General features: G+C 43.5%; 2 protein-coding genes and 1 pseudogene across 2 annotated transcripts; 2 read left to right on the top strand and 1 right to left on the bottom strand.

Annotated features, from left to right (window-relative positions):
- Positions 1 to 15,335: 15,335 nt before the first annotated feature.
- On the bottom strand, positions 15,336 to 53,320 carry LOC147448809 (ammonium transporter 3 member 2-like). The gene is made up of 3 exons (XM_086522462.1): positions 52,335 to 53,320; positions 17,399 to 17,717; positions 15,336 to 15,957 (listed from the first exon to the last, which is right to left on the bottom strand). Exons 1-3 carry the CDS (start codon positions 52,974 to 52,976, stop codon positions 15,404 to 15,406), a joined length of 1,515 nt encoding a protein of 504 aa, XP_086378588.1. The 5' UTR covers positions 52,977 to 53,320; the 3' UTR covers positions 15,336 to 15,403.
- Positions 24,135 to 33,765, top strand: LOC147448810 (2,3-bisphosphoglycerate-independent phosphoglycerate mutase-like). Its single transcript, XM_086522518.1, has 5 exons — positions 24,135 to 24,176; positions 24,382 to 24,809; positions 24,917 to 25,109; positions 25,192 to 25,287; positions 33,646 to 33,765. The coding sequence occupies exons 1-5, from the start codon at positions 24,150 to 24,152 to the stop codon at positions 33,763 to 33,765; spliced, it is 864 nt and encodes a 287-aa protein (XP_086378644.1). The 5' UTR covers positions 24,135 to 24,149.
- On the top strand, positions 36,133 to 37,581 carry LOC147448811 (uncharacterized; annotated as a pseudogene).
- Positions 53,321 to 72,089: the final 18,769 nt, after the last annotated feature.

A 72,089-nucleotide genomic window follows, 5' to 3' on the forward strand; every position in this document is an offset into this window, starting at 1 on the left:
TGAAACAATCATGTAGACAGTGGTACAAGAAGTTTGATTGCTTCATGCTTAAACATGGTTACAAAAGAATCCATGGAGACCATTGTTTGTATACCAAACGTGATAAATATGGCAGCCCTATCATTCTCGTGCTCTATGTTGATGATATGTTGATAGCTGCAAAGAAAAGAAGCACTATTGATGCTCTTAAAGGGCAGCTGAAATATGCATTTTCAATTAAAGACCTTGGGGCAGCTGAACATATACTTGGAGTGCGTGTTACAAGGCACAAAGACAAGCGCCTATTGTATTTGTTGCAAGAAAAGTACATTGAAAAGGTGCTGGACAAATTTAACATGGCTGAAGCAAAGCCTCTTGGTGTGCCATTACAGCCATATGTCAAAATCTCCAAGGATGATTGTCCTAAGTCAAAGGAAGAATCCAATGACATGCAAAGTGTGCCTTATGCTTCAGCTTGTGGTTCACTTATGTATGCTATGGTTGCTACTAGGCCTGACATAGCCCATGCAGTGGGAGTTGTGAGCCGATTTATGGCTAATTCAGGCAGGTTGCATTGGCATGCAGTGAAGTCCATTATGAGGTACTTGAAAGGGACTAAAAGCAAATGCCTCTGCTATGGTAAAGGACCAATGGAGTTGAAGGGATTTTGTGAATCTGACATGGCTGGTGATGTGGATACACGAAAATCCACAAGTGGCTATGTATTTACTCTTGCGGGAGGTGTTGTTTCATGGTGTTCTAGATTGCAAAAGATTGTTGCATTGTCTACGACATATGCTGAATATATTTCAGCCACTGAGGCTTCCAAAGAAGCTATTTGGTTAGCACGCCTATTCAGTGACTTTGGTTTGCCTGCTAAGGCACCTATGCTTGCTTGTGATAGCCAAAGTGCCATATGCCTGGCAAAGAATGCCATGTTTCATGCACGCACAAAGCATATTGATGTGCAGTATAACTTCATACGAGAAGTGCTTGAGGATGGCCTTATTACATTGGTTAAGGTCCATACATCACAAAATCCAACAGATGCTCTCACTAAATGCTTATCCAAAGCACAACATCATCTATGCATAGAGATGGTGGGAGTCACGTAGCTTAAAGGCGCCATTTATGCCTTTAAGTGGGAGGTTGTTGGGTTAAAGGCCCAAATGTCCCCCTTTAATGTATATTTTAAAGGTTACTAACCTTCGGCCAAGTTCACATTGAACTTGGCCACTAACATTAAATTGGTCCTATACATATTAATAAAGGGAATGTGAGTTTTTCAACTCACTCACTTATTCCCCCAACCAACGAGTAGCGCTCTCTCTCTCTCTCCTTCCTATCGTTCTGCTAGCGCCGTCTGAAAGAACAGGGGAACTGACATGCTAATCTCTACCCAGCCATGCCCTATATAGGCCCTTGGCCTTCTAAATATAGGGACCCCCTTGACTGCATGTCCGTCCTGGCCCTTGGCCCGGACTGTTCCTACCCTTGTCCTGACATTACTCCCCCCTTGGAGAAGCGTTTTCGTCCGCGAAAACATAAGTGATGGTATCTTCATAAGAACACTAATGTTTCTACCGTAACATCCCACATGGATCCAACGGTTCATTTGAGCAAAACCCGGTTTAGTAGGAGGTTCAATGAAACCAAGAGTAACCTCTTGATTTTCTACATTGTTGTCCCTTTGTAACCATCTGATGGTACCGGTTCCTATCCAAACCTAGTGTGTAGACTCCATTTAGAACTCTCATGAGCATGGTAAACGAGTTTATCACAACATAGGTGTACCAGAAAGAGTACCTCTTGTCACTTTCCATGAAAGTAACTTGCTGACATAACTCATCAGCCAATTTTAAGTCCTTGACTTGGCCCTCTTCTTCATCATCAGTAAACAACCCCACCCTAACGAGTGTTCAAGGTTGAGAACCTGAGTTATACATGAAGAGACTACCTAGTCGCAACATGCGTTAACTGATAGTAAGTAAACTCCAAAAAGAGCAATAAATGCTTACGAAGCTAATGTACACACTTTGAATATCCTTTAGCCCAAGATTACACTTTGTAATCTGTCAATCCCCTTGGATACTGACAGTACTGAGGTGTGTTTCCCCCACGGTTTATAGACAATCTTCCCAGATGGCTGGTAAACGGGAAATCACAATAGTGTATAACATCGTTGAGGAATCAACGATGTGTGGAATAACCATCGTGGTTAACCTAAAAAATCCACAAACACCCAAACCGAGCCATGACCTCTATTGGTGATTAGTAGACTCAAATGTAATCTCATAGAGATAGTGCACATAAAGTGCAAAATGCTTCATAAGCAACAACTTGAGGAATATGCATGCCGTTCCAAATCAGCCTTTGCTAAACACTAGGGCCCATAACACCTAGTGTGCATGCATTTAGCAAAAAACAGATCCGAACCTGTATTTCCATGGTAATTCTTGCCAATACTGATGGCAAATGTGATGCGCCTAGCACACATTAACAGGAATGTAAATAGTTCTGAAAAGAAACTAAATACTTTCATTTGCAATCTTTTGCAAGATTTGCTTAAACGTCTGAATCATAATAGAAGGTGAAACGATGATCACTTCTAGATACAAACAATGAAACTTTTTCATTTGCTATATGTATAAACAACCATCTGTAATGTTGTTTAGCAATACTTGTACCTTAACAAGTCATTCTAAGTATCCAACAATTTCTGGCCATGAAATTGCTCCTGATACGTTGTGCTAAAAGTGGTCTAGAAAACAGATGTGACCAGCACTTAGGGACTTTTTCGTGACACATATTTGAAATAGGGGGCGCCAGTGTCAGTCCCAGAGATTCATATTCGCAACATGTGGAATATGTCTCAACTAAGGATGTCTGAAAAAGAACATCCTACAAGTACAAGATGTACTTGTGTGTGAGGGTAGCTCTAAACACTTTACGACAAGAGTGAGAGGGACCCTCATTCATTGCTCCACACTGGCTAAACCGAACTCCTTGAGTTCCTAGACCATGTTGTATCCCATGTGACAACATGTGCCAAATTGAACCCTACAAGTAGGTTCGTAACAGCATAAGGCAGAAAGATAGATTGGATACTTGGCCCAAAATACTTTGTGCCGACATGCCCTTGGCATGACTCTGTAACATTCAAGCATACTTATATGTCTTGAAAAACCAAGCAAAGCATACTAAAAATGGAATAACACCAAATGAATAGATGCATACCTGGAGATTTGAACGTAATGTTCACTTACCCGTATTCAAATGGAGAGGAGCACGTCCCCTACCTTAAAAAACAAACAGCATTGCACTGGAAAGCCTGGGTGTGGCTTTTGCAATCCAAGCTCTTGGATTAGAATCTACGTAGTCAAACCCCTTGATAAGACTCTTTGTAGAAACTGCTCAACTAGCAGATAACGGTAACCAACATAATCAACCGTGTACAGGTTGATTGGAATCAACTTGAAAAGTGTGTTCGTCTACTACCGCTTGGTAGATTGCGGAATTCTTTCCTTGAAAGTATAACTGGGAGAAATCAACGGTGATCCTCAATGCAGATTAAACTATGATCCTTAATGCCTATGGGGTGGTGTAGCAATCACCCGCCGGGTCTTACCCCAAAACATATGTCCGTAGACACTCCGTAGTGCTATAGAGAGAGCAGTACATCCACACAAGTGAACTGCCTAGCTCTTGTGGACAACCATGCTGTCTCAACTGATTGCTGCATCTATACTTCCTTGTATAGATCAGCTACTGTGAGTTGAAAACTTTTCAAAAACTCAACTTGAGTGTCGCACTGAAAACATGTAGTGCAAAAATGACACTGTAAACATCCGTAATGACAAGACTCTTGCTTGTCCATTAACGTCGATGTATACTTCCCTGGATAGATCTGTTCAATCTTGAAAACAATCACCCAACGAATGCCAATAGTTGGGTCTTACCCTTGTCATGAAATCGGCTCTTAGCCTGTTTGGCTCATAGCCCTTATGCAAAATAGTGTTCAATCGACGAACCGATGAAGACTAATTTTAGTAGCATCTTAGCCATGTGCTAGCTGTGAGTGAGAGAACCTTGGCCCAAGCTGGCTCACGAGCAGAATATGTATCAAAAGCTTCTTAGAAGAGTTTCGTTATTCGTGAAAGAAATAAGAAGAAGAGAGAAAAGAAGAGCATGCTGGGCTGAGGAACTTTCCTTAAATTTGTAGAGTGTGTGCCCAGATTGTGTGCTCTTAGACATCTTATGCCTGAATTGCAGCTTATCCTAAAAGCATTCCACAATCTGTCTGTATAACGCTCTCATCAAGAGAGGCAACAGAAAAACATAAAACTCATTCCGACCCACCTACCTTGTAGGGGTCGTGATTGTATGAGGATGACTTGTTATTGGCACTTTGCATGGGAATCAAGTCCAAATTTTGGTTCTTTTTAGTGCTGTTGTGTTGACAGCAACCAAAAAACACATTAAACAATTCATCACTTAGTCTGTCCTTGACAGAGTTGTGAGTGTGATAGCGGAAGCGTAATCCATGAAGCGGTGGAATTCATGCCACCTGGTTAGCATGCCGTGCATGCAGAATTGTAAGCCCTTGGCTAGTATAATAGCCTCAAGCATGAGAGCCGAAACCATAAGTACCTTGCAGAGTGTGCCTTGGTAGCGATGCATCATAACGTGTTGTTGCCACACATATAATAGGAGCAAATTGCAATGTTAACAGTTTCCCAAATTGGAGTGCCAATGCCCTTAATGCCAAGTCAATGGGTAGTATCTGGCAGGCGTGAGAAGCCTTGCTTCATGTGAATTTGTCAAAGCACTTTGCTTTACATGACAGACAACGTGTTCCAATGAAAACATGAAAAACAAACAAATTTAAAAGTAGGCTAACCTGGTTATCCCGTTGCAACGAGTCATCCTGAAATTTTGATGGAGAAGAACATGTCTCATAACGGCTCATAGCCTAGTCTGCTGCACGAGAGAGAGTTTTCACGTGTATATATATACGTCCCTTGTATCATATACATCCATTTGGCATGTAATGAAAGAACGTGCAAGTAGATTACCAAATTCTTCCCAAGTTTGTATGCTCATAGCATATGCCAAATGTGGCCAACTTCAATGAAAGATGTAGAAATTGAAGCCTTGCTTCAGATAAGTACTTATGGAGTTTCTGTGCTCAGAGCTAACGGAGACTCCTACTAACAGACAGATGTCGTAGCAAAGGAAAATCGACCTTGTCGAGCAATTTCAACCAAAATTGGTTAGTGTTGTGTGGCAAGCATCCTTTGTCGACTTCGAGAAGCAGCGACCATTAGTCAGCCATGCAAGGTACTTTGCACCCTTCATCAAGTCGAGCAATAGGTTGTGCGGATCATCTCCTTGAGATTCTAAAGCATCGCGAATTTGCTATGCTTTTGCATCAAAGTTAACGACTGAGCGTGCTTCGAAGCTAGGTGGTTGGGAGTCAAGCCGTGCTTGATTCGAGTTGGCCAGGGAAGCATGGGTCTTATGCCAATAATGGATGCAACATGGCATGCATATAACAATTTTTCCAATGATAAATATGTCCCATATGCTGAAGGCGTATGCATTTTGTACATGAATAATCAGGCATATTAGCTAATCGTCCATGCCACGAAATGTAAGTGACTAAAGTTAATATTAGCCATGCTGGACTGACAATCAAGCCTTGCTTGATAAAGTCCAACCTACCCCTTGGGTGGCCATCATGGAATAAATTGGTATTCACAAACCCAACAGAATGCAGATGATGACATAAACAATTCCAAAAGTAAAGGGAATAGCGAAAGCTATTGCTTACCTCAGTAAGTGCTCCTGCCGCCCATGTTCCTCTTGATGCACCTCGCCATCCATACTTGATCCGTATGAATTACTCGATCCGCGTCGTGAATTTCTGAGTTTCATAAAATTTCTGCAAGCTGAAAGCCCTTACTACTCTGTTGTTTTCTCACCTGAATGTGGTGGCTTGGTGTGGTGCCGTGCACGGAGAACGAAGAGGTGAAAAAAAAAGGGGGGGGGGGGGGGGGGGGGGGGGGGGGTAAGCCCGTGGGCACCCTCCCTTGGGTTAAATTTTATTGCCCAAGGCCAAAGGCCTTAGGGCATTTGTGTGAAACCGAAAGCTACTGTGGCGATGGCGTCGAAACCAAGCAGCGTCGTGAGAGAGAAGGAGAAGGACCCGTTTCGGTTGGTCGCCTGACCACATCCCATGAACGGGAACTCCAGCCTGCTGCAGCGCGATGCCGTCAAGCTTGAGCATGCGTGGTTTGGTGGAGGTCGAGCGTGCTCCCTCCCCGTCGCAAGCGGCCTTGCACGCGTTGCTTCCCATCTTTGTCGTCTCCGCCTGTCAAGAGCTTATGCACACAGCGTGTTCCTCGTCCCCGACCGTGAACACCATGGCTTGCATGATATGCAAGACCATGCACGGCCTCTAAGGAGAGAGAGAGCCGACTCCGGAGAGAGGGAGGCCATGCCTCATGCTGCTGCGATCGAGAGAGAGAGAGAGACGCAGAGAGAGAGTCCTTCCCCCTCCTCCATAGCTCTCCCCTAGCTCTGATACCATTGAAAGGACAGGGGAATTGACATGCTAATCTCCACCCAGCCATGCCCTTGGCCTTCTAAATATAGGGACCCCCTTGACTGCATGTTTGTCCTGGCCCTTGGCCCGGACTGTTCCTACCCTTGTCCTGACACCCTCCTTCATGTCTGCACTCGCCCCTCTCCAAGGTGCACACCCTGCACATTCATGCGTGCTCTTTCACTTGCACACACCACCTCGCGCTCATCATTCAAATGTTTTGATGCTTTTTAAGTTTCATGACTCTCTCTTTCTCTCAAAGGAATCTTAAGAGTATCGAGTTGGAACTTGAGAGCCTACCTATAGACTGACGATCTGGTATATCTCACACACAGTGGATCGTGAGGGGAGAGGGATTTGTGGACAACTGCAACACCATAAGCAAGGGTTTGCAACGGGCCTATAACAGAAAAAAGGCACAACAATTGTGATGGCAATATAGCTACAAATGATGAGCCCATTTTTACGAGAGCCATGGCGCAAAGCTGCAAGCAATAAAAGCAAGTTTCAAGAACATAGAATAGTTGCTAGGCATATAACGTCGACCGTGTTTGCCGTTACGCAGACTCAAGCTCTCGACTCAGTTGTGGCCCCAAAACTCTCTGTTACCTCCATATCCTTCTTTGTTTCTTCCTCAATTGGAATGAGAAAGTGCGAAGGGCTTGGTTAGCTTAGTCGGAGCCCCTTCCTACCTCAATCGATGTGGATGTAGGGTACTCCCCTGAACAAACCAAACTGCGATTCTGCACTTGAGTGGTGCACCTTCTTGGCTACTCTAATCTATGTAGCACTCTTGATGCAATATGCAGAGGAATACTTTGTCGAGGTGCTTTTTTTCCAGTAGAAAATGTAGAAGGGCTCAGCAAACAGGGCAAGGACAAAGATGGAGAAGATGGCTCTCAACCCAATTCCAAGCTCTGCTAAAGATTTCATTCTCGTTTGAGCTACCTATGGAGTAAACAAGCCTGAAGTGTCAAAGTACACGATCCTTGCATTAGCTCTACTACCTTGGGTGGATTTTTGCACAGTCAATGATGCCTTCGTGAACCTCTTGGCGCTCGTCCCACTCAACCTGGGATAGTGTTGTGCCTCAACATAGACTATCTTTGTGAGATCTAGCCGATCTTTGATTCCTTTTTGCCGTTGCAAGCAGCCACTTCGCCGTAGGCAGAATTAGTCTCACCCCTAGTGTATAGATTGGAAGTGGAGACTTTCACATTGGAAACTCAGAGGGTGAGTACTTTCAAATGCGAGAAAATTTTCTCATGCAAACTAATTTATGAGAATGTTCTCTCATCATCATATCATCATGAGAACCATTTCTTTTCTGAAAAGATAAAACCAAGAACTACTCTCTCATTAAAGAAACTTGTTCTCACATGTGAAATAAAGCTTAAGTCCAACTTGAGAAATTCAAAGTGGGAAAGTTCATAAATTTCAATGGCACCAAGTAGGGTAGGGACTTGGGAGTATTGGCTTGATTTTATTTAAACAAGTGCAAGGGTCACAAGGGTCACAATGGCTTTCTAAAACAATAAGAAAGTGATAAAATCATTAGGTTGAGTTTAACTAGAATCAGTGTCTGGGAAAAGATTGCCTCAACTTAGTTTCAAGCCAGTTGAAAATCGAGACTAGCCAATTACAAACCATGGTAAAGGGAAGAAAACCCAATGAAAGTGTGAGAAAGTGGTAAAAAATTTGTGCAAATTCTAAAATCTTTGCTTGCATTTCCAATTTGCTTCTTTGGGAGGAGGAAACTCAACCGGCGGCCACTTAATAAAAGAGACTTTCCCAAACACTGATTGGAATTAAGCTAAAGATTACAAGAAAAGTCAAGCCATTATATGAGGCTCTAAAATGAAAGGTGAAATAGAAATAACTAATTTATGTGTGTGTGTGTGTGTGTGTGTGCACGTGTCCATGTGCATGTATAGAGTTTACTAGAATTATAGATTTTACTAGAATTACGCAAGGTGAAGCTTCACTTTAACATTCTAAAACAATAGAATGCAAGAAAAGTATATTTATATGTGTGTGTGTAGAACTTACTAGAATTATGAAAGGTGAAGCTTCACAACAATAACATGCATGAAAAGTCGAACCATGTGATGCTATGAGATGAAAGGTGAAATAAAAAGAACTAATTTATCTATGTGTATATGCGTGTATAGAATTTACTAAAATTATGCAAGGTGAAGCTTCACTTTAGCATTCTAAATCAGTAGAATGCAAGAAAAGTATATATATATATATGTGTGTGTGTGTGTCCATCCCATTGCCATGGTGCACACCTCCACCCCATTGCTTGCCCTGCTCTTCATCCGCATGGCCTTGCAGCCTCCCTAGGCTACCCTGCTCTGTATTACCACGGCCAGGCCCGACCTTGTTGCTGATGGCTCCCTTTTGCAGCCGCACGGAGCAATCTTGCCAAAGCGGGGACTCACAACATACCTGCCGTCCCTGACGTGCTTGCAAGAGCTTGAGGGTGCACACAACTCACCCACAGAACCAATTGATAAGCGCATGACACACAGAAGGAGGCCATCGCAATCAAAGCAAAAAAAAACAACCTTCTCTCTCTCTCTCTTCGATTCAACCCATCGCAAAAAAATCTATTTGTCTGTCGGTTTTGCTATGCAAAAAAACCGCAAGTCACTAGTCAAGCTTGTTAGGACAATATAGCCTCCTCATCTTAGGTGAGCTCAACCTGCCATAGTCAGCGCTGTTGAGTTCGCAATGCCCTCCGTCAACTTTTGCCCATACGGAGAATCCATCCCTCCCTCCTTCTAGATTCTCTCTCTCTCTCTCTCTCTCTCTCTCTCTCTCTCTCTCTCTCAGCCTGCTCTGCTACAGCTTGTCGGAGGACTACAGTCCATCCGTCCGTTCCCCGCCTCCGCTACGAAAGGAAAAAGAAACAATGGCTCTGCACTATGCAATCTCGCCTCGTTATCAGCACGACACAGAGAGAGCAAGATGGCCTGCACCTGCGTCTCGGAGCTCCCTTTCCTACATCAAAACAATCTACCGTCTCTCTCTCCCTTCCCTACACCAAAACAATCTACCCCCCCCCCCCCCCCCCCTCTCTCTCTCTCTCTCTCTCTCTCTCTCTCTCTCCCCGTCACGTGGTGTATCCAATTTCCTCTCCTCTTCCATTCACTTTTTCTCTGAAAAGAACAAAGCATCTCTGCAAATACCATGTAATGAGACCCAAAAGCAAAATTGTATGGACCTACTGTGCATATGTGTGTAGAATTTACTAGAATTATGAAAGGTGAAGCTTCACTTTAGCATTATAAAACAATAGAATGCAAGAAAAGTAAAGACATGACAGTAAAGACATGTCATGTCTCAAATGAAAGGTGAAATAAAAAGATCCATCTAATATTTTAAAACCAAATAACACTTAAGGTAAGTATCAATCATCATTAAAAACATTGAAAGTATGCTTAACTCAACTCTCCTCTAAGGCTTCTTTTAGAAAGCCAAAAATCCAGCATTTGTAGAGAAGATACCCTAACGGGTGGAGAAAAGACATGAGAGCGAGATAGCTGAAGTAGGAGCCAGAGGAGGGGGCCAACGTGTGGTGGAGATTTGATGCTGGGAGTGGCAGGCTCAGGAGTACACTATGTAATCATGTTAATGTATAACGTGAGTTCAAAAAGAGGGGTTTTAAAATGTAAAAGATTAAGGTAATTTAACAGAGATACATTAAAATAAGGAGTTTTATTCAATTTTGAAAAAATTTCCTAAAATAAGAGGTCATTTATTCATTCAGACATGTTAAAATAGGGGTTTTTTTAATACCCCGCCAACACACGTTGTAAACCCCGTGAGAGACAGGAGAAGAGGAAGAAAGGAAGGCGAGGGAAGGTATGAGAAGCATGCACAGAGCATGAGGGGGACTATTTCAATGTTTTCTTTTAAATTTAAAAGAAGGTAGAATCAAGTACTAAGGGTGTTGTCCTGCATCGCTTTCAGCAATAGCCGTAAATTGTTTGCGCTTACGTGTGTGAGTTCGATTCCATCTATGAGTTTTCCATTTTAGAAGACAAAGTGCCATTCCAACACTTGGGCACCAAGTAGCACTTGTGTTGCAACCGAGTAAGAAAAGTCTATACACTTACAAGGGTTCCTCTTCGACACAGCATTGTGAAATCACCAAGATCACCCACTATGAACCCTGCTCTCCGTAGCTCACCTCTCACATTTCTTCACCGCTCACAGGATTTATGAAAGTTCTCTTTGGGTATGTGCGGATGATTTTGAAACTTAGGTTAATGAGAATCCTCTTAGAAATTTTGTGAATGAAAGAGGGGGGAGAGGCAGTGTTAGAAAAAACCACCAGCAAAAGCTTCAAATTTTGACCTAAAAACTGGGTCAGTTTCAAGTTTCCTCTTATTTTGATCGGTTAGGGAAAATATATTTTTCTAGTCCTGGGGAGAGGAACAAAGTTGTCATTGTTGGGGATCCTCAGGAGTAAGTAATGCCCATATTTAAGAGGGGGAGGCAATGGGATCAAAGGCGGAGAAGCTCACGCGTGAAAGCAGAGGAGATCGTAGCTGCAACAGTCAAATCAAAAACTAAACCTGGACAGCCTGGGAAATGCATATCACCTCACAATATAACGCCATAAAAACGACTAGGCACACATGATGCGCACATGGGTGAGGTGGTTAGCCTATGCGACCCTAAACTTGGATTGCAAGGCCACCTGTTCAAAACCCAACAACGCGCCTTGTTTTTCCCATTGGCCGAGTTTACTGCACCACCTGGCTTTTGTGCGGCCATGTTTAGTGTGCCTCGAGATCCTGCCCCTCAACCCAAACGGTCGATCCCATTACTCCACCCCGCATTTAATACGGGTGCTACTTAGTGCCAAGGGTTGGGAATTGACTAAACCTGGCGGCCATTATGTATGAACTCTTTGTAAAGCATTAAAAGACAAGAAAACCTAACTGCAAAGTCTCCTCTTTGTGTGTGCACTATTACCTAGTACCACTATCCATTCTCTTCTTCATCTACCTCCCTCTCTTTACTATGGCTTTTAGAGAAGCCATAGGCTTTCTATATGACAGCTGGTGTCAAAGCTTTGGCGACATCCTTTTGCTTCCTCGCATGTGCGACAGTCTGGATCTTGGCTAGGGCTCATCCTTAGGAGATCAAAGGGAAGAAATGGTTAGATCTGCACAAAAACTGGAAGGTTGAAACCTTAGGAGAGTGCAGATCTTGGAGGCCGATGGAGGTGAGGTTGAAGTTCAAAAATCGGGAAGCATTGCCTTGGAAACAAAGGCAGTGTTTTCAGCATAGCGTAAAGCCATTGAGCCTCAGGAGATCAAAGGTTGCCAAAACCTTGGAAAATTGAACAGCTCACAAGCAGCGCTGGAACAATCAGTAAGGGCTGGAAACTTCCTCAAATTTATATTCTACACAGATGCCTAGAGTTGCGGTTGTGATTGCCGTTGCCTTCCTCATACCAAGTCATCTTGCTGCTCTAGTTGAGTAAGCATATGAAAAGTAGTAAAAAGATTCCCATTATTGGCCGCCATATTATTTCCCTGGCTTCGGGCAACAAATATTTGAAGCCAGGAAAGTGCCTCACGAATAGATCAGGGTGTAGGGAAGGACACTAAGTACCCAAGAATATAAGCGACTCCATTGGCCACCAGCCGGGAGCGGGAGCCGGGAGCCATGGGGGAGTGTGTATTCTAGGGGAAAGTGCACTAAGTGTCCTTTCTTGGCGTCAATGGTCGTTGGGAGAGGAGCATAGACCGTCACAGTCCAGGGTCGAGAGGGGTTGATGATCCACGCCGTCCATCCGGACAACTTTTCTCTTTATTTTTTTACCATAAAAAGGCGCGAGATTGTATTAGATTAAAGAGAGAGTAGTGTTACAAAACTTTCAGTAGAGTAGGCACGAACAAACACCATTGATGCTTGACACCTCAGCCCCAATTAATCCGGCTGTATGTCCCCAATCAAAAGGGCTCTCTGATCACGCTTCTTCTGACATGTCCGCTCTTGGAATACATTGTGATTAATTCTGTTGCTGACAAGTAAGCCTTGGGAACGATCGATGGCGACCTGTGGGTGAAGTAAGATGCTCCATCTAGGCTATGGGAATAACTGATGGCGATGTGCGCATGAAAGAAAAAGGTTTACGTCAGGTAGGTCAACGCAGGGAATGGCCATGTGTGCAGAGGAGGTACACATCCGCCAGGTTAGCCCAGGGGATGTAATGATTGCCTAGTGTCCTCTGCACACGCTTCAGTCTTTAGCAGTCGGCCCCCCTGCCCTGGACCTGTGACGGACGGGAATGGTCCCTTAGTGACCATTCCCCTAGAACTAGGCTCCCAAGGTTGGCTCTCGGCAAGGGCTAGAAAAATACATTTTTCCTAACCGAACAAAATAAGGGGAAACTTGAAATTCTCCCGGTTTTTAGGTCAAAATTTGAAGCTTTTGCCGGTAATTACACTAAAACTTGTGTAAATTTGCCGGTTTTCTTAAAGGCAAGCTCAAAATCTAACCGGGATTTTATAATTTTAGCCGGTTAAAATACACTAGACCCCGGTTTTTTTCTAACACTGCTCTCGGCCTCCGTCGGTCGCCAACTTGGTCGCCTGCATTCCGAGCAATGGTCATTGAGGGACCATCCCCTACCCTTGAAACGCGAAGATGACGAGACTGTGTAGCTGCAATGCAAAAATGACGTACAATGACAAATTCTCTGTGTTGAGGTGTCAGCAATCCAACTGCTATAGCCCTACATTTACGCCAGTAATTTAGGGTAGATGGATGGCTGAGATCGTTTTCCCCGCGACCAACGACCTCGACGAGAACTTGAACCATCACCAATGTGTAATTGTGAAATGTCGCTTCCAATAGAGCCACTTTCCATGAGATAGTCGGACAATGGAAGAAAGCAGTGGGCCACACACACATACACACATAGCTGGAGAAGTGTGTGAAAGATCTTACAGACACCTCCACCCAATGTTCGGGAAAAACGTGTCTCAGCTTAATATCTTGCCGTTCTAAATTTCAAAAACGCTGGTAGAGGGCAAGGGAAAAAGGAGAAATTCCGCCCCATAATAGAGAAAAATTGTCTTAAAACCCAAAAAAGACCTAATTTTTTGAAATTTCCTCTTTAAAAAATCAAGAAAAGAAATTTTGTATACTTGGAAAAACGATTTTTTTCGAGCACTGCCTCCACCCAATCTCGAATCTTCCCTGCTATCTCTTTCAAATACATTGACATAGATTTACACACTTTGTTACTTGACACGCAATTCTCCAATTACAGTGGTTTTTGGACACCCTGATATTGGCATTGGCTCTCCATGCCAACATTGGCTTCATTTTGGTGTTTCAATTTTGATATTTCTCTTCAATGATTGGTCTTCACACTAATATTACACTTTTTATGCCATGGTATGTATGCTTTTTTGGAAAAAGAAAAAGCACATTTGTCCCTATGTTAATCTTCTTATCAAAATTTTGTATGGGACTAGACATTGTCCCGGCAATACACATTGACGTTGGTGGTAAGACCTTCCTAGTGAGATCCTACCTCGTTGCTCATCACTTCTTGTGAGGTTATTGGGTACACCATAAACCCAAGTTTAGTTGGAGTTACCAAACATTCCGGTCATTACATGTATTATGTATATATCGTGTGCGTTCAAGGATTATTTATGAAACCCCGTAACTGTGAATTTTTCACCAATAAAATGGACCCTTTTTTTATTCAATCTGTAAAAAAATATTTTCAATGTCATTTTTTTAGCACCCTGAGAGAATAAAATAATACTGAACACACATGATAGGCTTTTTTTTTTGTTGTGGACCCCTCCCCCCCCTCGCAAGGTGACAGCTACATTGACCTGTACCTTATCTTTAAAAAGAGGTTCTATGTGGTGGCACCTCGTGATGGGTATACTTAAAACCCTTGGTTGTGAGAAAACATAAAAATCATGGTTTACGAGTGTACCCAAAACTCATGATTTAAGGTACACTTAAAACTATGTGTATCATGAAAGTGGCGATCTAACTTGGAGGGGCGTATGAGTATAAATATGCCAAGTTGGGTTGAAGGAGGTGGTTGTTGGGGATCATCTGAACTTCCGTGGCCATAATGCATGAACTTTTTGTAATGCCTTAAAAGGCAGGAAAAGCTTAATGTAGACTCCCAATTTTTTGTTTGCACTATTACCTACCACTGTCCATCTTCTTCTTCATCTATCTCCCTCTCATTACGATGCCTATTAGCAAATTCTCTTGACAAACCTTTGCATGCAACGGTAGATGGTAATGTCATTGGCACCAACAAGAGGCCCTAAGAGGGAGCCACGAACCTTGGCCCTTGACAACAAGGGGAGGGGTTGGGGAGAATGGGCATGCATATTTTTCTCCTTATTGTGGATACATGTCATTGTTGACAACCAAGTCATCAAGATCTTGTGGTTAGCATAGACAATTTGATAGGGTTCATGAGTGCCACAAGTCGCTTCTTACTTGATGGCATGGTAATTTTTCTTGGACGGTGAAATATTGTCGGAAGCTGGGGCAAAGGTATCTACAAAGTTGTTGAGATAGTTATGGAATTTTTTTCCCTTGGGTTAGCTTGAACCCCCCCCCTCCTTCCACAAATCAGTGAAGGTCATTGTTGCTACTTGCTCCTTCCTCCCTACTAAACTCAAAACACAACAAAAATGACATGTTATTATAGACACTCATTTAGACATACTAAATCCTCACCTTGTTTTGAGATTTTGAAACAGATCTCATTATTTTGACAAATACATGAGCATGAAGACTTTGTCACACAATACGAGGGTTTCCATTGTCCATAGGCAGGTTTCCATCATTAGTAGCAGGGTTTTGATCTCTGTATAGGAGTCGAAGGTCCTCTTCATCACGTGTAATTGGTGCATCATTCTGATTGAGTAGTGGAATCTTAATTTTCTCAATGAAAAAACAAATAAAAGATGTTATGGCTATGTTCCATACAATCACAAGAATGATTGCACTCAATTGCTTAACTAATTGGATTGGATGACCATAGAAGGCCCCTTTAGACCCTTTAATTGGTAGATATAGATCACATAATGTTGGCTCTGCTAATAATCCAGCCAGCAACCCACCAATTATCCCTGCAATTGCATGTGTTTCCACCACTTTTAGTCTGTCATCAACATTGATAAGCCACATGCCAAATCGCTCAAGGTACCCTCTTTGTGGTTCACCGTGGACGTGTTCTCTTCTATTCTGACTGCGTATATTATCCAATGTGTTGCCCAACTTAACTGTGATGAGCCACGTTATGCCACCACCACACAATCCAATAATTATTGCTGCCCACCCTTCTACCACCCCTGTATAGACAAAGAAGATACAAATATCGACGATGCTCGATGGAAGCTTTTGGTTTCAATATATGGTTTAATGTTGAGATTACCATAAATACCTTGACTACAATATATGGCAAGCCTTGTTTCAACTTGTTGATGAATATAATAGGTGTCAAATTAAATAAAATTTATGATGACATTTTGTTGGACTATATTAAACGAGTATATTATATATAATATGTGCTAATATGCCACATTAGCCGCTTGTTTATGCTGAAGTTGGAGATTATCAATTTATTGAGTTGATTTTACAAAGGTTTACAAGTAAAATAATGGTTTCCCATGCATTGACAACTTTCACAAGAAGATTTAGAAATTTTCTCATGTAGGAAAACGGAGTCTTTTCCAGTGTTTTTCATACAATGAATAACATCATGAGCTTCTGCTCGAGAGGCTCCGCATACCTAGCTAGGTATGCGGCGCCTCTCTCACAGAAGCTCGTGATGTTGAGGTAAGTCACAATGTGGGAATGATTGTGAGAATTTGTCCAAAACTTCTTGTGTTTCATGTATTGAGGATTTCTAAAACTGATTCATTTTTCTATTTTTCTTAAATGCTCACCTTTGTACCTTTAATTCATATGTTCTTTTGAGTTTTTCTTTTCTTATCTTTTTTCAGAAGACAAATTCTAATTTGTATGCAGAATATAACTTAAAAAACTTATGGCCTTTTGTGTTTCAAGAAGTACTTCGTTTAAGAATTATTTCTAGTCTTAGAAACATATTCAAAAGGGTTCTTCTAAGAAAGAAGAGTGATGCAAGCCTATTTGTATCAGCTACATTTTCAACAGCATTCCAAAAAAGATTTTCTTTTGGGAATTTTGGAGGTAAACTGAGTAAACCTATTTAAACTTTGTTTCCAGTTTCTAGTTTGGTTAAAGTGCATGAAATCTCATGTCAATTCTACACTCATAACTAAGTCTCGAAAACACAAGAAGTTTTGGACAAACTTACCTCAACATCATTAGCTTTTGTGAGGGAGGCATTGCATACCTAGCTAGGTACAATTGGGGCCAGGGGATCGTCGGCCCGGTGGGGGGGCCGGCGATCCCCTGACCCCAAGCGTACCACCGGGCCGACGATCCCTTGGCCCCAATCGTACCTAGCTAGGTATATGGTGCCTCTAGAGCAAAAGCTCATGATGTTAAGTATTGTATGAAAAACACTAAAAAAGACTTCGTTTTCCTACATGAGTAAATGTTTAAATCTTCTTGTGGAATAGCTATGGGTTTTGGGCTATATACAAGTTACTTTACTCTCTCTCTCTCTCTCTCTCTCTCTCTCTCTCTCTCTCTCTCTCTCTCTCTCTGTGTGTGTGTGTGTGTGTGTGTGTGTGTGTGTGTGTGTGTGTGGGCGAACCGCGCGGGGGGTGGGGGGTGGGTGGGTTGGGGGTGTGTTGTAAATACCTGCTGTAGGGGTAATACACACTAGTCCAACAACCATGCCTTGGACAGCATGGATGAGAGAACTAACACCATTAGTATAGATATTCAATGTTGTCCAAACAATTATGCTTGTGGTGGCAGCAATGTATGTATTTAAAACTGCCATCGAAGCATCAGCTCCCGCTGCATATTGTGACCCACCATTGAATCCTGTCCAACCCAACCACAGTAAACCAGCTCCAATTAGCACTGATGGCAGGTTATAGATTTCTCTTCTTCGATGGTGATCATTGGGTTGTCCAGTGTGGGGAAGTTGAGGATTGATTGGAATTTCCCCTATCTGGTGCAAAAATGTCAATGTTTGTATTCTTCTCATTTGCGATATTAGAAGACTAGATTATATATTGCACTATCTTGGTTGGAGTTTTCCCTACCTTGTGCAAAAATGTCAAATTTATGTTTGTACCAAATTCTCATTTCATTAATTAATGATAGACTTAGCTTATATGCACTACACAATAGTGTTGATACTTCATGCACATTATTCTCTCTCTCTCTCTCTCTCTCTCTCTCTCTCTCTCTCTCACACACACACACACACACACACACACACACACGTGTGTGTACCCCATAACACCCTCTTAAAGTAGATAGCCCATTTTGTAAGGAGCTTGAACTAGAGTATTTTCAAGGTTGAGGGTTCAAACATTGTGAGTGTACTAGTACTCAATATATTCCAAACTTGCGAGGAAGATATTTGTGTGTGTACATGGGTGTGCTTGTTCTCTCTAGGACAGAAGTTAATACTCACATCCACGGGCCTTCTAAAACAAGGGTAGATTTCAAGGGTTTACAAAGGGATGATGGAGTTCATGGGGACAAGTAGTGTTGATTGTTGGTCCAAGTAACCCCAAGGACGGTTACAATATGGAAATGGTCCATGATTGCCGGTGCATGCGGGGTTGATCGTGATGCAAAAGATGATCATGATAGACCCACAATGACTTATGGAGGTGGTAGGTGTAGTAGCAGAACGAGGAACTCGGAGGAGGGGAAGGACTAGGGAGGAGCCATCTATGAGATGGATGTAAGGAAATTGACAAGAAGTTTTGAACAAATTCTCACAATAATTCCCACAATATTGTCACTTACCTCAACATCATTAGCTTTTGTGAGGGCACCGGGCCGGCGATCCCCTCACCCCAATCATACCTAGCTAGGTATGCGGTGCCTCTCGAGCAGAAGCTCATGATGTTATGTATTGTATGGAAAACATTGTAAAAGACTCCGTTTTCCTACATGAGAAAATGTTTAAATCTTTTTGTGAAAGGCTAGCAGAGATGGTCTCCAAAGTTGAGAAGCAACACGGGGTCGGTGACTAGTCGACCTTGGAGGATAATAAAAGCAACACCGTTGTGCCCTTCAACATAGAGCATGTAATTGCAAGAGACACTCGAGAGGCTGGTGGCCTTGTGAGATGGTACTACATCATTAAGCATTGTGGATGAAGATGTTGGTAGTGAAAAATTGCTATCTAGAGGGCCAAGGGGTGAGACACAGGAAGCAACTATACTCTTGTCAACTATAGCATCAGGCTGGGCAAAATGGGCTTCCTACACAACCGTGATGCTAAAATTTTCTTACTCTCATCTTGCTTGGTGCCCCTCACGGAGTGAGTGACGGTTAGCTAACGGTAGCAGTCAGTGGCCTCGATCGCCATGGCTATGATGGTCTTACACTACCCTGAACCCACCTTTCGACTATGGCCTTACTCGGTTACCTGGTTACTTCGTTAGCGTAGGAGGCATTTTCCTATCCCTGGCCTCTCCTTAACCCACGTGGATCTTCTTTCTTTTTTAACCCAACGATAAAAAGCTCTAAAAAAACTACGCTGTCAAAAGCAATACAAGCAGTTCACAGGTTCCCAGAAGCAGCCACAAGCTACCAACTGCCAACTCTCAGCAGCAATTCGATCTTAGTTTGGAGGTTTCCATAGTCACATTGATTTCGTGTTCACTGAGAATCTCTCAATCCCCTCACAAAAGCACAGAAGTGAAATATGGAGAGAAAGACAATGACACACACTCAAAAATAATGAGACTACCTTGGATGACCTCATTAAAAGCCCGTGCTAAGAAGAAGGATTTGTGCCAAGGCAATAAGGTACATGCGGAGATTTGTGCTACCGGGTTACTTGAGAAGGACACATGCTTACAGAGCTTGTTCGTCAGTATGTATGTTAAGTGCGGTGCAATTGTCAGGGCACAACAAGTTGTTGATGAGCTTCCAATCCGGGATGTCGTCGATTGGAGTGCACTTATTGCAGGATATGCGCGACATGGGCAGGGTCACGAAGCTCTGGGCTGTTTTCATCGCTTGCGAAGTGAGGGCCTCTCTCCGGATACGGTCACCGATGCTTGTGCCTTGAAGGCATGCGGTATTATTCAAGACGTTGATCTGGGCAAACAAATTCATGATGAGATTCTTAGTGAGAGGTTGTTGGAGAAGAATTTCATGCTTGGCAATGCGCTGGTATACATGTATGCTAATTGTTGTATACTTTGGAAAGCACAACTAGTTCTGGACGAGCTTCCCAACCGAGATGTCATCTCTTGGACTGCATTAATTGTAGGATATGCCCAGCAAGGCCAGGGCCAGGAAGCTTTGAATTGTTTCCATTGTATGCGAAGTGAGGGTTTCTCTCCAGATGCAGTCACCTATGCTTGCATTTTGAAGGCATGTGGAATCATGCGAGACATTGATATGGGCAAACAAATTCACGATGAGATTGTCAATCAGGGGTTGTTGAAAAGAACTGTCATGCTTGGCAATGCTTTGGTTGACATGTATGCCAAGTGTGGTGTACTTTTGAAAGCTCAACAAGTTCTTGACGAGCTTCCTGATCGAGATGCAGTCTCTTGGAATGCATTGATTGCAGGTTATGCCCAACAGGGACAGGGCCAAGAAGCATTGGGATGTTTCCAAAATATGCGAAACGAGGGCTTCTTTCCAGATGCAGTCACCTATGCTTGCATTTTGAAGACATGTGGCACTTTGAAAGACGTCGACACAAGAAAACAAATTCATGATGAGCTTGTTAGTCGGGGGCTGTTGAAATAAACTGTCGTGCTTGGTAATGCTTTGGTTGACATGTATGCCAAGTGTAGTGTATTTTCCAAAGCACAACAAGTTCTTGATGAGCTTTATGTCCAGGATGCAGTCTCTTGGAATGCATTGATTGCAGGTATGCCCAACAAGATCAGGGCTAGGAAGTGCTTGGCTGTTTTCATCGGATGCAAAGTGAGGGCTTCTCTCCGGATGCGGTCACCTATGCTTGTGTTTTGAAGGCATGTGGCATTATGCAAAACACTATCATGGGCAAGCAGAGTCATGATGAGATTGTTAGGCAGGGGCTATTACAAAAAGATGTCATGCTTGGCAATGCTTTGGTTGACATGTATGCCAAGTGTGGTGTAATTTTGAAAGCACAACAAGTTCTTGACCAGCTTGCTGTCCGGAATTAAGCTTTTGTAATGTACTGATTACAGGATATGCTCGACAGGGGCAGGGCCAGGAAGCTAAGGGGTGTTTTTAGCGAATGCACAGGGAGGGTTTCTCCCCAAATGTAGTTTCTTGGACTGCACTTATAGGAGGATATGCCCAGCAAGGGCGGGCTAACGAAGCTCTGGACTGTTTTCAATGCATGCAGCAAGATGGCATTTCCCCCAATGCAATCACTTCTGTTAATGTGCTCTATGCATGTAGCCACTCAGGTTTAGTCGATGAGGGTCATATGCATTTTGATAACATGAGGGAAAAACATGACATTGCACCAAACAAAGAGCACTATACTTGCATGGTTGATCTTTTTGAACGTACAAGGCTCTTTGACAAAGCAATGAGAGTAATTACGATGATGCCGTCGTTTGATAATCGTCCAATTAGGGTCTCGCTTCTAGGTGCTTGCCGACAATGGGGAAATGTCAAGCTTGGAAAGTTTGCTTTTGAGCATGTAGTCCGACTAGACCGACATGATGGGGCAGCATCTGTCTTAATGATTAATATTTATACAGCTACTGGGATGCAAGAGGAGGTAGAACATATTGAATGCATAAGAATAAAAAATGCATCTTGGAATAAGCAAGGATCTGGTTGCTGGGTTAATGAAAGTGGAAATGCTCAATAAATTTGTTCTTGGGGATACCAAGCATCCACAAAGCAGACAAATCAAGTGACGAGAATGCAATGCTTGCACGTGCACAAAGAGGAGTGAGAGAGGAGAGTACACAGTAGTGGATGGAGCTGTGCAGCAACACACCGATTGTATGTATATAGATAAAATGAGTATTAAGTTAAGGTTAGTGAGATGGGGGTTGGCCATTCTGGCATGGGCACATTGGCGATCTTGAAATTATATTCCCACACACGCATTGGTTCCACAAAATCTATCAGCTGATTCCAAAAAGGTTTTGCATTGTCAGCATAGTGAGAAGTTGGCCAGAACTTGAGCAAAGATCAATTAGTCCACAAGGAAAAGCTTATGTGTCACAAAGAACATTCGCATTGATGGGGAGAAGGGTGGCCAGATGCACACTCCAACACCCACATCTGATGCCACTTTGAACACTTCTCTCGAGGTATTCCTCGATCCGTGGGACGCCATGGAGCCTTGGGCTGTTTCCAACAGATGCAAAGTGAGGGCACCTCTCCAAATGCAATCACCTACGCTTTCATCTTGAGGGCATGTAACACTGCCTTGATGTCCGGAATTTCGTGTCTTCAAGTGCATCTCATTGCCCAATAGTCGCAGGACCAAGGAGCTCTGACTGGCTGACTATTTTCAAGATGCAAAGCGAGGACATTTCTCCTGATGTAATCACCTATGCTTGCATCTTGAAAGCATGTGGCACTACGTAGGAGCAATGATCACGTATGAAAAATGTGTTGTTCTTGGGAAATCAAAGAGTTCTTGAGGAGCTTTCTATCTGGAATGTGGTCTCTTGGAATGCACTGATTGCGGGATATGCTTAACATAGAACGCTTTGGGCTGTTTTTAGTAAATGCGAATTGAGCATCTATCTTCAGATGTGCAATCACCTATTCTTGCATCTTGAAGGCATGTTGCAATATGGAAGACGCTAGGACAGACAAAATAACTCAGGATGATATCGTTAGTCAGGGGCTGTTGAAAAAAAAATGTTATGGTTGGCACTACCTTGGTCGACATGTATGCAATTACCTACACCCGTATCTTGAAGGCATGTGGCGTTACACAAGATGCTGATATGGGCAGAAGAATTATTGATGATATTTTCAGTCAAGGGCTATTGAAAAAAGAAGTCATGCTTGTATGCTTTTTGACGGTGATACTAACAAGAAAAATCACAATTATATTGTTAGTCAGAGGCTCTTGGAAAAAGATGTCATGCTTGACACTGCCTTGGTTGATATGTATGCCAAATGTGGTGCACTACAGGATATACCCAACATGGCTATGGCAATAACGAAGTAATCAGATTTTTCACCAGATGCAAAAGAAAGGCGCTTTTTCATGGTGGCTAGGATGTTTTCATGAGATATGCACAACATGTCTGTGGCTATGAAGCATTGAGATGTTTTTAGCAAATCTGAAGGAAAGGCCTTCCTTCAAATGCAATCACCTATGCAATTAGGGGCTATTGTGGGGCTGTTGTAGAAACATTTTGTCCTTGGCAATGTGGCAAGCTTGATGAGTCTAAAACACTACTTGACAACATGGACTATGGTGTTAGCAGGTTATGCACATGAAGGACGAGATTGATTTGTTCTATGATGTTGTCAACTTTCCAAGCTTCAGTTTGGAATTAATCAGAACAACAGTACATATAGTGCACATGGCAGAAATAATCTAGTTTGAACTCTTTACACCAGTTGATATTGATCGCCCACTGTTAATGTGCCTTTCACAGTTGAGCACCATCCTTCTTGCTTCCACCAGATGTGGACGTATGAAGCGACGAGTGAATTTTAATAGGCTTTGAATTGACACAAGCTGAAATATTAAAATTCCCACTTCTTCCTAAAGTTCCTCCACCCAAATAGTCACAATCCTATCTCCTTCATCCTCCATGGTCGTCTCTTGCAGCGGGTTAAGAGTAGGAGATGCCCAGCATCGTTGATGCGAGGTGCATCGACGACAGATGTTCAATCGCGCGGTGAGTAAGCATTATCATTCTGTGATTTTTGACATTTTTGACACTGCGAATGCAGTTAATAAACACATTGAAAATTGCACGCTACCGTGAGAATGGCACGTTCCCTCGCATTATAAAAATTGGGGAGGACTGTGCAAACTCCCCCGTGCAAGGAAACTTGCATGTTTTGTGTTTTTTTGAAACATATAAATGGAACAACAAAGAATTAATAACAATGACATCTTGTATGATTACGAACATTGAGCTTGACAAACCTCTAACCCTCGTTGTGGTTTTCTGCAAGGTACCCCTTTGAAGCACTATGATCGATATCTCATTCTTTTGAGGTACACCTCTGAACCACGACAATCGGTAGCATCTCTCTCTCTCTCTCTCTCTCTCTCTCTCTCTCTCTCTCTCTCTCTCTCTCTCTCTCTCTCTCTCTCTCTCTCTCTCTCTCTCTCTAATCCTTTCATAATTTTTTTCACTTGAGAAGTATTGAAATGGCATATATAGTTTCCAATATTTTGCTCGAGAAAGATTTAGAAGAGTTACGGAAACAAGGAGTGGATGCCTCACCAGGATCTGGAGGGGGGCGTATGCATGTAACTATGGATCACTATGAGGTACCTTGTGATTACCAAATACCGACAGTTGCCTTTTGGTTTGAAAGAGCTTGCTAAGATTTCAATATGGGTCTTAATGCATCCATGCAAACACCTTAAGAGCCAAGACAGGATCAATATGAATTGTCCTTGTTGATTGTTTCACTTTGATTTGGGTCTGCAATGCAGCCTTGAAGAGTTAGTTTTGTGGGACTTTGTGAAATAGAATGACTGGAATGTGGTAAAAAGAGGCTGGGATGCACAAGTTCTGGGAGAATCTCCTCACAAGTTCAAGAGTGGTATAGAAGCTCTTATGCAATTGAAGGCAGATAATCCAAAAGTCAATGATCAATACTGTCCTCCATTTGTAATTGTGGACGAAAATGGAAAATCTGTTGGTCCAATTGTTGATGGTGATGCAGTTGTAACCTTCAACTTTAGAGTAGACAAAATGATCACGTTGGCAAAAGCTCTTGAATATGCAAACTTTGATAACTTTGATAGGGTGCGTTTGCCCAAAATTTACTATGCAGGTATGCTTCAATATGATGGTGAATTGAAGATCCCTAGCAAGTACTTGGTGAGCCCTCCCGAAATTGACCGGACATCAAGTGAATACTTTGCAAAGAAAGGACTCCGAACCTTTGCATGCAGGTACAGTTAGAAGAGGCCTGACGAGTCAGCTTTCTGTTGTTAATCCTCATGCCAAGGAGGGTTGTGGAGTATATTTAGAAATTAATCGTCTTGGGCGCTTGAGACAGTGAGACAGTGAAGTTTGGACATGTTACATTCTTCTGGAATGGGAATCGGTCAGGCTTATTTGATAGCAAGTTGGAGACCTATGTGGAGATACAGAGTGACCAAGGTATCACTTTTAATGAAAAGCCTGGCATGAAAGCCCTCCAAATTGGTGAGAGAGCCAGGGACGCAATTTTAAGTGGCAAGTATGATCAGGTAGACTTCAATAACATTTACAAGTTCATGGTTAAGAATTTTCTTCTTGATTGATGTGGCATCAGACTATTTGTGCTTGTAGGTGGGGGTGAATCTTCCAAATGGGAAAATGGTGGGTCATACAGGTGACATGAAGGCCACAATTGTGGGGTGTGAAACTGCTAATAAGGCTGTTAAGGTGAGTTAAGCATCTATTCTGGTCTCTCTCTTTCTTTATCACCCAAGTGGTAGCTTGGTACTTGGTTTCCTCTTTGTAACATGTCTCAAGTCCTAGGCTTGTCATAGAGTTCTTTGGCACACAACTACATGCTTAAGAGCATAGTTCAAAATATTACAATATCCAAAAGGACGGTACACTCCCAAGCTACATAGTTGATTTCCTAAGAGAGGCATACAAAAATAGCTGTTCTCAAATTGGATCAGAAACACCTCAAGGCAAGGCTTGAATAACATCGTCAATTTGAGAAATAAGTCTCTCAGCATTGACAATTTCTCCGACCACACTACAAGAGGCTATTCATATTAGCGACGCTCAAAAAAAAAATCCCGACGTCGCTATAAGCATCGCTATGAGCATCGCAAATTTACAAAGAAATTTGCGACGCTTATAGCGACGCTCATAGCGATGTCGGCTGGGCTAAAAAAATAACCAAGCGCGCCCAAAAACTCAGATCTCAGATCTGAGTTTTTCGGCGTCCTCAAGCAAGGAGCAGGTAACGCTCTCCCTCTCTCTCTCTCTCTCTCTCTCTCTCCTCATTCTCATGTTCCCTTCCCCTCTTTCTCTCTCCCTCTCTCTCTCTCTCTCACACACACATACACACACACACATAGTGTTTTTGAGAGAGAGAGAGAGAGAGAGAGAGAGAGAGAGAGAGAGAGAGAGAGAGAGAGAGTACAAACAAAAACAAAAACGCACACACACATACATAAACAAAGAATGCACACACACATTGAGAGAGAAAAAGAGAGAGAGAGCATGCATAAACAAAAAACGCACGCATTGAGAGAGGAAAAGAGAGAGAGAACATGCATAAACAAAAAACGCACACATTGAGAGAGGAAAAGAGAGAGAAAACATGCATACGATCCAAAAAAACGCACACACATTGAGAGAGAAAGAGAGAGAAACTAATTTAACGTCGTAGGAAACTAATTAAAATTAAAAGACCTAAAGATCTAGCCGACGAGGAGTTGAACTCAAGACCTATTATTCAAGAGGGAAATGGCATAATCAATCTATCATACTTGGCATGGGTGATAGAAAGGTTATACCATTTATCTCTTTTTATTGGCACACACATCCACACACGCGCACACACACAAGAAGAAGAGAGTTATAACGTCGTAGGAAACTATCTTAAAAGACGTTAAAGATTAGGTTATATGTAGACTTACATTAAATTAGATTTAGGTTTATTTTTAACTAGATTTACGTTTATTTACGCTAGATTTAGATTTACGTTATATTAGATTAGATTTAGGTCTCCATAGACTGCGATGCCTGCATGAAGCGGGTGAAGAAAGCCCTCAATGGAATATAGGGTATTGCTGCCTTCACTCATGGTGGGCTCTGTCGATCCAAAAGTACTGGTGAAATGTCTTCAGAAGATAGGGAAGAAGGTGGATCTTCAGGGCGGCAAGAGTCACTACATCCCCAACACAATGACCATCTAGACAACCTCTAGTCATTCAACAGCAACTTCAAAGTTAGTAACAAGAGCAAGAACGGTCTAAAGTGCCAATTGCTGTCGTCAGATGTGGATGGAGATGAGGCAGCGTCACCGCCGGAAGTTAACTCTCACATCTTTAGTGATGAGAATGCCAACTCTTGCCGAGTTATGTGAAAAATTATGTGTTAAATCAGTTTTAAGGTTCTTATAATCCCTGTTAGTTTAGTTCTTTGTTTTTAATATAACATAATTTACGTTAGATTTAGATTTATGTTATATTAGATTAGACTTAGGTTTATTTAGGTTTACCCACACACACACACACACACACACACACACACACACAAGAAGAAGAGAGTTCTAACGTCGTAGGAAACTATCCCAAAAGACGTTAAAGATTAGGTTAGATGTAGACTTACGTTAAATTAGATTTAGGTTTATTTTTAGTTAGATTTACGTTTATTTAGATTTACGCTTATTTACGTTAGATCGAGTCCACGCAAGAATTACTTACGGTTTAGGGTTTAGAGTTAGACGAACAGTGAAAATATCTACTGTGAAAAGATGTTAAGATGTTGTGAAGTGCTACAGCTAGAGAAGAGGCAAAGGGGTTTTGTCCACTACATGCAGTATCATGTAGACGTGGGTCTGTAGATTTCTTGTACCCACAAATATAGGTATCGACCAATAAAGACGAGATTATAACCCGGTGGTTCTGATCTCCGTGCACCTCTAGACCGAGGTGTGCGGGGATTGGACATGACTAGAGAATGTGAGGTAAAGAGAGAGAGAGACACAGAGAGAGAGAGAGAGAGAGAGAGATAAGACGAAGAATGCCAATAGAATATTAAATTTGTTGTCCAGGTTATAAGATTTTTATCCTCATTATGAGTAGTGACGAGGATGTGGGACCGTCCAACCGAAACACCTATCTCTCAACGAGGGTCTTATGTCCTTGTAATCAATGCAAGCATGCTGTGCGACGGACAAAACGTGTTTCTTTGCAGCACGTTCGCGAATTTGGCGAGCTCGATCCATCTATTATAGATCGAGTTGTTGCCAATTATAACTCGTCGGACTCTGACGCTGGCCAACAAGCAGCAATCTTGCAACCCAATAGACGTGTTCGCAGGCGCTTTGGTCAAGCAGCATATGTGAGGCCACAAGATGTAGCCTCTGACAGCTCGGGGGATGATCATGCAGAGCACATTCCCAACGAGGCAATGTTTGAGCCCGAGATTGATGAAATGATCGAGACGATCATGGATTCAAAAAGGCTTATGCTATGATGATATGAAAAGTGAAGCCGATACGCCATTGTATAATGGAGCACGTATGTCTAGATTGAAAGCACTCCTGGTTCTTCTCAACATGCAGGCAAAGTTTGGATGGAGTGATACTAGCGTCACAGCGCTTTTCAGGTGATCTATTACAATTAGTTTACTTTAATAAAACTCTAAATGTATAATGATCTGATAGATTTTTACACGACTGTATCATATTTTTATGTTGTGTAGATTGCTGAAAGAGCACATACTACCAGCTGACAATGTGATGCCAGATTCCCGAGATGAAGCAAGAAAGATTTTGCGAAACTTGGGGATGGATTACAATTCTATCCACGCTTGTCCTAATGACTGCATTCTTTTCAGAGGGGAATACATAGACATGGAGAAGTGTCCGAAATGTGATTCCGAAACATATCGACTAGATCTCCACGGGACAAAAATTCCACAAAAGGTTTTGCGACATTTCCCTCTGCTTTCTCGCATCAAGCATTTCTTTGAATGTAAGTCCATGGCCGCCCTAGCATCATGGCATGAGGAGAATAAATCTTCGGATGGTGTGCTACGAATTCCTGCAGATTGCGTAGCGTGGAAACATATAGATGGAACATGGTCGGATTTTGCCAGGGAAGCTCGAAATTTGCGCTTAGGCCTGACTATGGATGGCGTAAATCCATTTGGTCAAAGATCAACATCTTACAGTGTATGGCCCGTTGTCATCGTCAACTACAACATTCCCCCGTGGTTGACTACGAAGAAGGGGCACCTATGGCTAAGCTTGATTGTGCCAGGGCGATATAAAGTGGGGAATATGGATGTGTATCTTCGTCCACTATTGGAAGAGCTACAACAATTGTGGATTGGCATAGAGGTGGTGGATATGAGCCGACACACAGGACGACGGAATGCTTTGATCAGAGGCATTCTAATGTGGACCATGCATGACTATCCCGGGCTAACAGAATGCTCAGGTGATCTATTGACACTCCTCACTCAGACACTGTAAATCTTGTTTTTTCCCATAGTTGATCTATTATCACGTGTATACATGCAGGGCTTCAAACAAGCGGATACAGAGCATGTGTCACATGTGGACCTAGACTGAATGCACGTAGGGCACCCTCACTGAAGAAGCAAATCTACGAAGGTCATCAAGCGTATCTTCCAGAGAATCATGTGTTACGCGACGGCTTTTTGGGAAGAGAGCCACCAAGGATGTCTGCACAAGCATGGTTAGAGCAGAAGGAGATGTGCGATGACGGATTGCCTCTAGGGATGAAGAGACTATCTCTATGGTACGAGTTACCATACTGGCCCCGACTCATGATCAATCACTTGCTTGATCCAATGCACATATTCAAGAATGTGGGTAATCTACTATGGGACCATCTGACCGGGGAGAAAGATACTTTGGGAGCCAGAGTTGACCTTAGAAATGTGGATCGTATGGAGCAATATTGGCCGCAAACAACGTCTGATGGATCGATACAACTCCCTAAAGCACCATGGATTTTCACAGGAGCCCAAGAACGCAAAGTAAAAGAGACCATTCGATCTTTACGGACCCCCACTGGCGTAATGCACTCGCTCCAAACGTGTTTTACTAAAGAAGGAAAGCTTACCGGTTTGAAGTCACACGATTGGCATAAAATGTGTCAGGTACGTTCATAGTGGACTTTAATATCATTGCATAAAATGTGGACTTTAATATCATTGCTGCACATACTTTACAGTTTATTTTACCGGTTGCCATTGAGGGATGTTTGTCTCTCGACATCCGTAACACAATCTACAAACTTGCAAAGCTGGTGCAATGGATCTCACAAAAGGAGATCAACGTAGACTCCATACCATTCTCCAAACTAAATGCTGCGGAGCTTGTGTGCATGTTTGAGAAACATTTTCCTACTACAATGCTAACCATTCAGGTGCATCTTCTTGTTCACATAGTTGATGAGGTGGAAATAGCTGGCACAGTTCATTCCAGATGGATGTTCTTCTTAGAACGTTTCATGAAAACGCTTAAGGGATATGTGCGTCAAAAGGCACGTTCGGAGGGTAGCATGGCAGAAGGTTGGTTGGTATCAGAGTCCCTAGAGTACATTGGAGAGTGGCTAGACGGATTTGATAAATCCCGGGACACGCTATGGCGAACCATAGATGATGAGCGCATATCTGGGATTGTCATGTGCAATCTCGGTGTTGAGAAGAAGATGACGGAAGATCTAGAGGCTAAAATCAACCGATTTTGCATGCTTCACAATCCAGTGATGCAAAAGTGGATTTCACAATATGAGGATGCAAAGCAAGAGCGACAAAGGGCACGAATCGAGTGGAGACGGGGAAGACGACCACCGATGCACTATCTAGCGGTTCTGGAGAGCCTACCAACCTTCATGAGCTTAAGATGGTTGCACAACCAATTGAAAAGCGCACAACAATGCGGTGACGAAGTGACTGAAGAAGAGTGGGAGTACTCTGGGGGTTGCGCGACCAAGGTAAGTTTGCAATGTACGACTAGCAAGTGACTTTATTTATAAACGTTTGAACGGCCACTCATAATCTTTGTTCGTTGTAGTATAAGTCATACACAGCAGCATGGTGTAAAGGTCGACATTTTAGGGTGGAACGAATCGACAAAAAGCGTTTTACTCAAGATTGTGGAATCATGGCAAAATTTGAACAGTATAGTCGACGACGTTCCTCTGATGCAGATCCTGTGGTGGCGGAACTCACTTACTTCGGCACGCTGCAAGAGATTTTGAGGATCGATTACAGAGGATTTTTTGTCGACTTGTTCGACGTGCAATGGTTCAAGATAATCATGGAGGATCGCAACGCTACTGTGCGTAGAGGAGAGTCTGGTTTTCTTGAGGTGGATTCTACTAAGAAATGGACTGACCTAAGAGACACTTTCGTACTACCCGAGCATTGTGAACAAGTAAGTATGTAAATAGTTACATCCCCATTTTACAAGTTATGTGCTTGAAAGCTCTCATGTAAGTTATGTGGCTCTGGTAGGTAATATTTCATCCTACAAAGTCTACATCAAACTGGTGGTACGTCATAGAGGTAGCCCCTCGTAGTGCAAGGAAGTATGAAGGCTACCATGTGCCAATCACAACGGCATCAATAGAGGAGATCAGAGAAGATGCTCAATCAGAAGCCGCTGCGGTGGTGCCAGACGAGCATCAAGATGCTACTACTCTATATGGGGTGCATGCAGAGGAGCTACAAAATGAAACAGAGGATATGTGTTTAAACGGAGAGCTCTATATAGATATAGGAAGTTATGCTGAGTTATGCGAGGATGAGAGAGAGATCTCTTAAAGCCACAAATATTGTATTTGAACAATTTTGCTCCGTGTTGTAAAAGCTCTGGCTCTCTAAGTACCTTCCATGGTGTATAACGCTCTTTTCTACTCGTGCTCACATCTTTTGATTGAAAATTCTGAGTTTTCGACTTGCCTCTTCTATCACTCAATTCATTGCGTCATTGTAATTATATGCGTCATTACGTCATTGTATTTAATGGTCTTTGCGTCATTGTCTACTCTATTCATTCAATATTAAGTTTAAATATTTGTGTGTTTAATGCAGGTATGGATGATGAGGAGTTTCTTTCTTCTTTGTCACCGCAGCAGAGACAGTGGTACGTGGAGCATCATCGCTCTGGCGCATCATCGCGCGTTCCTACTCCATCCGCATCTCCCTCTCTTTCGGAGCATTCGGCGCGCTCCGAAGCTTCGGCGTCGACCAGACGAGCTTCACACTCGTCTAGACACCGGTGCTCTAGTGGTGGCGGTGGCGGTTGTTGTGGGGATTCCGCCACCGATGCCTCCACACCGCCTCATGTTCGACGAGGCTCTTTACCCTCCCCTTCTTTGCCCGCCCCCACACCAGCCACAACATCGCCATCTACGCCAGGTTTTGCACGGCTGACTGTTCCTAGAAGCTACACACCTCTATCTACTCCGCCAGGAGCCACCCCACTCGACACTCCTCGCTTCGGGGCCCAGACGCCGGTGGAGACACCTGACGTCCGTACCCCCATCGACACGCCGCTAGAGACTCCTGCCCGGACACCCAGGTTCACGCGTCACCGGCCAGAGGGCTTGTCTTACTCCATCGACTTCAGCGGCGGCATCATCATGGATGATGACGGCAAGAAGGTGATCTCGCGCATGCGTGGTCTTTGCTCTCAGCTGTTTAGACACTACATACTAAAAAAATGGAGTGAAGTACCAAGTGATTTAAAAAACAGAGTCATCAGCATACTTCATGATGAGTTTCCCGTTCCAACACGGGATCAGCGCTTCAATGAAGACCTGATGAAGATTCGAATGCGCGAATACTGCAAACACAAGCGTTCCGAAGTGCAAAAAGCAATCAAGAATGGGTGGAACAGGCCAGATTGGCTGGCCAAAGAAGATTGGAAGAATGCGAAGAAAGCAGCGCGCGAGAATCCCAACAAGTGGAAGCAACAAAAGGATGCAGCCAGAGCGCGAGTAGAGGCAGGGAGCTCGCACCACTTGGGGAGCGGTGGATGGGCATCATTTGAGGCCGATTTTGTAAGTGTTTTCACATTGCTCTTTATGTTCGATAGTTTAGGGTTTATGAGTTTTTTAATTCTAACATAATGAAATCTTTGTATGTTTTGACAGTGGTCGATGACAGGACGTGATCCCACACCGTACGAGCGCGAGTACGCAGGCAGGAAGGGCTTAAACGCCCTGATGGACATTCTCAGTTCTCGCGGCGGCATGGTTAGTATTAGGGTTTACTCTTTTTTATTTTTTGTATTGTTTTATAAATGTCGTTATATGTTTATACTTACTGAAAGCTGTCTTATTGTCTTTTTTTGCAGAATCCGACAGATACGCCGCTTGGACGCGATGAGACGTCTGACTAGACGACGTCAGTTTAGCCGTAGCTAGATAGCATTAGTTTAGGGTTTCTCATAGCTTATGTATCATGAGACGGATTTTATACGTCTTTTTGAACCATGTATATTATTACATTTGTCACCGCAGTTCCTTAGTTCCTTTTGCCAATCAATTCTTTATGCCTATGATGTTGTACAATTGTCATTATTACATTTGCCAATCAATTCATTTTGTCTATGATGTGTACAATTGTCAATTTTGCAAACAATGCGTCTTGTGGGTGACTATTTTGGGTCTATTATCTACCCTTGCACTTTTTTTAAAAAGTGAATCAAGTACAATATGGTTGATGGGTGGCAGGGCATTCAATGCCCTGCCACCAAAAAAAAATTCTCTCGGGCGTCGCTATAAGCGTCGCTATTTATGGCTCTGTAGCGTCGCTATAGTCTTCTGTGTCAACGTCGCTATAACCATCGCTATGAGCGTCGCTATATAGCGACGCTTATAGCGACGCTCTCGTAGCGACGCTTGTAGCGACGGTTTTAGCGACGCCGGGGGTTATAAAAACCCAGTGTATTTCCGTCGCTAGCATCGTCACAAGAGCACACAACCTCTTGTCGTGCCATCTTGGCATCTACAACTCTAGTGTCGATTATCATTCGTTTCACTATCGTGATGATTGTTGATATTGTAGAGTCGACACTTCTCGAGCTTCAACTTGTGTGCAAGTTCAAACCAGAAAAAAGAACTCTCATACATGGACTTTGGTAAACTTGATCAAACAATCTATTGCATCTCTCCCTCCAAAAGCTGATTTATGGAATTCCCTAAGACTAACCGACTCCAAGAGGGAACAAAGCCCAAAGAGGGAAAAAAGCCCAAAGCTTCGAACAGATGAGGAATGTCATCTTCCTGCCATTATCACCTAGGGCATTTACCGTTTGAGACACTGATACTCTCAGCTTTTTGACCTGTTCAAATGGATTTTGATCTCTCTATCTCTCTCTTAATACAAATTTTTGATGCTTTTACTGGGAGAAAAAAAAGCATAGTTCATACTAAACTTCAAGAATTGCAAACTTGATGGTTTGTAGTACTTGGTAGACTTTTTATTGAGCATCATGAACACATTCATATTTGTGATGAATTAGATTGGAAAGAATTCACCTTTGAATTTTGAAACTGCTTCTCACATTTTCAGCCATGACCTATACCTACATACATTCCGCTCCAGCCATAGCGTGGGCTCTCCACTGTGTCTTGTCACATAATCCTTGAGCATTGAGAGTCACTTATCCATATAGTTCATCACATGTATCTTTTGGTCCCATACATCATATTTGACCACCCAAAACAATAATAAAAAATCACATGTACCTTTGGTCCTACAGGTCATATTTGTCCATCCAAGACGATAATAAAAAATATACATCTCTCTCTCTCTCTCTCTCTCTCTCTCTCTCTCTCTCTCTCTCTCTCTCTCTCTCTCTCTCTCTCCCCCACTCCCCAAGTTTTGGTCTTCTAGAGGTTCTTGTTTTCTCTTACCCTCGGACTCTACGGCTAACGAAGCACTCTAGTTACCTTGATTATCTAAAAGCAATTTGCAAAATAGAGAAAGGAGAGTCATGCCACTTGGCATTGATTGATTGGAGAGAAACGGTAGAAGGTAGAGGCTAAATTTAGCACGAGCTTCATGCAAAAAACAATGCTGTCTCCTTTCGTCGCACCAAAGAAGGCAGAGGACAAGCAGAGTGGAGGCTGTTGAAAGAAATTTCGTGATTGGCACTGCCTTGGTCGATATGGTGCACTCTTCAAAAAGCAGCTTGAGGAGCTTCTATCCGGAATGGCTTCTCTTGGAATGCACTGATTGCGGGATACACACAACAGGGGCGGGATATGCATGTGGCTCTTCACAGGATGCTGATATGGGCTTAAAAATTCACTGTTTCTACGTTATTTTCAGTGGATGCAAAGTGATGGAATTTGTCCATATGAAATCACCTACACATGCATCTTGAAGGCATGTGGCTCTTCGTAGGATGCTGATATGGGCTTAAAAATTCACTGTTTCTACGTTGTTTTTAGTGGATGCAAAGTGATGGCCTCTGTCCATATGAAATCACCTATGCATGCATCTTGAAGGCATGTGTCTCTTCGCAGGATGCTGATATGGGCTTAAAAATTCACTCTTTCTACGTTGTTTTCAGTGGATGCAAAGTGATGGCCTCTGTCCATATGAAATCACCTATGCATGCATCTTGAAGGCATGTGGATCTTCGTAGGATGCTGATATGGGCTTAAAAATTCACTGTTAGTCATGGGCTGTTGCAAAATAATGTTGTGCTTGGCAATGCCTTATTCTATATGTATGCCAAATGTAGTGCACTTCAGAGAGTACAGAAAGTGCACGAGGAGCTTCCTGACTAGAATTTCGTCTCTTGGAGTGCATTGATTGTGGGATAAATGCGACCGAAGTAGGACTAAATTACTCTAATCTATTTTTAGCGGATGCAAAGCGAGGGCCTCTCTCGTGGTGCAATCGTATCCGCGTGCATCTTGAAGGCATGTGGCTCTATGCAGATGCTGATATGGGCATAAAAATTCACGTTGATATTGTTATTTAGGGGTTGTTGAAAAAAGATGTCATGCTTGGCAATGTGTTGGTTGATGTATTTGCTAAATGAGGTGCACTTCAGAGAGCACCAAAAGTGCTTGAGCAGCTTCCTGTCCAAAGTGACTCTTGGAATTCACATATTGTAGGACTTGTCCCACGGGGGCAGGGGCAGAAAGCTCTAATTTATTTTCAATAGATGCAAAAGCAAGGGCCTCTCTTTAGATGCAATCACTTATGCATGCATCTTGAAGGCATGTGTCTCTATACAAAATGCTCTTATGGGCACAAAAAATTGTCTTAGTCGATATGTATGCCAAATGTGGTGCGCTTGAGAAAGCACAAGAAGTTCTTGAGGAGCTCCCTATCTAGAATGTCGTCTCTTGGAATGTATTAGTTGCGGGGTAGGTGCAACAAGAGCATGGCTAGAAATCTCTAGGCTTTTGGGAAGCTCCAAGTGGCTCTAAGGGCGTGCAAAGCAGCTCTTTGATGGGTTAAAGGTGGAAAGCAAAAGGTGGGGCTGACTGCAAGGAATGAGAGGTATTTTGAGTGGAAATTCTAGCAAGCAACATGCACAAGTTTGAGGGCCAGCATTGGGGTTGCGGTAGAGGGGTTGAGATGAGGCAAGGGGCAATAGGGATCACAAGGGTTGGATTGGTCACTGGAGCGCACAAAGGTATACCAGCCAGCGTGGGCCTGATGAAAGGAAGGACTGTTGGATGACCTCCTTTCCCAGGATGTTGTCTCTCAGAGCGAGTTCATCAACATGGATGTGGCAAGTAAGCTCTGGACTATTTTCAGCAGATGGAAAGCAAAAAGGGTCATGCTTCAAATGCAATCACCTATGCATGTAACTTGTAGGCCTATGGATTTTTGTATATGTTTTCACCATATGCAAAGTGAAAAGTTTGTCGCTCTAGGTGCAATCACCGAAGTAGTTCAAGGCATTACATTGAGCAAGAATATTCACAATGAGGTTGCTAAGCAAGGCCTATTGGAGAAACATGTTGTGCTTAGAGGTGCTTTGGTCGATATGTATACCAAATGTGGTGCCCCCACGAAAAGTTTTGGTTCAGCTCGGCTCCCATACTTGTGGTTGGCCTTGCGCTCGTTGCCTCTCCTAGTTCTTTTCACTACCTTCATTAGACAATTGGGTGAGGTAGGCTTTCCTTTCTATGTTAAACACCTCTTCTTTTCCATGCCCTTGTAGGCTTGTTGTCTTGTGGCTGTCCTGCCCTTCTACATGCCATGCTTGGCCATAGCCCTGCTAATACTCTTCTCAACACAGCATTGCGAAGGTCATATACAGAGTTGCTAGGCTAGGCTTTGGCTCTTCTTGACCAAATGGGAATCAAGGTAGATGCCATCACTTGCACCATTCTTATAAATAACCTTCTAAGAGCTAGAAAACTCAAGCTAGCCTTTCAATTTTTCTTCTCTCTGGTGCACGACTACAGAGGAATGAAGACCATATTCGGTACTCCCAAAGCCTAATGAAGTTGGAAAGAATCTTTTCGTAGTGATGACTTAAAGAATTGGAAATGCACTCGAGATGTGATCACCTACATCAGCCTATTGGATGCCTTGTTGAAGGCCAAGGAAGTTGACAAGGCTCTTGTTGTATTGGCCATAGTGGGGAAGATGGGATGCATCGTAGATGTGGTTACTTACAACAACCTGATGGATGGTGTGGTGAAGCCCAAGGAAGTCGACAAGGCTCTTGCTGTACTGGCTCAAACAGTGAAGAAGGGTGCATCTTAAATGTGGTCACCTACAACAACCTAATGGATGGCTTGATGAAAGCCCATAAATGGGGTGCGTCCCAGACGGAGAAGAGAGGGTGCATCTTAAGCGTGGTCACTTACAATAGCCTAATGGATGGCTTGATGAAAGCCCAGGAAGGGGGTGCATCCCAAACGTGCTCACCTACAACAGTCTGATCAGGATGACTAGATGAATAACAAAGAAGTCGACATGGCTCTTGTCGTATTGGCTCAGATGGAGAGGAGGGGATGCTAATGGTAGAAATCAGAGAAAATGTGATGATGAGATCGCAGCAGACATGATTGACGCATTGATGGGAACCAGGGTAGACATGATCAAGATGATAGCACAAGTGAATACGACAGCCGACACGATGGCCATCACATTAGACATGAGCAACACAACAATGACAGTCGCCATGTTGACCATGCTAGCCGACATCGCAAAAGATCTAAAGATGATGATGTAGGACAATGGACACCTATCCCAAAGAGTGTAAGTTTGTGTGTGTGTGTGTGTGTGTGTGTGTGTGTGTGTGTGTGAGAGAGAGAGAGAGAGAGAGAGAGAGAGAGAGAGAGAGAGAGAGATCATGTGGGATGACAAAATGACATATTCAACAAAACTTCAAGGAGTGCCTAGCCAGAGAGTATGAGTTTATGTGGAGATTTCACTAGACATCATCGACATAGCAATATAAATCGCATTTTTAGCATGATAGTAGAGAAGTCAATTTGATGTAGATGGTGGACATTTCAAAAGAGAGGTAGATGGTCATCATAGTGGACGTGAGCGACAGAATGATGGAGACAATAATGATCAACATGCTGTCAAAAATGGAAGAAGATATGATGATGATCACAACATACATGATCAAGGCATGACAGGTATCGCAATTGACATGGTTGAGATGATAGCACAAGTGAATGTGATCTATATCAAGGGGATCATATGGGTGGCAATCAAAGGACTCTCAGAGAGCATCATGATTGCAAGCATAGATACAATGGATATGCTCGCGAGATCATACAGGTGGAAATCAAAGGACTCTCAGAGAGCATCATGATTGCAAGCATAGATACAATGGATGTGCTCGCATTGAAAACTCTTACAAACACAGAGATCGTGAAGGGAGCTTGACCTTGCGGCTAGATTGATAGAAGAGGAAGAAGAACTCAGAAGGAGTGGTGATTGTAGACAAACAATTTCTAATAATGACAAAGATGATGAATGGAAGGACCAAAGCAAGAGGGATGGAATGAATTCACATCTTCATTGAAAACACTACAACAATGAAGGTGACAAAGATTGAAGAACTCAAGCGATGTTTGACAAAGAGACACATGGAGGTTATACCACGGCATTGCAACCTAAAATAATACAAGCTTACATAACATCGACGGCGGTAATGAGTTCTTTCTTCTGTACCTGAAATATTTACAAAATAAGGAAGTCCCTCCAACACTGGAGGAGAAATATAAGTCTCCCTTCAATACCGGAGGGGATAAAAGTGGCGGGGGAAGGGCATGTTCCCTACGGTATTAATACATGTGGAGTGCGGTGCCAAATCCACACCATACGTATGGTTTTTTTCTTTTTTTGATGGGCACAAGCATCGAAATGCACACAATGCATCTCTCTATCTTTAAAATTTGCAATGTGAAATTTTTCTTCTCCAAACATCTACTAATGCAAAATTTTGTTTATCTTGCGAGGTTGTGGAGATTTTGGCAAAAGAGATGCAACTGAACCATCACAACAAGCTATGTCACTGGATAAAAGCCTCTTTTTGAATTCTTACCATATTCTCAGTGAAGGAATCAAGGCAAACTAGTTGCCTTTGAGGTCCTCCTTGACGATGGAAGTTGCTCCTATCTCGTATCTAGATGGAAGCTCACCCTCTTTTCACAATTAGTGGGTACTGGATAGTGTAGCAAATGCACATCTTTAAAGCGCTCTCTCTCTCTCTCTCTCCCCCCTACCCTACCCCAGTTTCTGCCCTTTGTTGTTTATGCAAACTATTGAGCGTGTGGAACATAAACCTGGAGCCCCCCCTGCCCCCGCGTCTCTCTCTCTCTCTCACACACACACACACACAAATTGAGCTAGGGTTTACAAGGACGTTCTCTAGATCTCTGTGATTACATAAAAATGCTAATTCCTTTTGGGAGTGTCTAGCATTTAGGCAAGAAGAGTACATAATTAGATATCCAAATCGAGCGAAAGATTTCTAGGATGCTTTACTTTTTTGAGCAAGAAGAGGCTGAAATAAAAGCTGAGTTGCAATAGCTAGACATATATCTATACTATAGTATATTTATACTTCCATACTATATACTATATAGAAGGTATACGAAATGGCTTCAAAATTATATATTCACCATCTATATAGTGTAAGGACACTCTAAAAGAGAAGAAAATTCTATTGGGAAATAAGCAAAAGAAAAACACAAATGTATGAATGTTCACTCGACGATTTCTTTTTTATATGGACACAAAAAGTCTTTTGACTTTCCACTTTCATGGTCTTTCATTTTCTAAACTCTCCCTTTACTTATGCACTTAAGATGTTTATAAAGGTTTTCAAATTTTTCGAGATTGCCGAGACCTAATAGCATAATCACAAAGTGAAAGGAGTGGCAACATGTTGCAACATGTGGACTTCAAGGGGGATCGTGGAAAGCGTGAAATTAATTCACATATCAAGCTACATGTTGATAATGATCAATGTACCAACTCTTGTGATCCGCCATCTAAGTACAAGAGTGAGTCGTCGACGGCAAACTCAACGTCCACTAGCTCATCTCCCTGAATAGGGAGTGCTAAGCCACGTAGACCAACCTGCTGCAACACCAAAAACCTGCTCATCACCTCCACATAGAAGAGAAAGAGGAAGGGGGCAAGAGGACAGCCCTATCTGACCGAACGTGTGAGCATGAAGCGATCACCTCTACCTCCTGCCAAAGGTACCTGACTGTGAGTTTGTCTATACAAAGCTGACACCCCTCTGATCCAAGCACCTGAGAAGACCATCCTGTGTAGAGTGCCCTCTAGAAAGTCCCAGTCAACTCTGCTGTATGCCTTCTCAAAATCAAGAAGAAGAATCACTAGGTTATCACCACGGAGCCGTGCTAGGACAGAACCCTCCTAAAAAGTAAAGATGTTGTCAAGGATACTGCGTTCCTTGACAAAACCTCTCTGAGTCCCATGTATAAGGCTCTCTAGAAGTGGCTGAATCCTCAAACTCAAAGCCTTGGCAAGAATTTTGTAGGTTGAGTTGAGGATGGTGATGGGATGCCACTGTCGAATCTCATCCAAGGAGCCACCCTCCTTGGGAATGAGGTAGATCAAGCCCTCACTCATGTTGTTAGGCATCATCACTCCTGTGTGCAAAATGTACTGAAAATCACGACAAAGATCTGGGCCAAGCAGGTCCCAGTACTCTAAGAAAAAACTGGTAGTGAACCCATCCTCACCTGGACAGCTACCACGGGGGAGGGCCCTAAGAGCTGTGTGCAGCTCCTCAAGCTGCAGTGGCAACTCAACCCTCTGACTCACCTCCTTAGTCACAAGACAAGGAATCTGTGCCCAAACCTGCTCCCTACATGCATCCCGACGCTCTGATTGAGGCTCTACAAACAGTAACACATGGTAAAAGTCAGTAGCAACTACACGCATATCCTCAGGCTTAGAAGCAACTGACCCGTCGAGACTCCGCAACAATTGACTGACCTTGGCATGCGAATGCCGAGGTCCCACTGCCTCAAAGAAAGCACCAGTCACTCTGTCGCCCACCTGTGTCCACTGAGATGCCTGTCGGTGGAAAGCAAACTCATGTCGCCGCTCCTCTGTGGTAACAAGCTCCTGGCAAGCCTGTTGTAGGTGCTCCTCCAACCAAGGACTATCTGGATGCTACACCTGCATCCTCTGTAACGAAGCAACGCCCCATCTGAGACGCTGCTCCTCCTCTCTCGCTGTAGCCCGACGAGCGAAATACTCCTGGAGAAAGAAACGACTAATCTGAGCTAGTCGTGAGGCCACTCTGTCAGCAAGAGAATCCTGCCTTTCCAAGCTCTCTATCCAGTGAGCCTCTACTCGCTCTCTGAGTGCAGAGTCCAGCAAGACCCTCTCTGGGATGCGAAGCATCGTGCTCCCTCTCCTCTGCCTGTCTGCCACTGTGAGGATCACTGGTGCATGGTCCGAGAAGGAAGTCCCTGCCAGAATGCCAACTGTCCCTCCCAAGTCACTGAAATGGTAACTAGTGTAGAAGAGATCTATCCGCGATAGATTCACTCCTCCCACTGTGCGGTCCGAATGAGAGAAGGCAAGGCTGTCTGGGGGCCTCACAAAACTAGAGTGCTTCCAAACATCTGAGACCCTCAGAGTCATACAAAATCTCTCCCAAGATTCCAACTCAACTCCATGCATAGTAGCATGGATACCACCAATCATGTCAGAAGGGTCCTCCAACATGTTGAAGTCCCCCCCTATGCACCAGTGTTCTGCCTACGGCAGAGACTCAACTATCTGTGACCAAAACTCTGCTCGAGCACTCGCCACATTGGGTGCATAGATGTTCAGGAAGCCCACAAGGCAACCCTCAACCTGCATAGTAATCCACTGAGCCCTGCCTGGCACAATAATCCCTTTGCCCACAATGGCCTTGCAAAGAGTCCTCAATAGTCATACATACCCATCCCTCGATGCCTCCAGGTCCAAAAGCAGCTGACCAAAAAGTATCATATCGTCCACGCAAGGGCTGACCACAACGTCTAATGCGGCTCTCACACAAATGGTGCTCCTGAAGCATAAGGAGATCAATCTCTCCTCCCACAAGGCAGCACTGAAGCTCTTGACACAGTCGGCCCCGCTGACGCTGAAACTGGGGCCCACCAAGTCCCTGCACGTTCCATGAGATGATCCTCATGGGGAGTGAGAGAGAACAGATGCTGTCGCAACAGCTAAACGGGCTATCTTCGAGGATGGCTTGGATGGGGAGTAATCCGCATGCGTCCTCTAGATAGGCGTGACTGCAACGAGTGCCTGGCCCAAGCCCAAGCAGAGCGAGCCATATGTAAAGCAACCTCCTCTGTCCAGAAGTCCTCATGAATGTGTACATAGCATGGCAAGCACTGTGTATCAGCAAATAAATAAACCACAATGTGTCTACATCCTGCTGTATCTGGAGGTGTCAACGCAAACTTGGCCAACGACCACAAAGTCTGAAGCATGTCTGTAACTCCTAGTTCTCCCATGTGGTGAGAGAACTCTAGGACCTGCGTGTGCAACCATCCCAACACTGAGTCAAGAGTCCACTCAATCTGGTCCCTGTCGCAAAGGGGAAAGGAGAAGCCAACTGCTAAGTCCAAGGCCTCTGTTCCCCTAGCTTCAAGGAACAGAATATGGACCCTGAAGCAGGCTACCTCATGGTTTGGTGAGGGGTCACCGAGAAAACGAGTAAAGTTGTAGTCGAAGAAATCCCATCGGCGCCGAATGTCGATGCTTCTCAGACCACAAGGGATAGCTGCAAGGGGAGACGTCTGCACCTGTAGAGGGGGTCGCAAGAAAGGCTCGCCAAGCGACTCATGGCAAAGGTGTTGCCAAGAGATCTCCTAGAAGTCGGATAAGGCCCTGCCCCCTGGGCCAACTGTGGAACCGGAGCCGGAGGGGGGGATTAGGAGCAGGGGGAAGAGGGGCGGGTGGGAGCGGCAAAGGTAGAGGGGCGGGGAGAAGAGGCGGCGGGAGCAGGGGGCGGGGGAGAGGATGATGAGGAGGGGGGAACTCTGGGGAGGAGGGGCTGTCGAGGTGAAGCTGGGATGGGGGCTGGAGCAGGGACTTGATCCTGCTCAAGAGGACCGAATCGGTTCCCCGTGGGAGCCCACTACTACTGGGTAGGCGCCTGAGTACCACTCTGAGTGTCAGGCTGTCGCTGTGGCCCCTGCCATTGTCGACCACGGACCTGCTGCCATCCCTCCTCCGCTAGAGCCTCAGGCTCAGAGGGTGGCTCTGCATGTGTGTGATGTGTCTCTATCTCTGGCTGCTGGCCAGCCCTTGCAGGCTGGGGCTGAGTCTGTGCAGTAGGTCGAGGCCTCCTCTGTGGACAGGACTTCGCAAGATGGCCCATTTGTCGACAAATGAAGCACTGGTTCGAGAGGCCTGGATACTCCACACTTTGTCTAAACCAACCCCCACTCACCCGAGGCAGAAGGATGACCTTCGGGAGAGTGTGAGTGTCCCTAACCAAAACGCGGACTGAGGGAATGCCAGCCGCCTTGGCAGCTACTAAGGCTCCTGTGCGAGGTGTCTCCAGGATAGTCCCAATGGATGAGCCTATCCTAGACAAAAGTGGTAAGTAATCCCTCCGCAAAACCGAAAAGCAGACGGAGATGGGGATGCCTGCCTCCTCTACCAGAACATCCGAAGTAGGGTCGAAACCATGTCTCCACTGTCGAAAGTAGGCTCGTGCTACTCGGATGGTCAATGGACTAATGGCGATGACCTTGGACGCCATCTCGGATGTCTCAAACTTGATCTGATAGTAACCTCGTCCGAGTATCTGTACGTCCAAGATCTTGCCCACCTCTGCCAGAAGGCGGGCCTGGAGAAGGTCACATAGCTCTCCTCTGCTAGGTCGGGTGCCAAGAATATTGAAGATGATAGAAGTCGCCTGCAAGCGCTCTACCCCTACGTCTAGGCTCGCTTGCTCTGTCGGTGAAAGAGCAAGTTGAATGGTGGGCTCAGCGGGGTCGGGCGAGGGTCTTCGGACGAGTCCCTCTGTGGCGGATATGGAGCCTCCATCTGTGTCTACTACTGTGGCGAAGAAGCAGAAAGAGAAAAAACTCTACAACCGAGCGCGCCGAGCACTATCCAAAGAACAACGCTGCCAGAGAAAATTGCAGGGAAACTTCGAGAAGGAGGCAAAGAGCGAAGAGAAAGGCGGGAAGGGTGTGGGGGGGGGGGGATAAGGCGGGCAGGGGGGGCGGCAAATCGAGAGGGCAGCGGGCGGGGAGTGGCAGCGTGAGAGGGCAGCGGGCAGGGTGGGTAGTGCAGCGCCCAGTAGGGGGCGGGAGGCTAAACTGCCACGCGCGAGGACAGGTAGGGGGGGTAGCGGTGGCATGGGGGGGGTGTTAGCAGTAGCGAGCACGAGGAGAGTGCACATAAATTTCCATGAGCTAATCTCTAAGTTATCAATATCAAAGCAATAAGACTTAGGATCAATTTTTTTAAATTAGCACTAAGAGCCTTCCTTCCGCTCTAGTTCGCACATGAAGCCTCCCTATCCATCTTTCTAAGGAATCCAAAACCTCACAAGATGGTCAAGGCAGCTTTGTCATATTCCGCGTCCACCTACAAGCCCCGCTACATTACAAGAAGCTGACACTAACTACCAAGTGTGGAAGATTCGAATGGAGCTCTATCTACCTCATGTAGCTATATCTTTCGGACGTCATGTTAGGAGTCAAAGAGCATCCTAACCAACCCAAAGAAAAAGATTCAACAAGCATCATCAACACCTACAACACTTGGCATAGTAGAAGCAATAGCGCCAAGGTATAGCTCATTCTCAGTGCCAAGATTGGTGAGTTCAAATGGTAAAGAAGCTAACTACTGCTAGTGCCATTTGGAAGTTCTTTGAGATGAACTATGAGCACACTGACCTTGTCTACCAAGTTTCCCCGATCAAGAAACTAATAAACACTACCGTGCAAGAGGGTCAATCATCCTCCAAGTTTTTGGAGACATGGAAAATACTTATCTCAAGGCTTTCCATCCCTGGAGAGCTATTGGCTTCCCTATCTGCATCATGGAGCGGTTTTATGGCTACACAAGCCACCATGCTAACTTGCACCTGCAGAACTTTGTAGCAAGGATCTATCAGGAGGAAACACTCCAGGGCCACACTAGCACCTCACAGAAGTCTGCAGAGCTTGTCGCTATGACAAGAAATTCACGCCCTTACAATGACAAGAAGCCTGAATATTCGGGCCCTCCTTGACAACATAATACCTCATCAATACCTCTCGAAGAAAGTCGTAGTCTCAAAGCCACCACAATCACCAAAATTCAAAGCAATGTTCCAACTGACATCGCTTTGGACACGTCACAAAGGAGTGTTGACAACCACACAATCAAGGTAATCATCCTATCGCTCACATTAATTTATATCCCTCTTACCCTCAAGGGGGGACAAGCAATGGCTAGTCGTCTCCTTTTGTTTATGATCAAGCTCATTATGCTCACATATCTATTTCTCATAGCCCATGTTATCCTTGCAACTATATGCCACCTCTATAGCTACTTCATATCCCAATATCTTGCTACTTGATATGTAGGCCACCCATCATATGACATATCACCTGCATTAGCTATTCAACATCACTTATCTAGAACATCCTCTAGAAGTATTCCTCGATGATAACATCATCCAGTTGGCCAAAACCTATGTTATCATTAATCTACCTAATGTCCTACACATTCTTATTTCTCACGTAGATTATGTACATGGCCTCAAGAAAAACCTCATCTCTCTTTGCGTGCTAACTGACAACGGAATCATCATCAAATTTATTCGAGAAGGTTGTCGCATTTTGGCACAAGAAGAAGATGTTCAGCATGTCACACTTTTGTTCCCCAAAAATGGAGGACTTTACCCATTAGGTGACTCATCCCTTACACATGCATCTGCATCATCCATAAAAACACAAGAAAACATACTCAAATGGCATTACACTCTAGGAAATATTTCTTAGTATGTTTTGTACCAACTCACTCATTGCTAGCTTGCACTAGGTCTTCTCAAGCACCTCACTCACATCACACTTTGCAAGGGACGCATTCTTGCTAAAGCACATCACATCCCATTCCCCACGTAGTCATCATGAACCATTCTGCCTCTCGAACTCATCCACTCTGATGTTTGTGGCCCATTGCCCATCAACTCACTCACTGACAATAAGTATATGCTTACTTTTATAGATGATTTCTCAAAATGCACATCTACTTCCTACATGGCCGACAGATCCTCAACCTTCTCTCATTTTTTCACTTTCAAGGCACTGGTCAAGACTCAATATGGCCGCCACATTAAAACTATATGTGCAAATCATGGTGGGGAGTACACTTGTCATACATTCAAAGGTCTTTGTCTTTCTGCTAGCAATCAACCTGAATTCTCCATCACCAACCACCCGTCGCAAAATGGTTGTGCCGAGCATAAGAATAGCACACTATTCGAAGCTGCTTGTGCCATGCTTTTGTAAGCTAGCCTCCGAAATGCCTATTGGGAATTAGAAGCTACCACTAATGTCTGCTATATTCAAAGCCGCATGGGGTTCATCCGCAATCCTACTACTATGCCCTATCTAGCACAATCAACTACCTCATCTCGGACACCTTTGCATCTTTGGTAGCATTGCATACCCGCTTGTGATGCAACCTCTAGAAATACGATCACCATGTGCTCAACACGCCACTTGTGTCTGCTATGGTTATTGCTTTAGTCTCAAGGCTTACAGCATGTACATCCTAGACCATCACAAGTTTATCTTCGCCCGCACCATCGTGCTTGATGAGTAATTCTTCATTTTCATGTAAATCTTCTCAACCATTGCACACTACATTTGCATCACCATCGTCATCGGTCCACTCTTCTCATTGATCTTGATTCTTTGATGACGGCTTCACCCACCCACCCACCCATGCAAATTACCCACCCTCTTGCACACAATTTTGAGCCTCCCTTGGCCGCCTTCATGGCACATCCACCTCCTCATGCCCCTCATTCTCATGCATAAGCTCCAAGCCCTCGAAGAAGCTAACACTTGGGAGCTCGTGCCACCTCTTGAGAATCTTAACATTTTTTCCTACGAATGGCTATTGAAAAAGAAATACCACCCCGGAAGCTTAGTTGATCGCTACAAGGCACGCATTGTTGCTCGTGGATTTACACAAAAACATGGCATGGATTCCTTTGATGTATATTTGCCAAAATTGGGTATGAACGCATTTCAACTTCTCAATGCACTTGCTGCTAAATTTAATATTCTTTTACATCATCTTGATATGTAAACCGCGTAGTTCTTACATGGATTGCTCCAAGAGATTGTCTATATGCTACAACCTCTTTTTTCAAGACCCTAATTATGTATGTAAATTGCATAATTAAGCCCAAATATGGCTTAAAACAATCTACACAAGAGTGGTACATCCGCATGCACCACTACTCACTCAATTGTGGATGGGAGCCTCTTATGGCGGACTACAATGTCTACATATGGCAGACATGTAAAGGCATGACTATCTTAGGCCTCTTTGTGGGTGACATCCCTCTTCTTGGCACATCAGAGTACATGCTTCTGCAAGCCATCGACTGCATCTCTCACAAAATCCCAATGACTAATAAAGGACATATGACTTATTTTATTGGCATTGAAGTCATACGAGATGTAATAGGTAAATTTATTCAATTATCCCAATCAAAATACATTGAGTAACTTCTTCTATGGTATGTCTTCTTCAATCCTTGAGTTTATCCCTTTGCCTGTTAAGCACAAGATTGCTCTTAAATTTCATGCTTACACTAGTATTGATACACTGTACCATCCATCCTTTCATTTTCCAAAATTTTGCTAGCAATTACTCTATCTTATCTCTTGCATCCACATTGGTCTTTGAACGGTCACATCCTATCTTGCTCTATGTCAAAGCCTTGCAAAGCACACTCTTCGCTACATCATATGCACCACCCAACACTACGCCCTATTTTGGAATATGTTGATGCCAACTAGGCTGGCGACGACCCTACTTGTTTATTTAGGGAGGCTATCATGTGCTCACTTTGGCTAGTGATCCTATCTCCTGGAAAACCAAACAAAAATATTCTATTGCAGCTCTTTCACTAAAGAGGAATATGTTGTTGTTGCTCTTGTCTCTCACGAGGTTCTTTGGATCTCTAAATCAATGTCTCTCTTGATCCCAGGACTCTTTTTTGTGACGACCAATCTACTATCGTGCTTATACAACCACCCTTCTTCTCCTCCAAGGCCAAGCACATTAAGATAAGCTTTCATCTTTTAAAAAATTTGGTCAAAAATGGTTTTCTCAAGCTAGTGTATGTACCATCTGGAGAAAATTGGGCAGACTTTCTCACCAAGTTTGTGCCCACTACCAAACAAATAGCCTCATCTCACGGTTTGAGTTTGATCCCTACTAAATTGTGAGTTTGATTCCTACTAGATGAACTTCTCTTTGGGGATGGCATGTGTCTATGACATGGCTAATTTGCTATTGTTGTATCATGTCACAAAGTTTTTTTGTGTTGGATATAGATCTCATCAATTTCAATGTGTAGCAACGAGAAGTCCACCCTTAAGAGGGATGTAAAAGCTACCTAGTAACTTGGTAAGGGTGGATTGTCTCGACCCACCTACCTCAATGTCCACATGTACTATTCCACCTACCTAAGTTCCCACATGTGCTATCCCACCTACCGAAATTTCCACATGTGAAACATATCCAGAATCTTGAGCGCTTACTTGAGCTTTTATATAAAGTAGATAGGGTGCCCTCTTTTCTACATAGTTGATTTTCCATGCATCATCATGTGCAATCTAGTTCAATTTATTCATTCTTATCTTGCAATCTCTTGTTATTGGTATTAGCACATGAATTAGCAATTGCATTAGTCACAATAGGCCAATCTCTAAGTTCTCATATCTATCTCCTCATGTTGAGCTTTGTGACATTTTCCAACAACTTATCTTGCTATGGTTGTATTTTAGTGCTCCTTCACCTACATGTCTGCGAGCTAGCCAACATGGGCTTCCTAGGATCCCTTGTTCCTATCAAGGCCCTACCGAGCCTAGCTTGGCCTCGGACCTGCTCTAATCTCATTGTTCGGCTCGGCTTGATAAGGAATCTTTACACAACCTAAGCCAAGCAATTATGAAGGAGATATCGATCTCCAGAGAGACCCTGTCAGAGGTTGACAATCCCTAGTTGCTTGGGGCTTTCAACAGCTCCGGTGCGGCATAAAAAGAGATTCCTAATTTGTTGTAGCACAAGCCATGAAGAAGTTGAAGGCGGCGGCAGGTGAATGAATTTGGCAAGGGCAATTAGCTTCAAAAGGTGGGGGTTATGGAAGGGTATAGCGGAAACTCGACACTACAATAGAGGCGGCCGTGCATTGGACATTGGTTGAAAACTAGCACAACAGACACTGCTTACTAATGGAGGCCATGCTAAGAGAAAGTACTATTTCTCATATGTAGATCTGCACGTTTTTGCGAAAAAAAATTGCGAGATTAAGGAGAAAATAAGACATTAGGATAACTTAAGGAAAATTTGGCATTTCAGGATGTGCAAGGTTTTTGGTCAAATTCAAGCCGCCTCCTTGACAGTCGACATGTATGCTAAATGTTGTGCACCTCTTTCATCAATAAGCCATTTGCAAGAGTGGAGGTGGCAAGATCACTGACACCATTTCTGCCATTAATGCCCATCTCTCTCTCTCTCTCTCTCTCTCACACACACACACACACACACATTATGCAGTGTTCATATATTGGAATTACTTAATTTCACCCACCTTAACCACAATTTTAAGGTTATTTGGGACACTGGGTGGCATTTTCTAGCATGAGACTCTCTCTCTCTCTCTCTCTCTCTCTCTCTCTCTCTCTCTCTCTCTCACACACACACACACACACACACACACACACACACACACACACACACACATGGCAAAGTGCTTGCCCTTAACATGTGTCCCTAAACAGGTGTTGCAAGGCGAGGGTGTCCAAGACTCGAGAATCAAGAGTGCTCTACAAGGTTGCGTGATGGTTGGTAACGGTAGGATAAGAGTAAGGGAAGAATTGTGTGGTTGGCTATTACTTCACAGCATACTAGGTGGTGGTCATGCAAGGCTCAATTATCACTAACATAGGCAGATAATTGAGCCACAATGTGGTCATGCGTATTCTACTAAGCCAACTCAGTACTACCGAGCATAGTCTTTTGTAACTGTGTCGATTTTGTCACAATTAATTGCAAGCAGCTTTCAAAGGAATAAATGTTCTAACTTCTCTCTCTAGATTCTCTCTCTTCTCTACCTGCTAGCAAAGGTAATATCCTCCACGCAGTTTTTGTTGACTGCTACATGCCAATCATCACTAATAATTGTGCTTGCGCGTGACCGTGACCATGACTGAGTTATCGCTCATTCAATGCGTAGGAAGCTCAATAACCTTAGTTACCCAAATGGATAACTGAGCCCACCTTACACTTTTGCATATTGGCAAAGGCTAACCACGAACCCTTCAACCAGGCTTCTCCCAAGAAACTCCAAGTCATGGGTTGACATGCATAGACAACATACCAATGATCCAAGTCCACAATACCTCAAATTTGTGTGGCAATGCACATGGCTATTGCTTGACCACTCTATTCGCCATCCCGCTCCTACTACCCCTACCCACCACACTTTCTGTTTTCATAAGGTTACTGCAACTTCTAATCTACATTTCAATTGCTAATGTTTTCATTTTCCATAATCCATGCAATTACTTCTCTTGGTTTGTGCTGCAATATTAACTACTTGTTGTTAAATGGACAACACTATTGCCAAATTCTAGCACTCTATCCCTTGCTCTTTCCTATTTCCATTATAGGCATGGATACAGTTTTAAAGTGCATGGTTTGAATACATTAAATTTTCTTCAATGGTTTTCTCCATGGCATTAAGTGACACACAACATTAAGAGGGGGGGGGGGGGGGGGGGGGGGGGGGGGGGGTTTAGGGGATCGACAGCTCGAAAGTGGGCGTGGAAAGGCCGAGGCAGATTAAACTTGGACGCGCGAGAATCGAGGCAAATTGAGAGCAGGCTAGCGCGAAAAAATGGGCCCGCCGTCCACCCAATTTGAACCCAAGACCTCGCTGCCCAGATTGAGACGCATAGGTTGACCATCTCACTCATGCGCACATGTTGTTACCTTGGTCCATTTTTATTGGGTTCTATTAATAAAACAAAGGCACTGCCCGGGTTTCATTTGTGGCCAAGTTTAGTTTATAAGTTTATATCTACGACGATCTCCCTCATTTCTGTGCACGAACTTCTCCGCCCTTGATCCCCTTATCCCCCCTCTTGATTGCTATGTGTTACTTAGTCATGAGGATGGTTTCCTCGAATTGCAAGGGAGGCAAATAACATATTTGACAAGACGTGTAGTAGCCAATAACTCGGCATGAGTTGAGCTAATCAACATATCACCAAGCTCGCAAGAGGTTCGCTTTTAGCTGTGAAGCGGCCAAAGAAAAGTGGGACCAATACTTTGACTTGTGTCCCTACCCAACCTCACGACTAAATGACACGGAGCATTTAAGAGGAGGGGGTGAGGGGATCAATGGACGAGAAGTCCGTGCGCAATCTTTGAGGCGATGCCCGTCGTAGATCTCTTATTAAAACTAAACCCAGCCCTAAACCTTACACCCGGACACGGGACCTGTCCGAGTTTTGTCCTAGGGAAGTCCAGGTTTTGCGTTTATAACATTTGGTAAAACGGCTTTGGTTTCAAACGTGCGCAGGTGGGCGTAATGGTTAGCCCATGCTTCAAAAAGCGTTGAGGGACGACGTCACGGGTTCAATTCCCAACTCCCCAACGATGCTACCATTTTTTGGGTGGGCTTGTTCGCCTCGAGATCCGTGCCATAGTTCTTCGTCATTGATCCCCTTAGCCGCCCCCACGTGCCCCCTGTGTCACTTAGTGTCGTGGCCACCCCCTCCTGAGTGCTCACCGGCTTACTTTAGAGGCAAATGGTCTAGAGAATATGCATGTCCAACCGCCACAATCATGGTTACATTGTTTTCTGTAGGAGTTAAGCTTGTTGACTATAGGTCCTGATCAAATTTCCTTGTTGAGTACGTCGTACTGAGTTAAAAACTTGTGGGATACGATGATCCGTCTCTCTCTCTCTCTCTCTCTCTCTCTCTCTCTCAAATAGTGAGCGCACTTACCCAAGCTGCGGCAGTGAAGCCAGCAGTACCAGCGGCCAAGTGGACAACGAAGCCGCCAGCAAAGTCGATGACGCCCCAGTGGTAGAGGAAGCCACCGCCCCAGATGCTGAAGGCGCCGACGGTGTACGAGAAGGTGAGCCAGAGCGGGACGAAAAGCATCCAGGCGGAAAAGTTCATTCGGTTGAGAACGGAGCCAGCAACAAGAACCACAGCGACGGCAGCGAAGGCAAAGTGGAAGAAGACGAGGGTGGCCATGGGAAAGTTCGGCGTTTCCATGGGCGTCTTTAGGGTCCCATTGGCGTAATGTTCGACCGACGCCGGCAGTGCCGCCTGCTTCAGCAGGTATTCGTGGGTCAGCGCGGGCCCGGGCTGCCCCCAGAAGAACGTCAGCCACTTACCGAACGCCAGCTTGTAGGCGAACACTACCCAGCAGAACAGTGTTGCCCCGAACGCGTAGAACACCATTAGGGCTGAGTGGGTGTCCCATCTCCAGTTAACCACCCCTGCGTAATACGCCGCTAGACCTGGTATGCTCATCATCGCCACCAGCGTCGACGCTACCATCTGCCACGCGTTGTCCCCGCTGTTTAGCCACTCTGGAGGCGCCGCCCTCCAGGCTGTCGCCGCTACTTCGTCCGCCATGTCTGCTGCTCGACCTTCTGCTTCGGCTTCTACTTGGTCGAACTCTCCTCAACTATTGGAGGACGCAATCTAGCCGATTATGCATTCTTTCTGATATTGCACTCATGTAATATGGTGCTTAATTTAATGTCTTCGCGGCAAGCTGCTAATTTGCTGCTGCAGCATGACAAACTACTAGTTAGGCAGGCAGAGGCTGTCGTCGGCCTCCCGTTGCAGGCAGCTATCTATGATAGATTTCTACGAGTAAAGCTTCCTGCTGTGGTGATGGTGCAGTTATGGGGCACTAGCTCAGAGACCTACTTATTATAGGGAGGCTCCAGAATATCAATTTCCAGTCGTTGAAACCCCATCGACAACTAGCAGAGAAGCTGGCTCTTAGTGCTGCTCTTGCCAGATCATCCCACGTCATATACAAGATTGTTAGGAGATCTACACATCATGCGGGGCCCAATGACAGCAAGCTGCACCGTTGAAGACATAGCTGGCCATGCTCCCTAGATGCCTGCGTAAGTCAATGTCTACTACTCGCCATAGCCAGAATGGCGCTGACCGTTCAAGACATGACTGGCCCTTCTGCTTATTAAAAGTCATAACATCATTACATGTGACTAGTCGTGAGGTTAGAAGTTATATCGTTATAATAATTATACGTATTCCTATAGGTCAACGATAACCATCCGATCCCCAGAGTCCATAGCGGGTCCACCACAAGCCCAATTTTAGCTCCACATGGACGTGGCACTGTGGCCCCATTGCTCCAGAAAAAACCCCTCGTCTCTAATTGACACCCTCAATTTTTAGAGGGGATCTACGATTTAAAATCGGCATCGCTTGTCAGCGAAGATCACAACCGTTGATCTCAGATGTAAACTTGGACAAATGTGAACTCATTGTGAACTTGCATGTAAACTAGATGTGAACTCTCCAAAGTCTGTGAACTATAGTATTGTGGTGTAAACTAGATGTGAACTCTCCAAAGTCTGTGAACTATAGTATTGTGGTGTAAACTCGATGTGAACCCGAGGTAAACTCGATGTGAACTAAGATCGCGGCAGACCAGATCTACGCAATATGATGCTACCGTTCTACATGCTGCATAGTGGTAACACATTGGTCTTGGGATGGGGAGGTTGTGAGGTCGAATCCTACCCAATTTATTTTTTCCTCTTAATGAATCGACGGCCCACGATCAACAATGATCTGGGACCGTAGATCCACTTTAAAAATTGAGGATGTCAAATAGAGACGTGGGAAAAAACCTACAAATTTTGAAATTTACCTCTAAATTTTATATTGGAAGGTGAGTTTTGACCTACAAAATTTTGAAAAAAATTGTGTAATTTGGTATAAAAACCTTCAATTTTTTTCAATTTACCTCTGTTGTTTCACATATGTAGGTTTGCCAAGTTTTTGGAAAAAAGTTTTTTTCGAGCACTGGTTGGCCCCTCACACTATCTCACACGAGTTGCTTCAAATGGGATGTACAACCCGGCAACTTCGGGAAACTTTGTCAATTTGGGGTAAAAAGGTAATTGAGGTAGGTTGTTTCAAATGAGATCTATGACTGAGGGAATTCCAACCGTCTGATGCATGTTTATAAGTTCGGGATGAAAAGTAAACTCGGGTAGGCTGATAAATTTAGCCCGCTTTCACGCCTCGCGGCTTGAACCCACACCCTCCCTGCAATGGGTCATGTGCTCTAGCCACTACGTCCACAAATGTTCAATAAAATATAGGGCATTGGGTGTGCCATATTATTAACGTGGTGTCAAGAAGTGTGAAGTGCATGGCTAGGAAAGTGTCAGGCCTTTGACTCTAAGGATTCAGAGCAAAATCAAGCAAATTGTAGAAGATTTGAAGTTAACTAGTGTGTAAACCTGTATTTCGGATGGGATGGAAGAAGAAATATATATTAATAGAAGACAATATATACATTGTTTTTAATCTATATGTATTCTATAACAACAGTCCGAGTACCCTTTACACGTGTCAACGTCTGCGAGGTGAAGGCTAAATGCCAAAAGTGAGACAAGCTCACGTGCACGAGATGAAAAGAGAGAGAGAGAGAGAGAGAGAGAGAGACCTCCTTCGACGGCCGACCGTGCTTGTTAAATAGTTATGTTGGGCTTTCAAAATTAAAAATTTTGACCTACATAGAGCACTACAAAACATAGTAAATTTTTGAACATCTCTCACGTATAAGTGTCAAGATGAATTGCTCGCTTATATTCAAGTACTTCATAAGTATAGGTGATTGTTTCTTGAGGCAAATGATTGCTTGATGCTTCATATCTTTGTCAAGCATTCCTTAAAATCTGAGCATGACAATATCTGTTGTTCATCTCTTATTAACATGGATTGAAATTAGCATGAAATTTCTTTGTCGAGCATTCCTTAAAATCTGAGCATGACAATATCTGTTGTTTATCTCCTATTAACATGGATTGAAATTCATGAAATTATTTTAATGCTAATAATATCCAAGTGACCTTGGCTCTATTACTTTGACTCCCTCGTATATTGTCACAGATTATTCATATGCCACATATTATTGGGAGATTATTAGCACTCTTTCAAGGAAGTGGGAGTGTAGCGATCTGATTGTGGGACATTGGACTCACATATCGAATTGCATAGACAATTTCATACCACTACGCTCCCTTCAATGGTTCAATTTTGACTCTTCCCACATGCCACCTTCGTCAATTGCACCCACACCGAACCACGCAAGCAATGTCTAGATCAGGGATCTTCCCTTTGCAGGAAACTCAAACAAGTGGTGAGGTAAGTTCACGAGCCCTTTTGCTAGAAATTCCCAGTCGTGCAGACTAGCTATATTGGGTCTCGGATGAAGCCTCGGGGGATTCACCGTTCAATATCCCCCTATATAGCGTGCATTCGTGGGATATTAAAAAACCCCTCTTTTAAGATGTATGAATGAATAAAATGACCCCATATTTATTTTATGATTTTTTTTTCAAATTGAATATAAAAACCCATTACTTTAATGTATCTCTGTTAAATTGCCTAAAAACTTTGAATTTTAACCCCTCCTATCAAACTCACATTATACATTAACATGATTATGTAGTGCACCCCCCGAGGATGAAGCAGGGATAATGTACACGAGCATAGAGCAGGTGCAGCCTCTAGCATTAGGGCCAAAAATGTCTAAAAAAGGGTTGTTTGGTAACCCACGGATTAAGAAATAGGCCAATACTCACTTGACACGTATACAAAAGTATGGAATTTCTGTCTTCTCTAACTTGAGCTTTTATGCTCCTACTTTAGCGAAAAATGTCTAAATGTCACTTTCATTTGGCTAAATTGTCTATACTTGATGGCGTTCCTGTTGTTTTTGATAGATAACATCATAATATGGGCCTGATGTACAAGTGCTCTTTTCTATTTAATATTGTACAATATTAAGCTAGAAGATACGAAATCTTTCTTTTCAAACAGTGATGATGACACCTATTAATGACTAATCCGTACTTTTTTTAATGTCTACTTTTCACTTACCCTTTACTTATAAGCACCGCATCAAGAGCTTGCACTCATCATGTGCGTACATAATATCTACATCAACATGGGACCACACCTAAAGACATCCTTTCTCAGATTGTTTTGGATCAATGAGCACACCATGCGATTGTGGCTTGATTGATCTAATCACTCTACCCCCACTCACCCTGTTTCGGCATTGTACCCACATAGTGCACAAAAGGACTCAATGAATTTTTAACTCCTCCCCCTATCGCACCGGTCCAGCTCTTGCCCATAGTGCGCTTGTCATGTGTGAGGTTGTCACCCTCCTATCACGTTGTTCTAGCTCTGCGTTTACACCACATAAGAACCTTGAATCACCTTGTTAATTGGAATCCTAAGGTTTTTCTAAATCATGTGCAAAAGCGTGCAGAGACTTTGACACTCCCCATGTTGCGTCATTTTAGCTCCTGCCCACACCGCACAAAGAGGGCATCATACAGCTTGTCACTCCCCCCCTCATCGCGTCGTTTTGGCTCCATGAACACACCATGCAAAAAAATCTTGAGTGACATTATTTTATTTTTCTAAATCATGTGCAAAAGCAATTAGAGACTTTGACACTCCCCATGTTGCGTCATTTTAGCTCCTGCCCACACCGCGCGAAGAGGGTATCATACAGCTTGTCACTCCCCCCCTCATCGCGTCATTATGGCTCCATGCACACACCATGCAAAAAAATCTTGAGTGACCTTATTATTTAGATTCTTATGGTTTTTCACATACGTACAAGATTAATATTAGCAAAAGGCCTATTTGGTGCCACACTATGCCTTGCTTGCACAACAGAATAGGGGGTAATTTTAGAATCTCACTGCCCCAACCCTCATGTTGTGTGGGTCATTTTTGGAACACCAATTTGGTGCCACACTATACCTCGCTTACACATCAGGATAGGGGGTTAGTTTTAGAATATCATTACCCCAATCGTGACATTTGGGTTATTTGCATTCACAGATTCACCTTTGTTGCCTTCTATAGATCTCTTTTTACATACAGATCTATTAAGCATATTGGACCCAAGCATAGTCACAAAATTACTCAATTCCATTTTACAATATATAATACTTGTAGCTTTTAAAAGCTATATTATTTGAAGCTTTTGAAATCACAAATGAGTCCGAAATGCCCAAAAACCCCAAAAACGACTGGCTATATGCCTCGTTCTGACACCCGGAGAGGTCGGTATGGCAAAGAACGGCCTCCGGAGGCATTATCCCGTACGGCCTACCCCTCTCCTCGCACCGTACGGGATAATGCCTCCGGAGGCCGTTCTTTGCCATACCGACCTCTTCGGGTGTCAGAATGAGGCATATAGCCAGTCGTTTTCGGGTTTTTTGGGCATTTCTGACTCATATGTGATGTTAAAATTTTATCATTTTGCTCTATTTGAAAGTTCTAATTTTAAGTTGAGTCAAAAGAGCTGAAGTAACAAAGTTTTATTAACATAAGGCAAAGGGGCTCGAGGGTGATGAAGATTCTAATAATGATGGTTCATGCCAATGGTTTCTAGATGTCATGTTATAGGATCACGGTCACATGGAAGTCTACATAGAAGAGAGAAAAATTTTCAAGCTCAAGTTTGATCTCACACAAATGTTAGAATAGTTAAAAGGAAACTTGTCTTAGGAGTTATAGATGAGTAAAATGATTGTGTGGCAAAGGGAAAATAAAGCGTTAATCCTAATGTTGCAATGTTTAGAGGAACATATGTTGTAACTTTACTAGGTATTAGCAAGGAGATTGAAAGTTAATTTACAAGGAATTTAAAGTAAATTTACAAGGAATTATATTGTTAAAACGATAATCTTTTGCAAGGAGTGATATTGTTACATCTAAATAGTCTCCTCCTTTGGAATGATTGTGATGTTCACAGCAAGGTGGTTGTTGTTGGGTTCTTTGATCTCATCCTCTATAATTGCCTCCCTTGGGACTGACTGAGTAGTTATTTTAGTGCATTGCTTCTTCTTTGGCATCCTACCTTTCTTGTTGATATGAAAAATGAAGTTTGTGCTTGATAACGTGACTTCTATGTGTTGCAATGGGCCCTTGTTTTGTAAAATATTGTCCATGTAGATAGAGCATATGCTGCAGGATATTATGAGATCCAATTTTCAATAGAGAAAACTAAGTGAATCTTTTGGCTTTTAAACCTCCTGTTGAAGCATCCTGCAAAACATTTCCTATCCTTTTAGAAATAGTTGGATCCTTCTCCAAATGCAGATGGCCACCATGGAAATATATTTATGAGAGTAACGCTTCAAAATTTTCTATTTACCTTCCAGTTCGTGGATCAACAGGATACAAGTTGACTTTTGTCCATATCCATTTGCTTGCTCCCTTGGCTTTGTAATGCTTGAGCTCAGACGCTTGCAACCTTTGATACACAACCCTCGCGGTTTCTTACACTTGGTTGAGCTTGATTTCCATATGGAACAACTTAATGAGTTTCTAGGCAGAGTGGAAATGGTGAAAAGGCTTGTGAGGCTGAAGGGAGCTTATAACCAGAGCAAAACTAGTGAGAAAATTTCAAAAACTTGTGAGGCTAAAGTGAGCTTCTAGGAAGAGCAAAACTAGTGAGAAAATTTGGAAATCTTGTGAGCGTGAGGAGAGAAAAATGGTTTCCATGCAGAGTAGAAATGATGGGAAAACTTGTGAGGTTGAAGTGAGTTTGTATCCAAGCAAAACTAGTGAGAAAAATTGGAAAGCTTGTGAGGGTGAAGAGAACAAAATGGTGGTTCTCTTGCAATGGTGAAGAGAGCAAAACCATAGTGGTCCTTCTAGATAGACTAGAAGTGGAAGAATGGTAGCTACCTTGCCACCAGCAAGACTTCCATGGGAGAATAGTAACTCATGGAAGAATGGTAGCCACAGTCATACTGGTAGCTAGCTGTACCAGGATTAGCATGACAGCTGCCACTATGAGAGTGGTAGCTACCAGTATTGTACTAGTAGCTACTAGTCTTGTATTAGTAGCTACAATTAATAGGGTTCCCTTGATAACAGAAACACAAAAAAAACAGATAAATTTAAGCTCAATTCTACAAAATGCAGCAAGGTGTATGTCATGGTCCATGCTTAAGGGCATTGATGAGGGTTTGGTGTCCGATTGCACTCCTGGGAAATTGGCATTTGTACTGCCGAGGATCACCAAAGACCGCATGGTATGCAAAATCGGTTTCATGTATCCCATCTCCATGCATGTTTCTTTTGCTTGCAACAAGATGGCCAAAATAGTACATGTGAAAGGCATGATTGCAGGGCAGCAAAAACATGCCAAGTGCATCATCGTTGTACATCGCAACCACAAGCACTGCAAACTTTGTCCAAAGGCAAGATGCCCATATCCACAGGTGGAACTTTTGGCGGAAGTGTAGACAACAAAACTATACTTCTTTTGACCTGCATGGTCTTCACAAAATCCATCCGTGCCTGTGCACACTCCTCCACTTCCTGTGTAAAATCTCTCTCCTTTAGAGAACTATCCACAGCATCAAGTGGTGCCTTCTCCTCAACTACCACTTGCAATGTTTGGAGTGTTAGCGACAACCTGCCAACAGTATTTTTAAGTTGCTCCACCTTCATTGCATCCACAGCATCATCGCTACCTTCTACCTTTAGTAATGCAGCCTCTGCATCTTTCAACTGGCCTCTAAGCTTTTCCACTAGGAGGTTGGCACCTTCATTTCGGTGCACATAAGCCTGAAGCAATTCCAGCTTCTTAAAAGCTTCATTATACTCTGGCGATGCAAAAGAATGCTTGCTTACAACCATGTTGTAAATAGTATCTAACTTTGTAAGAGACGGTGGACCAAATAAATTCTTTTTCTGCACATCATCCACTGTATCGATCGGAGTTTCTTGGGGTGCCTCCAAATGATGTGGAGTCCTCGTCATTCGCCGCGAATTGTTAGGGGCAGAGGAGGAATGGAAAGCTGCCTATCGCAGCTTCCAAATGTTTGCATATAATTTGTCTAGATCCATATTTGTGACAATACTTTCTGAAAACAAGGCCCAATCAACCTGTCCCTTCAATTGCTCATATAGAAAGCCTCTAGCAAATCCTTTAGTCACCTCCATACCATAATTTCCAGGAGGTTCTTGATACACGGATGTGAACAATACATAAAACCTGTTCCAGAGCTCTCGCTTCACATCTCTACATTTTACTTTGCTGCCCCTCTTTGGCACTCCTTAAAGCATTTCAACGAATCTTTGTTGGTGAAATTTGCCTCAGTCAACAGTCGAGCATCCACTCCAAAGTTGGGGAGGTCGTATACTTCATGTGCTTGATGCTTTGTCATGAAAAAAAACTGTCTTCTTTTCAAATGGCACATATGGAGTGCACCAACGGCCTTTTCCTTGTAAAATACAGGGGAAAACATAATACCATAGTTGTTTCCATACGGCAAATGCATACGGGTATGGAAGTATGATTGGAGTATGGTTCAACACTTAAGCTTGAAACATACACGGCCATAAATTTACTGAAAACTTAGATAACTTATGCATGGTGAGCATTTATACTATCACAATTTTACAGAAGTTTTCACATTAAACATCACTTGTTGCATTGAGCAGGAGCAAAAGCAGGCTAGGCATGTGCATGATAGGTGGTAAAACTACCTGTGTCCCAGACAGATAGCTACCATGTAACTACCACCTTGGTATTTCTTTGCTAAATGAACTTTTTGATTGGTAGCTAGCTAACATAATGCTACCAACTTGTTATGTTTTTTGCAGAATGTTGAATGCTACAATCTTGATGATCTCTGATGCACTTTCCCTATATTAAATGAGTGTTGTAGGTGGTAGCTACCACACTGATAGAGTATCACTGATTCATGCTTCTTCATAGAACTATGATTTGTAATCCATACGAGTACGGTCCCAACTATGCACAAGACATGAATGCATGTGCAGCCAGCCAATTGAAGTTCATTCAAAAATGCAATGTACACAAATATATCTGCTTGAATGCATGCATGCATGCCTCTACACAGGTTTTCAATGCAAGCTTGAATGCATGCATGCATGCCTCTACACGGGTTTTCAATGCAAGCTTGAATGCATGCACATTAGCTTATGGAGCTTGAATGCATCTACAAACATCTAACCTCTAACTTAGGTTTGCTTCAAAGCAAGCTTAAGAGAGCTTACATGGACCTTGGAAACAAGTTACAACAATAAATTGTGCAGAGACAACCAACAAAAGAAAGTTGCAGTAGTACCTCAATGTTGGGGGTTACAAAATCTGCCATTTTTTAATGTTTCTTTGCTATAGGAGTGCAGGGCTTTGGTAAAGGAGTCAAGACCTTCTTCTTCCTCATTCCAGCAAGGGAGTCCGAGGTTGGACCGGGCAAGGGAGATGAATGACGGGCCCTCTTCCGCCTCCCAGTAATTGTGGCTGGTTTTTCTTCAACTACAGGATCTGCTTGGCCACCTGAGTCGCCCCCCCTCTGCAACCGCTGACGAGCAGGAGGCGTCATGATTGTGGAGTAAGGTGGCCCCCCCGCACTACTTTCACACACACAATTGAAACTGAAAAGATGATTTTTAAAGCTTTTAAATCTAGCTCACTGCTCAAGCCTTTTGATGAACAATTTTCAAATAAAACCTTATAAAATATTCTCAATGTTTACTCACCTAGCTACCAACCAGCCCACCCCCTTGCTACCACCCCCAAAAATGGGTAGCTAGTGTACCACCTATTCATGCATCCACTCTTCTATAAGTAGTTAATCTCTCTATGATGCTATTTATAAAGCTATATCTAGCTATGAATCGACAATCAGACATATACAAATCAAGCATAAACACTCAATACCAGTGCATTAACGTTGAAAATTAGGAAAAAGAGAAATAAAAAAATTGCAACACTTAGCTTTGATTGATAAAGTTCTCCAAATCCATTATGGCCACAATGTAACCTTAGCTCTAATACCACTACTACAAACAGAGGCGAGGTGGCCCTGCAAAATATAAAAATAACATATAATTGACAGCAAATTCAACAGATTCATAAACCTGCACAATCATGTATGCAAGGAGTCCATAGAAAGTATGGTATGAGAGAGAGAGAGAGAGGGTGAGAGAGAGTACAAGAGCACGTGCAGATGCGCTTCCTAGAGGGGAGTGCCACACCGGCACAACAAGAGAGAAGAGAGGAAAGGAGAGAAGAAAGACACGATCACTGGGTGCAATCTCCCCTCGTGCAAGAGTGAGCATTTCCCTCTTGCACATATTTATGTATACATTATTCAATGCTCAAAAATGAATACACATTGGCCGGCCAATACAAATGACCATAGCTCGTAAATGATCACTTGAGTAATAAATGTACATATCCCTTATTCATAACACCGGCGTTGGCAGCTCTACATGGCACTGTTGAGCAGCGGCCTTGGCGGATTTTGTGTAGGAGATGGCGGCACGTTGGTGGCACATGGCGCTATCATTTGTTGTTGTTTCCATTGATGACGCTAGTGGACAATGATGATGTGGCACCTATTGGGGTGTAGGCCAGGTGGCCATGGGAAACCGCCCATGTTTACTTTCTTTACCTAATGAATATAGGGAGAGAAAGTGAGAGAGTTGACCACTCTCTCACTTTCCTCTCCATTAACCCCAAACCTGTTGTGTATCTTATGCTTCATCCCCTTCTCCTTCCCTCTCTTGCACACACTCCATACATGAGCACTACACCCCCCCAATTGGTATCAGAGCACAAGAGCAAGATCTTAAGCCCCATCATCCCCCACTACCCAACCTGCATGTGCATCTCCCCCCCCAAAGGAGGGAATCTTGGGAAGCATCAGATAACAAGGTAGAAAGTCGGGCAGAGATCTTTGCACATATTGAGAGCTTGAGAAAGCTTGGAACTTGGGAACTTGAGGAGGTACTGAGTCGAGCAAGGGGTGAGAGCAAGCTTTTGGTAAATCTTGATGCAAGAAAATCAAAAAAAGGAAAAACAACAAGTCGGCACCGAGGAACATTCAAGCAGCTCAACTGGGCAGCAAGGCCGAGTAAGGGAGAGCTCAATGGTATTCAACTGCAAAATAATCAAGCCAATGAAGGCAGAATACAATCGGGACCTTCCGTACTCGGGCAATCGAGATTTAGAAAGCCATGATCTAGTGGAAACTTGAAGGCTGGCTTGGCCTCCCCTTTAAGTGCCACGGGGTCCCAAAGCATGGGATCAATGGTCCCAATTGAAAGGCGGGATGGCGATCGATCTGGATCGTTGATCAATTAAAATCTAAACTCGGGATCCCGAGTTTAGATTTCGAAAAACTAATCTCGGGAGGTCAACCTAATCTCGCGACTCCTCGCTTTCGCAGCCAAGTTTTGAACCCTCGTCATCAGCTTGGGGGGCACACGCCTTGACCAACATGCCCGCGTGCGCCTCGTTGAAATAGATCTGATTTCACATCTATTTGAAGGTAAACTCAGGATCTCGACATAAAAACTAAACTCGGGATCCGGAGTTCAGTTTTTGTGGACCCCACCATAAAAACTAAACTCGGGATCCCGAGTTTAGTTTTTACCCGTCGACGGCGGCCGAGATTTGCGCGCGCCTTTGATTTTGCACAAGAGCCATTGATCCCATGCTTTGGGACCCTGTGGCACTTAAAAGTGAGGCTGGCTTGGTAACTCTCGTGGATCAAAACCTTAGGGCCAATCGAGCCTAAGCAAAACGTCAAGCGGGCAACACTGGTGAACAAGCCAAAAATACAATCGAGCAAGCGTTGCAGTGGAGGAGATTGATCGGCTGAAGTAAGGCCTGAGCACACATAGGAGCCACACCCACACCACACACACACACACACACACACACACACACACACACACACACACACACACACACAAGCAAGAATCATCTGGGAGCTTAGCAAACTGCAAGGCATTGAACTGAACATTGTGGGAGCATGAACAGCACTAAAATAGGTGGGGATAGAGGGGTGATTGATTGGTTGCAGAGAAGCCTTGAGTAGCAGGCTAGAGAGCAGGCAGTGTTGTTGGGTGTTGGTTATATCTCGGGGTGCTTGCTCTTGTGTAAAGCACATCCCAGCCAGTATCTAGTCGAACTTAGCGGGCAGCAATCAGTTGACAAAAAACATGATCAATGCGGAGTTGACATGCATCGAACTCAACGCCTGCACCCTCTGAGCGTACGACTCAACCTCTACGCTACGGGTAGGTGAAGACCATCCGGCTCCTGTTTTGTAGACAATGGTGAAAGCGATGCCCGCCCTCCAAAAAGGTTCGTGACCAGCTCAGCCGGTCTCCTACACCTACACGGGGGCAAGCACCCCGATCTTTAACCATTTCCCACACACACACACGTTCTCCCTGCATGCACCTTACATAGCATTGTCTTTACCTCTTCTATATAGCTCTCCAAATTTGCTTCTGGGTCATCCTGCACACTAAGCTTCGGTGGTTCTCCTTTTCTTTGGGCACGTTTCCCTATAGCACCCTTCTCTCCAGGTCGCTCCTGCTACATCTGGCATGTTCATGGTCCTCCTCCCCTGTACACAGGTTCCTGCCCCTTGTGCTCCCAAAAGCCCCTAGCTCACGACTTCCTCCCCCCCCCCCCCCCCCCCCCCCCCCCCCTTTTTTTGCAATTCGTGGCCGCCCTTTTTATGCACTCCTCTACATGTTTTAGCTCATTTCTTTTTTTTTCGACTCTTTATTCAGCTTAACATAGGCTTTTAAAAAAAAACTTTAGTCTGCCTTGGTTCACACCCACTTGATGCCGATGCTAAAAAGTAACTCCATCATGCCTTACATAACAACCAAGGCATTGCTTAGTAGAACATGATTCTTTGATAGCTCATATATCCTTTGGTTCTGTAATCATGGCACCAATGTGACGACATTTCAATTAAAAAACAAATACACCAAGAACTCCTTTTGGTTTTCAGAAAGCACCATATTAAGCATACATATCGACCAAAGCAGCGTCGAGCACAATATGTTCTTCCGAGGTTCTTCCAAGACTTCGATGCCACCGTCATGGACATATCCCCCAATCAATGCAATCCAAGTGATAGCTTTCTGGATCAAATTTTCCACCACCAATTTGAATTGCAATTGCCCACTACTTTTCCATTTAATGATCGGTAGATTGTTTTCATTTAACATAGCATGCAAAGCTTATCTTGCAAATAATCATGGTGTGCATCCTTTAGCCCTATTTTCCACCTTGGAAGTGGAGCGAAAAGACACCGTCTAGACCCGCTTGTAGACCACCTCGAGGGCTACCTTTGGCACTTCCATCTCTACACTTTGACTAAACACCCTTGACAGGCAAATGGCAGAGCACTATGGCCCTAGAAACCACATAAAGTACACATGTATCTGATGTTCCTTGCATGCCCTTGATCTTCATATCTACTTGACACTTTGAAATCCCCTTGAGAGCACACATATCCTAGCATTTCACTTTTCATAGCATTGACCAAATTTAGTTGCACCATCATTGACCAACTTTGATTGCCCCATCATTGCCCAACCCCCTTGTTGAACATTCATGTTCAACCACAAAAAGCCCTTGTTCACCTAGAAATTGCAAAACTAGCAAACATGGTGAGCAAACCAAAAAGATACCATATGTACAAAACCCTACTCCTATTTTTTGTTGCCAACCCTCAAGTGGGTTGCCCAACCCCTTGCTTTGCCAAACCTCCTGAGTCAAACACCAAGCTTTGAGCATATCTATCCATCTGCAACAACTTCCAATAGTATTTACCCAAGCACGTAGCCATCCATGCACATAATAAGCCCATATTAGTCTTGCACCACTTCGAGTATCTCCTTGCCTCCACCGTGCCTCAAAGAGAGCACCATTGTGTACACTATCTTGTTCTATAAACACATATGACCCACCCTCCCGACCATGTAAAGTGGAGATCTCCTCAAGAGATCCTTGTATATTTCTACGAATAACCCACTCCACATATGCATTCACAAGCATATCTTTAAACCATGACTCACGTACCTCCTTTGAAAGAAAAGCTGCAACCTAAGATTCCCTCTCATGCACCATAGAACACACATGCTACATTGGAAACTCTTCCATCATAGGTTCGTTCACCATCATCAACTTCTTGCTTGCCTCCACATTTGTAATGCACTGAGTCTCAGTATCATCAAGCCCTTTCTCATCAACTAGGATTTCAAGGTCAATCAGCAACTTTGCCTTGTCAACTTCCTCTTCCTGCTCTTCAAGCATGTGTCCTACCACTCCATCCTCCACCAAAGAAGGGAGACTCACCCCATACTGCAATACCTTGGTCTACCTCCATTGTCAAGAATGCACTATCTTTCTTGGTAGAACTCCGTACATGTTGTGAATGCACCACTGTAGTGCATTCCATTGCAACCTTAACAAGAAAGGTCATCATCATGGCACCACATAGCATCTTTACTTGCATGTCCATAGCTATCAACATGTACTCCTTCATTTGGCTTTTACCCAGCACATCAGTTGGCACTACTTCCTTCTCTTAAAAGCACCACTTGTTGTGCATCTTCTCCTAAATTTAAACCCCCATATCTATGTGGTCCCAGACCCAATTGTCGCTCTGTAACTTCCTATGGCCTTCATATGATGCATAGCATCCATACAAACCCTAGCAAGATGAAAAAAACCTAGATAGTACACCTATCAAGGTAGTCAATCTAGCATAAAACTAGGCCCCGATCAAAAAATTGCTCATATCTTGGTTGTTTGAACTCGAATCGAGGATCTAAAAAGACCAACATGCACCGTAAGAAGAGATTTTTAGACCCATGCATTTACTTTATCTTTGACGTCTAGTATGGATCTAAAAACCACTTTGAGCTTCAAACCTCCATAATTTCCACTTTGTAGCTTTGATTAAGAAGTCATTTGGACCCGCTTCTAGGCCACCTTGAGGGCCACTTTTGAAACTTCCATCCCTACACTTTGACGAACCACCCTTGATAGGCACCATGGTAGAGAACTATGGCCCTAAAAAGCAGATAAAGCACGCATATCCATTGCTCCTTGCTTGTCCTTGATCTTTATATCTGTCTAACCACTTTGGCATCCCATTGAGAGCACACATATCCTAGCATTGCACTCCTCATAGCCAGACTAGAGAGAGAGAGAGAGAGAGAGAGAGAGAGAGAGAGAGAGAGAGAGAGAGAGAGAGAGAGAGAGAGAGAGAGAGAGAGAGAGAGAGAGAAAGAGAGAGAAGGAGGCTTTTGAGAGAGAGAGAGGACTACAAGGAGACTTTAAGGATTTTTGGCAACCAAACCCTCCTATAAATCTGAGAATAAAGAATCCACTTTATGGAAAGGACCCTCTGGTAGAGTTCAAAAGAATTTACCAAGAAGAGGAGCTAGAGAGGAGAAAAGAAGAGGAAATTGGGACTTTTGATCTACCAAAGACTCAACCTGTTGACCAACCTCCCTCTTCCATCACTGCCGATGCACCCTCTCCTCATCAAATAGAAGAAAAAAATCCTAAAGAAACCCATCAAGAGTAAACCAAACAGGAGGAGAAGATAGAGCTAGGTGCCAACAACACTAGTTACTATTGAAGCAAGAGAAGAAGAAGATAAATGAAAATGCAAACTGACATAGAGATAATCCAGGTTGCACAAGAGCTTGCACCACACACAGAGAGTCAGGAAGACCGTAAAGAGGAAAACCCCAAAGATACAACATTGATTGATGTAGAAAAAGTCGAGCAAGGAAGCTAGCACTCATCAGTTGTTTGATAGAACTGCAAAACATGACCACATTGGTAAAGAAGATGACAAGTGTAAAAAAAGGCCAAGAAAAGAAGATACAAGAGTTCAATGCCACTTTGCTAGATACTAATGCACATGCCCAATGGCTACAAATCCAGCTAGAGATAGAAAACCTTCAAGCATCTCAAGCAGAAGCTAGATTGAAAGGTCAAAGTGAGCTACTAGAAAAACTTAAGGCAAATCCTCAAGTTGTCACATTGCAAGGATCAAACCTGACATACAAAGGAATGAAAAACAAAACAAGGACTTGGAGACAAATCTCAAGCTAGAGAAGATGCAGTGGTGATATCTCTCACTCTCATTTGTGAAAAAAGAGGTGAATTATCAAAATCAAATATCTGACTTACAAGCAACCCAATCAATAACTCAAGAACAATTGAAGGGAAAATAGAAACTACAAGAAGAAGATCTGCCAAAAACAGTGTTGATGAAGACTGGGCACTTGAGTTCTTACAGCTTGAAGAGGATGTTGATCCCACCATAGTGCCACCAGAATCCTCCATAGTCAAGATTGAGGCAGAACAAGGGCCAATTGATAGCTTCACAGAGTTGTAGTGGAAAAGTCTCTAAAGATAAGTATAGAGATGGATAATAAAGACATATGGAAGGAGGAAATGGTCTAGGACCACAGAATCTTACGCTCAGATAATGTGGCTCATCTCACTTCCAAGGAAATCACCAAAACCTAGCACCAATAGTCTCTAACATATCCATTAGTGAATTGTAAAATTCTCAAGGTGAAAGAATGTCTCGTTAAAGATGAAGCTGCAGATACTGCAGATCATCACCTAGCTTGGAGAATGTACTGGTTGAAGAAGGACCTGAAGTACTTAATCCTCTATAATCAAGCTCCACCAAACATTAGAAAGAATGCCACATTATGTCCAGTGCCAAGGTGTTGTAGTTGGGGCAGTCATCAACTCATTCTTAAGAAACATCCAATGTAGTGTGGGACACATGTCTAGCCTCACTATCCTATCTCATTGCAGTATTAGCGAGAACCACGATTAAATTTTCAGTCCATGGGATGAAGCTGAATCGACTAGTGCATAGCGGCTACAAGAGGGTGTCAATCTCTTGGAAAACAACTAACAACTCGCATCTAACTCAAGCTACACTCAAGTGACTGAAATCACCAAAAGCCAATCGCTCATTGGTAAACAAATCACATTTGTTACAGCATCAAATGACATCCAAACGTAGCAAAACTTCTAGGACATGTATGTAAGACCTAAGCACACATGCTTATGGTCTCAAATCCCACTATAGGTCAAGTGTCAAAATCGCGATTATTAACAGTAGTGGATTTTTGACCTAGTCGTTTTCGACCCAGAATGCATATAAATGCTTGGCAATGATGCCCCAATACCCCGCCTATGCTTAGTTTTTTATTTCAAAGTGTAAATTCCTAGTTATTATGAAATTTGCCGCACGTCAGCGACACCAAAAGCTATGAAATACTGTGATGTGTTTACGTCAATGCGTAGAGCTCTTACCTACGGTTGTAATGCAACAAATGCGACTGCAATGTGACAACCGGGGAGGGAGTAAGAAGCGCGAGAAGGAGAGGAGTGAGCGCCAGTAGCTCATCTGTGTATTTCATTATCCAAAACTTGATAATAACTTATAAAAATTGGCTTTTATACCTTAGCCAAGGTTTTTGGTGGTCAAAACTAATAATCTGGGAGTTCTACCAATGATGGGTAATGACAGGTTGATACAATCTGGAAGCTTGTAGCCCCGGCTCATCAATTACATAGTTTATCCGAGAAAATAGAAGTTTCAATATTCCCGATTTATCAAAATAATAAGTGTTTTACAATGAGAACTCCGAAAAATGGTATTCGTGGTATCCGTGTTAGCTTGCTACTAACATTCTCCCCTCCTCGCCTGTGTCGTCCCTTGACACAGCTTTATGGGCTGTAATAGTCTTCAGGTTTGCGGCTGGTGATGCGGTCTTTAAGCGTTGTTAAAGCCTTTTGATATTTGATTTTCCGTTCCTTATCTTGCATTTGCAAGAACTGGATAGTTACTCTATTCTTTTGCTCCACTACTAAGTAGCCTACAAACCTTGATGGAGGTTACTGATAATTGGTGCAATTATCTTTGTTCACCAAGTGAAGAATCCCGTGTAGAACGCTTCCTTGAACGCCAGCATATTGTGAGATGGTAGAAACATACACCTGGCGTAGAATCTATAGAGGAATTCTTCGGAAGGTTGGACACTGAGATCATAGCACAAACCTTTATTATCCTCAAGGAATGACATCCAAGGGGCATGTGCTTGCTCCGGCTCATTGAACACTTCGATGCAGGTGAGTAGCATTCAACAGATTCTATATAGCATAGCACATGAAAAATCTGGGAGACTTTTAAAGAATGACATGGTGCCCTTTAGCGTTTTCACCATGTACTCTTGAGTCGGTTGTCCCTTTTCTAGAGCAGGCAGTCTAGGGTAATTCAGCCAAGTTGGCCGCTTCTTTAGTAGTGCCTCATGTGCTATCCACGTTCTTACTCTTGGTACAATACAGAAGGTAGGATCCTTTTGCAAGGCCGCAGGTGCTCTTGTGAACAGAATCAAGTACCTTGGGTTCTTGTTTAGCCACCTCAACCGCCACTTCTGGTGGTCTTTATCTGCGCCCTCAACTTGCATGTCGGTGTAAAGCCTTTATTTTACTTACAGCAACTCAACTTTAATCAGAGGGTAGGGCAAGGATTGTTGGTGCCATTGCGCATTTATTGATTAGGAGTGAGTTGTGTGACATTGATGGAATGAAGTACTCTCAGCTCCCAATCCATTACTGCCTTCCACTGCTCATCTACCTCTTGTGTAATTCTTTCCTTCAATGCATCTTCTTTAGGTTTTGAGAGTTGCACCATTGGCGTTGTGTCTGCTTCTGTAATGGGAACTTGAAATTCTTCCTCGCCACTCAGCTCTACTGCAAATTGTGTTTCCATTTCAGCAAATGATACTGAGGGGATTCCTATCTAACGTTGCTCCGAAGTGCCTACCTCTTCTTGTGTTTCTGTCCTTCCCTCTCTAAGTAGCTGGTTGACTCATTTGAGTTCAGTTATCTCCTTCAGCATCTCGTCTTCTCTTTGGACCCGCATCAAGGCCAGGTCTCTGTGCTGAGATTGCTCCAATTTCAACTCCAGCTCGAGATCTTTATTTTTCTTTTCTAACGCCTTGTAGACCTCGTATGTTCCTTTGATCGAGGCGATCGCTGGATTTTCTTGTATTTGCTGCAAGAATATCACCTAATCATTGATCCTTTGTTCTGAGTACTGTAGGGAAGCATTTGCCACATCTAATTGTACTTGGATCCTTTGAGCTGAGAGGGTTGTAGCTAGAAGTTCATTTGTAACTTTTGTCAGCTAATCATCCTTTGATTTGCATCCATCTGACAGTTTTGTGAGCAATTCACCCAGTTCCTCCATTTCTTTTTGTTGCTTATCTCTTGTGAGCTGATGTTGTTCAGCTTCTACTTTTAACTCTTGCACTTGCCTCTGTAGATCGGTGATGACATTGAGTCGTCGGCTAGCTCCCCTTTGAGTGCGTCGATCACCATCTCGAACTCTTTAGGCCTAGTGCTACGGCCAAGTGCTGCTGAGCGAATTCTCTCAGTCATATCCTACATTCTCTTAGCATATTCATTAACCTGCAAAATAGCTTCATCATTGGATTGCCAGTATTCATTTTGTACCAGCTGTCTTGATGTTTATGCAGTCTCTTGTGTGTCTTTTGGTTGCGTCAAGATGGCTGGTTGCTATTGTTCTTGTG

Source organism: Adiantum capillus-veneris, chromosome 10, assembly GCF_014529385.1.
Source record: "Adiantum capillus-veneris isolate H3 chromosome 10, ASM1452938v2, whole genome shotgun sequence".
Lineage (NCBI taxonomy): Eukaryota > Viridiplantae > Streptophyta > Polypodiopsida > Polypodiales > Pteridaceae > Adiantum > Adiantum capillus-veneris.

What these genes read in the sequence shown, in the direction of transcription:
- LOC147448810 (XM_086522518.1), top strand. Translation starts at nt 24,150, where the DNA reads ATGCATGTAACTATGGATCACTATGAG. An exon ending in TAACTATGGATCACTATGAG is followed by an intron (nt 24,177 to 24,381) that starts GTACCTTGTGAT and finishes TTTGTGAAATAG; the next exon opens with AATGACTGGAATGTGGTAAA. An exon ending in TAAGTGGCAAGTATGATCAG is followed by an intron (nt 25,110 to 25,191) that starts GTAGACTTCAAT and finishes TTGTGCTTGTAG; the next exon opens with GTGGGGGTGAATCTTCCAAA.
- LOC147448809 (XM_086522462.1), bottom strand. Translation starts at nt 52,976, where the DNA reads ATGGCGGACGAAGTAGCGGCGACAGCCTGGAGGGCGGCGCCTCCAGAG. An exon ending in GCTTCACTGCCGCAGCTTGG is followed by an intron (nt 17,718 to 52,334) that starts GTAAGTGCGCTC and finishes TTTTTGCACCAG; the next exon opens with ATAGGGGAAATTCCAATCAA. An exon ending in GTGTATTACCCCTACAGCAG is followed by an intron (nt 15,958 to 17,398) that starts GTATTTACAACA and finishes TTGTCTATACAG; the next exon opens with GGGTGGTAGAAGGGTGGGCA.